The following is a 72,053-nucleotide window of genomic DNA, read 5'->3' on the forward strand; positions in this document are numbered from 1 at the left end:
AATCAAGCATACCAACACATGGGGTTACTGGAACGTAATATATTTTCGATTTAGTAATGACCAAACTTCATTAAATAATAAAAAAAACAATAAATGCTTCAAAACATGTTTCTGTCGGTTTGAACCCAAAATGATAAATGCTTTTTCTATAAACGGAATAAAGGTATGGCTTAGCAAAATTCTGTTCAGCTGATCATATGATACTGTCACATTTTGAATACTGATAAATAATCAAAATCTTTAAGATTGGTCAATGAATCTAAGTTTGCATTCATGCTATTTTAAAGTGACTGGCCTCCATATCGTACGACAACAAAGAAAAAAGAAAATCTTAAGATGTCAGGCAATTATTGCTATAGTTCATAGGAAGGTTTTGAAATTATGTTATGGACAGATTATAAGTCATAGAACACATGAGATTAAGGTATTTTTACTTTTTTTCCATTCCAATTTAAAAAGTGCTTGCCACGTGGTAGCGAGGTAGCGAAGGTTAACCTCTTAAATTACAAAGCTTTATATATTAAACGGTTTTTAAGTAAGAATTCCTCTGATGTGCATTAGTGCATAAGTCAAGGTGGTAGGGGAAATTTTATTGCTTCAATATCCTACTTGCACAGTTCTGTTATTTTTTGTTTTCTTTTGTTTTGATTTAGCATTTTTAAAGTAAGTTAGAAACCAAAAGTTCTAAAGCTGAGAGTACCAACCAACTTTACTATATAAGTGCCATTATAGCCAAATTCTTTACGGAATGGACCTATTTGTCTATCCCAGTATGGCCAGAGTAAGGTTTACGGGAAAATACAAGTATTAGTAAGTTTTATGAACGTGAAACAATATGTATAATGATATTACATTTTAGATCCTTTCGGTTGGAATATGCTCTTTGTAAGTAATATTATCTCTTTTGTCGATGGCTTTTAAAGTGATGCGAGAATAATGCCTAAAATTATCATTATTGCCACTATCATTGTATTAGTATTATTTGTAAATTTTTCAAAGCAGCTTTCAATTACCCAATCAGAATATACATTAATAAAATAAAGGCATTATCAGCTGCAAGTCGCATACAATTTAAACTGATTTTACAGTTTAGGTTTACCTCCTAGATCTGCTGTGAGAAAGACTTGTCCCGGTGTTCCAAGTTCATTCATGTTCGCTTTCTGTTCATCTGGAAGGTGAATGCAGTATATGGCCGCTGCTTCCGGTTCGAGTGCAAGCAGTAAATTCTTCTTTTTGATACCACTCTAAAATTTATTTTTCGAAGAGGCCACAGTTATTATATGTTGATAGGCAATGTAACGTTACAGAAATTTTATCAAGAATGTTAGGTTGAACACCTGTGCGTTTTCTTGTGAGTTTACTCAGCTCATCCACAGTTAAGGCACTTGACTATGTCAAAAATGCTTAAAGGGTCTAAATATTTGTGTTGCATGTATATCAAAAAGTGATTGACCTAGAGTCATTAAATAAAATATGATTATTACAAAGCAAGAGATGTTGTTCACCTGCAGTTTTGTTTGGAATTTCACTATCCCAGACCAGAGTTATTGACCTTGACTTAGTCCTAAACTTGCAAAAGGGTCAAAAAGTTTGTATCTCAAGTATCTCAAACAGTAGTTGAATAGGAGTCATTATACCTGATTGGAATATTATGCAGCATTTGAAGATGTGCACTTGGGGTTTCGTTTTGAATTTCACACAACAAGACAAAATATGCTTAACGAGGACTAAAAGTTTGTGTTTCATTTTTCAAAAACATTTTGAGCTAGAGCCATTTGATGAAACATAAGGAGATCGTTGTATAGTATATGACGTTGTGCATTTAATGTTCTGTTTGGGATTGCACTGTCCCAGACCAGAGTTTTAGTAAATAATTTGCACAAAAGGCCTTAAATGTTTGTTCGACTATATGAAAAAGTGTTTTTAATCTTGAGTATTGACACCACACAGGATTATCATTCAGAATGTGCGCTTATGCATCAAATACTTTTTTCTGCAAGACAAGAGCTATGGTCATAGACTTGGACAAAATATGTATTTAGGGTCTAAAAATATGTGACATACATATCTCAAAAAGTATTTGACTAGGAGTCATGAAACTTTATAGAAAAGATTTTAGCGCATGTACGGTTTATTAGGGGCTTCATCTCTCCTAACCCAACCCAAACTTCTCCATCCCCGAAAGATAGATATATATAACTTGTTTTATTAGTCTTTCAGTTTCTTTGATCTTATTTTTCTTGATGATGTTTTAGCCATAAGTCCCTTTATGACAGCCCGCATCCCTAATTACAAGCTTACTTTGTCTTCCATTTTCATATAACCATACAGTGACAGGAAGTTGGTGATACCAGTATCCTACGGACATACATCTTTTTATGATTTTATTTAATTTCTAGATGTGATTCAGGTTCATAGCGTTCGTTGGTATTGCATATATGCAACTCTTTCTACAAGCTGTGTATTTCACAGGTTTAAATGTTAAATAAAGGAGCATAACTGTACCACGATAATAAAGGTTCACATGTAAATATGTATCAGTTCGAACTGTCATCACATAATGGCGGATACAAGTTTTAACTTGTAACCTATTCTTACCATTTCTGCAGCTTTTCTCATAAATGCTTTTGCTTCATCAGACCAAATTGCAGGAACCGTTACCACCCATAATATTTTATCCATTTCCACATGTTGTCCCTTCTGTTCCAAATTTTTAATGAAGTGGTTCTTCAGGGCTTCAATGAATTTGGCTACAACGTCAAGCAGTGGCAAAGGTTGACCAATCTGATCCTCAACTTGTATTTCTTGATGAAAACCCTAAAGAATATGTAAATGATAGAACTAAACCATTTCTAAAATCTCTACGATTGTTGGATTTTCATATAACTCGTAAATGCACGAGAACGGAAAATTAGATATAAAGGTCTAGGAAATGGTATCCGCTAATTAAGTAATAAGCAGAGCTATAAAACTGGATTTGCATTCACATTAACCAGTTTAAATAACAACTTTAAGCTCATCATGATAATTGATTATAAACTTGAAAATTATCCAGAAATAAATATTCTTCATAATCCATATTAATAAGACATGAAGATATTGTTTAAATTATCATACTTTGTTACTTTTCATCATATGAGGTAAGTCACACTTAAGCAAGAAAATGACGGAACTGTCATAGATTTTAATATTATTTATATCCTTCTCATATTTCTTAACAAATGCATCCAATCACAATAGTGTGTGTGTTAAACACACGATATTTACGTTATAATGTAATTACGATTTTTATTTCGATGCTCTTTGTAAAACAGCTGGTAATTTAGCTGGTTTAAATATTTCGCTAGTGTTCTAGTGAAAGGCAAGTTAGCAAACAGTAATTCATATTTCCAGTGACTCTGGATAACTGTAAATAGTGATAACAGCTTCGTAATGGTAGTCACTAACGGCCTTATCAGTAGTCTATCTGAGGTGTGAGCTTTGTTTAATTACTGATATGAGCAAACCTTCAACTTTATCATTACTGAACTTAAACTTTCTGAATGGCTCTATAAATTTCTCGTCAGTAGTCCAACAAGAGTCTATAACAGTTACTTCATAATTGATATTCTAAGAAATGAGTTATTTTAAACTGTAGATTTACCTTATTTGTATATCTACCTTTGAATACAAAAGATGTTTGAATCTTTTGAAAAAATACCATTTCCCATGTATATCATTTTCATTTTCTTTGCACAAAGTTTTATATATATCTTCAGCCATTTGACCGAAAGAGTCAACTTTATACTCCATCCCGCCGTCCTTTTCATTCGCCTCCAATAGCATACACGTTGAGGTTTTATGAAGCTGTAACGACAGTGTGCATAACGTACATTTAAGTTTATGCATCTAAAAGCATTAGAACAAAAAAACAACTATTTTGTTAAATATATTGAAAAGAAAACATTCAACCATAAATTTTGAAATAAATTGTCAAAATACATGGTTTTACTGAAGAGACATAGGCATCTAACCTGTAGTGCTCCAGTACCCCAGTTATTGTTGAATTGCACATTGCTTCTGTTATTAAGAAAGTCTGCCCTCCACTGCCAAGCATAGCCAGTATATGTACTGCCAAAGTCAATAGCAACAACCAGCTCACGCTTCTTAATGATACTCTGAAAATATATTGAATTATTATGCATGTATACTAACAGGCTTAGGTATTGTACTAACTGGCTTTGATTATCATACATGTTCGCCCTTGCTCATCGAGATGTGATTCATATCTAATTACTTGGGCATTATTCAAATTCATACCACGGTTAATACTATATCGTTAACTAATCATTCATGTTACAAACTAGACTTACGTTGAGGCCTTGCATTTTTCGACAAACCAAAAGCGCTCAAACTCAATCAAATGTCTTAACTATAGTCCTGCCGAACAATTTAAAGTTTGTTTGTTTTTTCTTTCTTTTCTTTTTTTTTTGTGCTTTGCTTTCTCGAACAATATCTATGATTAAACGTCCTTCTGGTTTGAGCAACGAACGTTAAACATACATATATCAGATGATGATGTGAGGCAACTAAACGCGACTGAGCAATCTCTATAGCCTGTTTGTCTGCTTGGGATTGTGCTCCGACAAATGAAGATGAGTTTTTGAAAATGCACAACTAAGTGCATTCTTAGCCATAATCAAGTTTATTATTTAACAACCCTCATCTGTTATATCTTTATTTCTGTTTCAAATATCATTTAAATGGTGTAATCTTTGTTTACCTGTAACCTTATATCATATCACAATTATATCGATAAATCGTTGAGCATGACCTATATTAAAGTCCGATTAAAACACAACAAGTACATTTAAAAACTATATATAGCAAGTTAAAAAGGAACAAAAAGTAACGAATTAACATTCAAAAACATTTACTTCATATGCATATATCTTAAAGAACTTCATTAACATAAATATTGACGTTTGTGTGTTTATATTTACACTGCCATGATTAACGAGTACAAAGACTAACGAGTACAAAAAAAATGAATTGCTTATACATTTCTTAATTTTAAAGTACTAACGTTTTCATAGTTCGAAAGCAGGCAAGCCTTCAATTCTGGTAAATGACTGAATTTGTACGTAATTACTGAGATATTAACAACAGTTCATTTTGACGCTTAATAAGATGCCGACCTAGAATTTTATTAAGTAATAAATTAATCATAGCAATGTTGAAATTAATATTAATACAAACGACTCTAACACACTAGAAACAAATCTAGTTATGTAAGAAAATTCTATACGCACGATTTCCATCTTTTAATCCTTCTTTTAATCCTTTGCTTGGTCGATCATACAGTTAAAATCTACTACGCAGCAAAACTCAATACCGAAACAGAAACTAGAACTATAATAACAAGGGTCATTACAAAAGTATTCTCACTAAATTTTGATTCACCGCAGTAAGTAGGAAAGGGCATGTTATATAATTTCTGTTAAAAGTCTCGAACAAGCTCAAGAAATAAAAAAGGAGGAGTTTCGCATTTTTGCAGCTCTAATGTGTTTTAATAATTTTACAAATGATCATATCAGGTAAAGAAGTAAACCTGGTGTTTGCGGTCCATATCTTTTAATTGGCCAAATATCATTGCAACCACTGCTTTTTAAAAGTGTTATAACTATTTCTGTGTAAGTTTACTTTTCCAAAGCAAATAGTCAGCAGAATACCATTACGTTCTTGCAGGAACCGCATACGCAAAGCGACGCTGTAAGTGGAACCAATTCGCAAGAGAAAACATTAGATGCGCATGCGTATGGCGACGCGAGTATAACCTACCCACAAATCCGGAATATGTCGGTAAAGTGAGCGACAAGGAAAAAAATATCACCGGTTTATCAATAAACGAACGCATCGGCGTAAATTTTGTACGCCGGTCACGTGAGCTGCAAATAAAAAAATTCATATTCTTATGATTTTCCATTGCGACCTGTTCCAAATAGGTTATAAACAAATTTCTTGCGGTACGTTTCTACATTTACTGGTATTAATCCCTAATTTCCAAATGTTTACCCGATTTCAGATCGCGAAAATATATAATTTGCTGCTTTGTCTATCTCGCCAGACCAGTACACATCGTCGTATGCCGGATAGACCCGGGCAATGCCGGGAAGCCAAACGAACGCCTAGGTGGTTGCCCGAGGTGAAACGGCGTACGCCGCCAAAGTAAAACGAATTGGCCCACAGAGAACTTTGAATCCGAATGCGCATGGCAACATGCTCAATTTAGCAAATTATTAAATGTTCCATATTAAGCGCCGTACGAACACATCTGCGGATGTCTCTAAATTGTTGTAGTTCTTTTGATTTGTGCGAATGTTGAGTTCTTTTAATCTCGGGGCTAGAGAGCGTGGACGATAGCATGTATTTACAAATGCTCAAACCGAGTCTGCAACATTTTCATTTTTGTTGTGTTGAGCGAACTGCGAAGTTTCTACTTTTCTATTCTAATTTCCAGTACTATCTTAACACAACTTGTTTGGCTGGCTCCATCTCTTTTATCGAATAGCATTACCAAACAATGGTTTCTATATATATCTATAAATATGTAATTATATGAAATAGCTATGTTGTATACGCCTATCATATAACATAGACGAAATATAAATTATTTCTGTTTTGCTGGATATTATTATTATTATTATTATTATTATTATTATTGTTACTACTATTATACTAGATTTATATAGCGTTCTTTTCATGATAAACACATTCAAAGGCGCATTACATATAGCAAACAATGCCACAGAGGGCGTGACATTAATTCTCTACTAGTACAGACACGGAGCAATCTGACTAGAGGGACAGAGTGAGATAAAGCCCCCAGAACAGAGAGAAATCCTTTTTAGATACATACTTGTCCGGCTAACTTAGCCTAGCTCTTTGCGAATAGACAGTCTGGTTCTTTAACGTGCCCGGTGTATAGCATCAATGCATGCGAAGCCGTCTTTACTGGGAAAAAAACAGAACAGACCAAGACATTCAAGAACATCTCAGAAATTTCCAGTGTCTGGACCTGGATTCGAACCCCGGGCCTCTGGATTGACAGTCAAGCGTGTAACCACTAGACCACCGGCCCATCTAATAGAAATCCGATGTTACCCTAGCTGTCCAGAGAATAATATGTTGCTAGGTGTCACAGACGGCAGAGAACATGATGCACAATGTCCTTATTTCTTTTTCAGTCTCTTTTATTGTGTTTGCTGATCATATATTCTGATCATATATCGACTTTTCAGCTTTACTTACATTGAACTGTTTCGCTGACAAAATTAATGCCATTTAATTTGAACACTAGTATGAGGACTTTAAGTAAATGTTGTAAACATGGATATATCTGTGGAGTCATTAAATTCGCTTAGCAATTTTATGTAGAGGACAGCTACTTGAACTGATCAATATAATTTGCGTCAATGAATACAGTTTGTCATGCTTGAATTTCTCTTCTTGATAAACTGATTCTCTTATATTTTCAGGTTTTTGAAGCAATTTTATAGATATCTTCCGCAATATAGGTCCATAAATGAGTGAAATTAGATTATATGTTCGTTGATTATTTCAAAACAAAATATCCTAGCAATATTTTATGTGTATCTGATTTCTTGTGTTTAACGTTAGGTAGACTAGCTACTAGACTTTTATTTGCTGTATAGTTTAGAGATTTTCTCAGAAAACTCATTGTGAGAATATAAATCTGTAATATTGACATAGAATATACACTGACTACATTCACAAGTATATAACAAAAATGAAATACAAAAAAAAGTCTATATCTTAATTTAGGAGCTAGTATAGGCGTTACGGTACAAGTCATAAAATTTAACATGCTTTTAAAGATTTAAAACTTTTGTAAAACTCCTCGTTGGTTTCAGCCTCGTTTCGGTTTTGCAATCAATTACGTAGTGCAGTTAAAGATCATAACAAAATGGCCGTGAGTATATTTTTCACGTATTTAGTCCAATATTGTTTAGAGTTTAGGTTGTTAAGAGTGTAATATCAAGACACATTTATCACGAAGTTCTGCGAAAGGTTTTTAAATATTTATTAAATGTAAACACAATTTGTGACTGTGTAAGTGTTGATTATGTATTGTATATTGATACTGCATATGTGTGAGCTCTAAGAAAATACCAGTAGGCTTCTTTTAAAAAAGAAACCTAAGAGAGGTTCAGTGTTGCTCCTTTTAGACTTATATTAAAGACATAGATAATTGTCTCTGGTTATTTGATAGGTTGTGCTATAGACGAAAAACGGTTTCCCTGGTGCAGGTCACTGTGACCTATTAGGGGTCATAGTCACTGACCAAGACCTAATTACCTCAAAATCAATAAGATCAACCTTCGCCAATCCGAGGACTGTAGACCCAAGCATTTCCTAGTTACTGAATTTCATTAGCTACCACTGCAATAATTGTACACTGAGTTTGGCCCGGGGGAAAGCTGCCAAATTAGCATCTTACCATTTTTTCGAGAACCTCACCTGACAGGCTAATTTCTCAGCTGCGCCGTTCGTTTGGGCCCAAGAGAATAGCTTCTAATAATCTTTAGAAAAACTAAGAAGAAATTCCCACTCGAACGGGCGTCTGCCGGAAGTGAAAAAATATATCATTATTTTTTTTAAAATGTATTTTACATAGATTTTTTATTGTTATTGTGTTATTTGATAAAAATCTAGACATTTTTATTTGTTCTAGTTTATTACTCAGTTTGTAAGGTTTATATGTCGTATTGCCGCCTTGTTTTGACTACGAGCTTGACATCTCCGACTGTCGGGCGGAAGACACAGAACTCTATTCCGGCAGATCTTCCCAACGGGGCAAACGAACACGCCAGTTAAACAATAAATTCATTTAATTGAACGAAGTATATTTTAACGTGATTCAATTAATTTTGCATATCTTTGATTACTGCGAACAAAGAATAGTAAATATATATCTATATATGTTTTGTTAATAACTGAACCGTTTCCAATATTTGTAGCAATAGTATTACACTACATTTGTTCATTTAAACAATTATTTTCGTCTTTTATGTTAGATGATTTCAAAACTTGTGCGCAAGCGCATTGGGCCATTTTAGCCTGGCTCACCGTTATTTGCGCTAGAAAGTGACATCTAACGCCGTGAAATTAGTAGATTAGTCTAAATAATCCTAGTTTGAAAGCCAACACTGTGGAGAAGTCCTGATAGACCTCTCTAACTCTAAATTATTTCATGTCATGTCATTCAATATGTTTTGTATTTAGAAATGGTATGCACTAAGTTTACTGCAGTCTAGAAATTGAAAGATTAGTCAGACCGAAGAGACTAAATATTATCTATAAACAATTATTTTGACATTGGAACAGACATAAAAGAATAACAAATAACATTTTCATAATAGATAAAGGCCTTCCCGGTTTAAACCGTATAATAAAATTTACCTGGTATGCATTGACATGCATTGAATAGCGTTATGTAAATTGCACGAAAATAATACTGTGCAGTATTTATAGAATGAAAGTTTTTACGTTGTGATCATATTTCAGTCACAAATGCAAACTATGTACTTTTTATCGTACTGACTCTTAAAGGCGTCCGAAATAAATGTTATAACTCCGAATTAAGTAGATGTATTCTGTGGCATTAATCAGCATTTATCAAACAGTGAAACATCATTTAAGTAATTTGTTTTGTTTTTGTTGCGGTCAACTTCTCACCGACTCATTTTTGGGCCATATGGCGATTTTCCATCTGTCCACGAAGGGAGAAGACTCAAGGTATCCCCCGCGGATTATGTCAGGCGCGGGCGGATACCTGTGTATAACCACCGATCTTCCACGCCAACTGGCCGGTGTCTTTACACGAAGGCGGTGAGGGGCAAGTGATTAAAAATAAGCGACCTTAACCACCAGGGCCATTGGTACACAATTACATTAAACAAAGCATACTTGATGGTTCTGAAACAAAGTACGTAGTTAATAATGTTGGGGATTTTGCAATACAGTAATTATGAATGTCGACCATGGTAATAGAATAAAAAGAGGCATTGAATCGATTCTAAACAACACATGATTCATATCTTTCCAATCTTCAGAAATATTCAAACGTCAAAACTGGACATTCATTGCGTTGTTTACTGCCACTTCTTTCTGTCATGCTCTCTGTTTTCTGTGTTTTGTTCCTAGCTGTGTTTATTTTTCCAAGAAATTCGTACTGTGAACAATTCATTTTTCTTACCTGAGGAATTATGCTCAATTTATTGTTGTCACCTAGAGATTCTCTCTCTTTATTGGTTATAGTTCGGACATTATTCTTTCAGAAGAAGATGCAATATTTTATCTTTTTAAGGGACTGACTAGATCATACGGCAACAAAAAAATAAGAAATATTTTCTCTTTAAGATATCAAAAAATTATTGATATATTTATTAAGAAGGCCTTGAAACTTACTGACAGATTATATGACAGATTCGCATCTTCGGTATGATGCGGCCGGGGATTTAACCCACGACCTCCTCCCGCACTCAAAGGTAATCTGTGCGTTTATGGCCGTTGCGACCATAAACAGAATGGTTAGCGATTATATGCGTTTATTTTTATGTGCGTCTATAATTAAAGCGATCATAGACATAGGCTATTAAGGTTATTGCGATCATAAACAAATATGTGTAATGCTGCGCGTTTATGGCCGTTGCCACCATAAACACAATGAATTCAAGATTTAAATGGGCATGACCTTTCGATCTTCGGTTGGCTTTGAATTTTCATAAATCTCTACTCGGCAAAATCTGTTAACCGAGACAAATGTCTGCGATCAAATTTTTCGACATATATATTTTGTTAATTTATTTGAATCATATGTTCCATTACAGAAATGTTTAATTCTTGTTATTTTGTTTGAAAATATGCATAATAACAATAATGAAATTATAAAAGTTGTTTATTTTTCATTGGCAAATCTTTGTCATAAGATAATTGATACAATTTAATGTAGATTATGTGTGGAAATGAGCTGTAACATTCAGGAATTCTTTAGTAGCTCTATCAGTTAAGAGGGAACACAAGTTCCTTCTACTTTTTAGTAAATAGTCCTTACCTTTGGACAACTTACTTTTTATCATATTTAATTCATAGACGTATCTGGTAAGCTATTCTATTTAGTTATGGTGCTAGAGATCAATCAATTTCACAAATAATAATCCCTCCCCCACCCAACACCCCCCCCACCCCCACCCCCACCCCACCCCTGCATTTACCTGTTAAAGAAGTAACTGTATGGTTAAAAACTTAGTGATAAGTCATTTCATTTAAGAAATAATTTATAACAAAGAAGTGCTTTAACACAATTTATGCAAGATGGGCGGTTATACGTCGGGCGTAATAATTGCCCCAGTGTATAAATAGTGTTAAAATACCTCGGTGCCTATCCATATCGGCGGACTCTTGGCGAAATCTGCTATATCGGCGGTTTCTTTGCGTCGGTACCGGCTATTCTTTGCTATAAACAATGTCCAGGTCAATAAATGAGTCGAAAAATCGAGCTGTCACCGATGATAATATGTATGCTGCTCAAAAATAAGTAGAGCACGGAACATTAGAATGTCTTTGCTATGTTTAGTAGTGTTTACTTTTTAATTATCAGCCATTTTTCTCGCAAACTCGATGAAATTAATTGATGGTGTACTGACACGGAGCACAAACCCGACCTTTTCCACAGTCTTTAACGAGATGTACGTATCAAGCGCACTACTTGTATTCATTTTTCAATAATCTTCCAAAAAATACTGACAAATAGGCCGAAATGTTAATGAAATTCTTCAAAACCCCTTACTTTCGGTTTTGTCGGGGCATCGGCGGTCTCTCTGTACGCCAATTTTTGATGCACAGGCAGGCTCTCTGCATTACGCGCAGGCAGGCTCCATGCTAATGACTATTTGGACGTGTTATGGCTTAATCCATCTGGTGTGTAGATCTGACTTTTTATAACTGTCAACATCTTATTTTAAAATATTTAAAGAGACACGTTGAAGTGACAATTTTTCTATTTAGATGGAAGAGTTTTTTTTATTGAACCGAGAATCCTGAAGACGTCTGAAAAGTCACAGGGCAGATTAAAATTTCGGATGTTCAAACCCTTGCACGCACGCATCGTTTCACAAAATATACTAAATATATGTTTGTGTATTGCTACGAACAGCTGGTCTACACCAAGAAAAGCTACTTTGAAAAGTTGTTTCTCCCCTTATATTTCTTTCACCAGTGTCCATGTTGTCGTTTTCAATTGTTCTACGAGTGTAAAATTACAGCTGCTTTCTTGTTTAGTTATTTTTTTATCTTCATTGTGTGTTTTCTTTTTTCAGATATCACAGACTGCAGGTTTTTAAAAATGGTAAGTTGTTTTTATTGTTAATTAATAGGATCGATATCAATATTTTCTTACTTGTACGAACTTCATAAATTTATATTGATAGTGTAAACGGTTCACCATATCTACATTTCTTTCGATAAAGCAGGCTGTTGTGTGTAATCGGAATAGCAAATGTAAATATAAAAAATATATTTTGTATGGCAGAACCAGTATTCAAACTCTTTCCGTACGACAACGTCGCATGGGAATGTCAAAAAGCAAATTCATACTATACATTATATTGTGTAAGAGCAGGGCAACGATTCAACTAAAGGATTCAGAACACAAGTAAGATGATATGCAGTTCAAAGATGTAAATGCTAAAGTCACTTTTCAAACGGGTCTGTCGGGCCCCGCGCGGCATATGAGGCCGGGCGAGCACCGGTCTTTTCAGTCATGATAAAAACTGCCCATTTATTGTGCCAAGGTGGGTACCGACGGGGTTCGGGCGGCTTGGTTTTAAAATAAATGAGAGTTCTCCCCGTGTATTTCGTACAAGTAAGAAAATAGTGATATCGACCCTATTAACAGTAAAACAACTTACCATTTTCAAAACCCTGCACAATCTGTGTTATCTGGGGGAAAAAAAACACACACAGTACAAGTATTTCAATATAGTAATATTATGGGTCGGTAGTAAACTTATTTTCAGCTTGGTTTTTGACGTTTTGAAATAAGACGTGATGTTGACAGTTATAAAACGTCAGATCTACGCGTTAAAATTGTCATTAGCATAGAGCCTGCCTGTGTGTAATGCAGAGAGCCTGCCTGTGCATCAAAAACTGGCGTACAGAGAGACCGCCGGTGCCCCGACAAAACCGAAAGTAAGGGGTTTTGAAGAATTTCATTAACATTTCGGCCTATTTGTCAGTATTTTTGGAAGATTATTGAAAAATGAAAACAAGTAGTGCGCTTGATACGTATGATATCAAAGCAACATCTTGTTAAAGACTGTGGAAAAGGTCGGGTTAGTGTTCCATGTCTACACCATCAATTAATTTCATCGAGTTTGCGAAAAAAATGGCTGATAATTAAAAAGTAAACACTGTTAAACATAGTAAAGACATTCTAATGTTCCGTGCTCTACTTAGTTTTGAGCAGCATACATATTATCATGGATGACAGCTCGATTTTTCGACTCATTTATTGACCTGGACATTGTTTATAGAAAAGAAAAGCCGGTACCGACGCAAAGAAACCGTCGATATAGCAGATTTCGCTAAGGGTCCGCCGATATGGATAGGCACCGTGTATACATTATTTCGATTCTAATATGCCCTTAATCTAAACAGTAGATAAAATATAGAAGCGATCTTTCTTGGTCACAACAAAAATGTTGACGTCACCGCACGTTAACGTGACGTCATTCTAGCGTAAGAGTGTTTTAGAGCCAAACATATTAGAATGTAATTTCAAATTTTCATGGTAAATGCTGAAGAGCTTTTTTTTCTTGATCTTATATATGACGTGTGATATGATAGAAATAACATTATGTCTAAATTTAAGCTTGAATAGTGGATCTAAATTTATTTTATTTTTTTTTTTTTTTTTTTTTTTTTTATTCAAAAGTGGGTTACAGCATATAGCATATAATATGTGAAATATTCTATAAGTAGGTGATTACATACTGAGTTATTTGAAAAATTTGTATTATCTAAAACTTGTATAAAGCCCTGACCCTTGCCATGTTAGATTTCTTTAAAGAATTTGTCTGTCCTTCAATTCGAACAGTACTATCGAGAGATTAAAGGATGTTTACCAAAAGATACTGACCGATAGGCGAAAAAAACAGCGCAGATCTTGATCAGACTGCACTGATGTGCAGGCCAATCAAGATCTACACTGGTCTCAAAGGCAAGAACCAATTTTGTTAAACAAAACAAGGGTCTAAGCAATACCATAGTATAATAACTACTACTGAGCTAAATAAAGGGAAATAGTTCCTACAAGCATAATACGCTAATCAAAACACAGTTATCCATCTTTCTTGTTTGTAATACCTGCTTCTACACTAGCTTTACCAAAAATCAACCACCTTATTATGAGTTTGCCAAATCCAAATAATGATATCATAAAAACTTTGCAAAATTCTTTTTAAACATTTTTATGGAATGGCCAGGATAAGGTAAAAAGAATACTATTAGTCAGTCCTATGAAAATGGAGGCATAAAAATGATAGAGTTAGATACTTTCATTACCGCTTTAAAACTGACTTAGCTTCGCAGATATATGAGATATAATACTACATATTTTGAACTTATTACAGATATCTACCCTTTTCTTCAAACTTAGAGTAAATATGGATTGAATTTTATGAATAATAAATTGAACACTGTTAGAAATTACTTTTGGAATGATGTCTTTAAAGGAATCATACGAATAAATGATCAATACCCAAAAAGCTGGACTGATTTTTGTGCACTGCCAATATGGCACAGCAGTAATTTTAAAATTGGTGGTGCTAGTTTCCACTATCCCATGTTTATAAGGAAAGGAGTTTTATTATTTGTCAACGATTTTCTAGACAGAAATGGAAATTTTCTGTTGTATAATGATTTTATTGATAAATATGAAGTCAGAACAATGTTTTTACAATACCAAAGTATTATCGCATCAATAAGAGATTTCATTGACAAGGTTAGATTTCCACATTATGCAAAAAGGGAAACCTCACCTTTACAACCATTTGCAGTAAAAATAATTAATAGTCAAATAAAAGGATGTAGAAAAATCTATGCTTCCCTACTTGCCAGGCCAAAAATATTTTATTTGAATTTAAACATTTTCCAATGTCATACAATATTCATTATTTTGACAACTGAGTTAAAATCCAGGTATAACTGAATTAAATATTGATCAATGACGTGATAGGTAGGACTATCTGCAAGAGGGGATACATGATAATTAAATCTTCAACGTGATCAAATCGAGACTTATGTATTATATTCCGTCTTAAAGGTACCAAATAAAGACAAATAAAAAAGCATAAATCTTAAAAAAGACTTCACATTTTGAAATATACATCTAAACATTACGACAGCCGTGCAATATTCTCTTCAAGTCAAAACATGTACAGAGAAACGAATGATGTTTATTTTATTTTCTTAGACTGACATGGGTGGTCATTTTGTCCTACTTTTGTGTTTATCGTTTTTCCGTAACCGATCGGAAAATCTTCGGGATCACGTGATTTTATCATTAATTCAAACGAATGTCCGATTAAAGACGCGCCACAAAATGACTTTTTTTTTTTTTTTTTTTTTTTTTTTTTCCATGATAGTAATTATACATGATTTGCATGAAAAATATGAGATGTACAAGTTGTTTTCAGTTTTAAATTGACAGTGACATATATTAGGCCATGACATTGTGTTTATTGTATAAATTTTTATTGAATAAATGAAGCAATATGTACGTAAATCAGTGTATGTACTAGGTAAATTTCAATCACATTTAGTTTCTACAATGTGAGATTCATCTGTATTCTTAAAACTTTTCTAAAAAGAGATTGACTAAATAAGTTTGCAGATCAAGTTGTGAAAACACATTTATTCAGGTAGGGCCTAAATTTTCCACCCGAAAACTTGTAGTATAGCTGTATATTACCAATATTATAAGAATGATTTTCATGAAGTTTTAGTGAGTTACAAAAATGTTGAATTCCCTGTGCTATGTTTGTAAACACCACGTTATCGGTGGATAAATTATAGCCTCGTTTCAGAGCATTCTTCCGAAAAATTCCGAAGATGCGCGACGGGGTCGTAAACAGTCGGAAACATACTTTCGGTTTGAAATAGGCAAAAGGTTTTTGTTTATTTGTTGGTTATTCTTGAACATATTCACGACTATTTGGTCAGATCCGATGCAGTGGGTCATATTTTCAGTAAATATGAAGTCTCAGCTACAAACTCTGGTTTTCATGTAATACTCGTTCGGGATTTAGTAGTGGACCTTTAAATGTTATTTTTAAACAACCAAAGCTCTTTTTAATTGCTTTTCATTATTTAAAATTTAGGGTACTATCTCTACATTTATTCATTTAGTGATAACCGCGAGAGATGTATATTATGACATTTGCGTATTTCCACATTTGTTATTGTTGTATAACAATTCGTAACTGTTTCATGTTTCTGATTTTATTGTTTTATGTTTATAGATTTTCACTGTGCACTATACAGGACATACCCTTACTGAACAATTTTCCAGCTTAGATAAAACAACTTCATCGGAATTCATTGTTGTTATATTTTCATCTTTTTTGGATCATATAGAGCAATCAATGTATCCGTGACATAGAGTGCTAGGGAGGCGTAAGAGGTTTTTCACATTTCATTTAGAGCCATTCTCAAAGAAGCGTTGACGGAAGTAAGCAGTTACGTAATATGATCTTTTGTGATCACTAAGTCTATAAGGTGTATCCAGTATTCCGCTAATAAGCTGGTGCAAGCGGGCCTGTAAGGGACGTTGCACTATATGCACGGACTCAACCAAACACATTTTGTTATTGCATGTATTTGCTTGGTTGCTTTGTATGATTCCAAATAATATTTTTGCAGATTTTATTCATATGTTTACTTTATTTCTCCTCTATTTGTATTTCATTTTAGTTGTCGCAGATGCGATATTTTTGCCAACACTAAAATGGTTTCTTTCCCTATTTATTTAAAGAGGACGGTTTGTTTGCTTGTTTTGTTAAGTATAACGTCGCACCGATGCAATTATAGGTCATATGGAGACTTTCCAACTTTGTTGAAGGAGGAAGACTGCAGTTACCTCTCCGTGTATTATTTAATCACGAACGGACACATAGGTAGAGCCACCAAAGCAACCTTCCGTAAGACAGCTTCTTTACATGATGAATTCAGCGCCCCGAGTGAGGCTCGAACCCACATCGGTGAGAGGCAAGTGATTTGATTTAACCACACGGCCACGGAGGCCCCAAGGAAGGACGGATATAGTTTTATAGTTTCTGTGTCCGTACATATTTTTTATAGATATCTTTTCCATAGTGTTAACTTAAGTTTATATTATATGTACAGGTTTGTACATGTATTTACCGGGGATTCTAGCAAATGCAGTCTGAGCCCTTACAGTTATACATAATTCACTTGCCCTACCGCATTGGATCCGAAACACTGCCTTAGTATACATTTGTTTTCATGTGATGAAGCCAACCTGTTGGCTTACAGCGCCTGAAATCACTCCGGGACGGCACCAGATATTTCATCATCATCCAAATCTAGAATGTTGCCATATAGCGACCTATCTTTGTGTTAGGGAGGTTTAAAACCCACCAAACAAAAACAAAAACTGAATATTTGATTTTACAGTCCATTATTAAAGAACCAGATTTAGTTGTGGCACTGGACATTGGCAGTACATACTCGGGATATGCATGGCAAACGAGGAATGACTTCCGTAATAACAGAAGTAATGTACAGTTCAATACCAACTGGGATTCAGGCGCTCAGCAGGTAAGCAAGGCTTAGTATAAAGCAATGACATTTTATTCGTTATAGTAATAATCAAATTTGTTGTTACCATCGAAGGACACTTTGTAGGTGTTTAATATGTTCGAAATTCATTGACAAATATTTCTTTCTTTTTTGGACCGCCATGTGAATTTATTTAAAAGAATGCAATTTAGTAAAAAGCATCTCTCACTTAATCTGCTATTTGTGTAGATGATTTTAAAGACAAAATTTTTCGGTCACTTTTGATATTCTGGGTTCGTCATTAAGTCAGTCCGAAGTTTACCTTACCTTATGATTATAATTGTATCAGTTAAAGGCTCTTTTGTGATGTATGGTTCTGACTGCGTTTGATATGCTTATTGCTTCTGTTTAATAGTGATTTTTTAATTTAATCAAAATATGATAATTACTATATTGAACCAGCTCCATAAGACTACTTCATGTGTATTGTTGGAAGGGGACTATGACAGCCAGAACATCTATGAACGAGAAAGGACCAACAAGAACAAGTCCTTTGATGATTTTAAACGAATTGCAAACAATTACAAACTAGTGGGATTTGGACATTACGCTGAGAGAAAGTACGGGAATATCTTAAGGAAGAATGAAATAGAAAAGATAATAGGAAAATGGCTCTTCTTCAAACGATTCAAGCATTTGCTTTATTGTGACGTAAGATAACCTTTATCAAATTCGTTGTTACATATATACTTAAAACATTTCTAATTGGTCAATTTAAAATATCAATTCTATTTCAGATGATGCATTTTCCATATATATAAAACAATTGTGTTTTTGGTTTTTGATTGCGACTATATTCTTGCCATTTGCAGGTTAAAATCCTACTTCTTGATACAGTTATCGGATATTACATTAAAGATGAAAATATGTTTGTAATTCACATGACTGGTGTCTAAGTAATATAACGAACATCGGTTGTCGAATTGGGAAAAAAGCATACAACATTTTACAGTACTTGGACATTTTATTGGAGCATTTTGAAACGCTTAATTATAAAATTACCTAACTTTGATATATTAAAGTAAGTAAGAAATATCAGTAGATGTACCGTGATATTGTATGTAGAAAAAATTGCTTTCTATCAAAACTAAATCAATAAGTACTTTTAAAATATCAAATTGTTAGAACATTGTTGTTTAATGATTTAGACCTTAGACCTGATATTATTTCCAACGGGAAAGTAAGCATTTACAATCTTAGTGACACACTTAAAACTTATACCGTTTCTTTTACATAACCCGAGTATATTTAAAGTTATATATGGTATTGTAACATACGGGAAAGCCTGGTTAGTCCTCAGTTACATCCAGTAGACGCAAACAAATGACAGAAATTCATGAATTATATTTTTTGGGGTTGTTTCTTTCGAGGATTATTCTATTCTTAAGCATGTGACTGTCTTGATATTAATATTATACCAAATAAAAACTTTCGTACATAGATTTTATCGTCTGTTTATTAAACAAAATTCAATAAAAGTTTTTATGATATAGGTTTCTTTGATGTCTGAAAAACCTTTAAAAAAGATTGGGCAAATATAAAGTTTTATGTATACACACTGGCTAATTTAAATACATATTCACCCGATTGTAAATTCAATTTGAATTTGAGCCAATTTAAGAGTATTTATATGTGTTTAAAAATCATCATATTTGAAAAATTTAAATCTAGCTTACATATGGCTATAATAAATATACTGTAATGGCACATAGTGGCAATTTGTAGAAACTCGGCTCCACTAAGATGCTCTAAATCATGGGTAAAATTGATATTGTAGGCCACCGTTCAAGTCCCACAAGGCTTTCAATTTTATGTTAAAACAAATAAATCAGGGGCCGTATTCATAAAGCATCTTAAGTATAAGTTTTGACTTAAGTTTAAGATTTTACTTAAGTTTGTGGTGATTTCAGCTTAAGTCTAAGTAAAAACTTAAGTCCTATTAATAAAACAGCTTAAACTTAAGATACGTAAGAAATGACTTAAGTCAGAAAACAAAACGGCGTCGTGAGTACAATAAAGTGTTGTTTTTCAGATAAAAGCACTTTAAACATAATTGTGCATGTTGTATCTGTCTGAAATTAATGTTGTTTTTTTAATGTTTTCGCCCACAAATAAAAGCCAAGAATTACTTATTAAGTTGTTTTATGAATAACAAATATACTCAAGTAAAATAAATTTCTTACCTAAGTAATACTTAAGTAAATAATCAATTTCTTATACTTATACTTAAGATGCTTTATGAATACGGCCCCAGGTATTTATTCTGTTGTATGGTCATAGTCATATACTGAGGTACTCCAAACAATGGATTTGATAATACTTCCTAATATTAACTGGATTTTCATACCAGTGACAAATATATGAGAACAGAATAAGCAACAGTAAGTTTCAACAAAAACATATTTTCGTAACAAAAACGTGACATCCACATTATAAAAAGTCATTATGAGCCTTTAATGCACAAAAGTATTTTACAAGATGACAAAATCAAAAGTGATTAAGAATAATGATTAATTTATGATTAATTCATCCTTTGTACGTGCATGTAACATTCTCTTTTTTAGCTCACCTGAGCACAAAGTGCTCATGGTGAGGTATTGCGATCACGCTGTGTCCGGCGTCCGGCGTCCGTCGTCAACATTTGTGTTTAAACGACATCTCCTCCAAAACAACTGAATGGATTTTGATGAAACTTTCCATGATGTTTCTTGGGTGGTTCTCTACCAAAGTTTTTTAAACGGTTCCGCTTGGTTGCACAAAGGGGCTGCCAGAAATAAAAATAGAAAAAACTTCAAACGACATCTCCTCCTAAACCGTAGGTCCAATTTAAAAATAATTTCACACAAACGGTCCTTATGTTACTCTCTACCAAGATTGTTCAAATTATACCGATTTGTCAAAAAACATGGCCGCCAGAGGGCGTGGTCACTTTTCCCTATATGTTTATTGTGGAAAATTTAAAAATCTTCTTGTATGAAACTACTGGTCCGATTTTAGAATAATTTTACACAAATCGTCCTTGTGTGACCCTCTACCAAGATTGTTCAAATTATTTTTATTCGTCAAACAAACATGGCCGCTAGAGGGCGTGGTCACTTTTCCCTATAAATATTTACTGGAAACTTTAAAAATCTTCTTGTGTGAAACTGCTGGCCCGAAAATGTTCTTGTCCGAAAGCACAGGGCCTAGGGCTATGATTTTTGGTATGTAGAATCATCCGGTGTCCTTTACCAGGGTCAAATATGGCCCTGCACCGGGAGTCACATGGTTATATAGACTTATATAGGAAAAACTTATGAAAATCTTATTGTCCGAAACCAAAGGGCCTAGGGCTTTGATATTTTGTATGTGATATCATCTAATGGTTCGCTACTAAGATTGTCAAAATAATTTCCCAAGGGTCAAATATGGCCTCGCCCTGGAGGTCACATGGTTTACATAGACTTATATAGGGAAAACTTTAAACATCTTCTTGTCCAAAACCACAAAGCCTAGGGATTTGATATTTCTAATGTAGCATCATCTAGTGGTTCTTTTCCAAGTTTGTTGAAATTATCCCCCTAGGATCAAATATGGCCCCGCCCCGGGGATCACATGGTTTATATAGACTTATATAGGGAAAAACTTTAAAAACATTCTTGTCCATATCCTACAAGATTCAGATTTGAACCACATGTATAATTTTGAGTGGCTAGATGAACCTTGACATGAGTTGACCTTGATCTTGACCTAGTGACCTACTTTCGCATTTCTGTAGCTACAGCCTTCAAATTTTGACCACATGCATAGATTTATGTACCGAAATCAACTTTGACCTTGACATCGACCTAGTGACCTACTTTCACATTTTTGAATGTACAGGCTTCAAATTTGGACCACATGCATAGTTTTGTGTTCTGAAATGAAATTTGACCTTGATTTTGACCTAGTGAACTACTTTCACATTTCACACGCTACAGTCTTCAAATTTGGACCACATGCATAGTTTTGGGTTCTGAAATGAAATTTGACCTTGATTTTGACCTAGTAAACTACTTTCACATTTCTCACGCTACAGTCTTCAAATTTGGACCACATGCGTAGTTTTGTGTACCGAAATGAACTTTGACCTTGATCTTTACTTAGTGACCTACTTTCACATTTCTGTAGCTACAGCCTTCAAATTTGGAGCAAATGCATAGGTTTTTGTACTGAAATGAACTTCGACTTTGACATTGACCTAGTGACCTACTTTCACATGTTTGAAGATACAGGCTTCAAACGTGGACCACATGCATCTTCTTCTCTGAATCAATAATAGCTATGGCCTTGATTTTTGGTGTGTGATGTTAGAGTTGACCTGTCTAACTATTGCACTAGGCTAAAGAATGTGTGTGACGGCTAACATAGAAGACACATATCAATACTTGTATCATTACGTTATGCAAACACACTTAAATCCTTATACTTAGATGAGCGCTTTAGGGTCAATGACCCTTTTGCTTTCAAATGTTAGACCATTGTCTTTGAAATGAAAATAAACAAAAGGGATAGTCATATGGAATTTCATCCGGTATTCAGATTCTGAAGTCAAAGCTACTACGTAATTGCTTTCGACAGTATGTTTTGCGAAGCCTATGGAGTTAGTATTTGAAGTCTTTCAACAAAACTATAATTTGATAAGCGTGTAAAATTTGTAAAACAAGGCACTTGGCCGTAAGTGTACACTAACTGTATAGTGCATTATGAATTCATATTTTGTAAAATTTCTCCAGTGAAAGCCACTGCTGATTTGTGAGACTTGGACAGAGATTATAAATGTTAATATGATAATATCATATGATAAATGTTGAACAGTGCATATTGATGTGTGTTCATTTTGCATGTATACCAGTTTATCTTGATGTCCAATATTCCACAGGAACCTGAAATTCTATCCATAAGCTAATACAAGTCTGTATAAAAAAGACCCCCTCTATATTAAAACATAACGAGAAAAAAATTGAATAAAATATTGATGTTGAACCTGTTGATTTTGTGTCAGTCAAACGGTGACAGCGCCAAGGAAACACCATTCCGGGTATATTCTAGTTGCCTTTGGATAATTACACCACCCGATCACACTGTTTTTTGTTGTTGTTTTTTTTTTCTCGTTTTTATGTGATGGTTTGGGTGTGCATGCGTTGCCTTCAGGAAATTTTTTAATATAGAGGGGATCTTTTTTTTTCATATAGACTTGTGCTGTGGATAGCATTTCAGGTTCCTGTAAATATACCTTTTACTATCGCATTGTCATTCAAAAAGTACTCGCTGTATAATTTTCCTTTTTTTCCTTTTGAAAGGAATTCCATCGATCTATGGATGCTGAAGACCATTTTGGTCAACATGTGCCATTACTAGTAGTAATGTCAATGTTAATAAAAGGTTTGAAGGATCATTTTATTACAAACATTCAAGAACCTCCGGAAAAGACGCTGTGGGTAGTTACAGTGCCAGCGATATGGTCTGAGCATGCAGGGAAGTTTATGCGAGAGGCAGCAGAAATGGTATTTTCTATGTATTTAATCAAAATATCAGTTTGCGAAATTCAAAATAATCTTAGACATAACACAAGGTGGCCAACCCTAGCGACTTTTGGATATCGAACACGCGAGAAAACGTCTCGATTCAGGTGACATTTTACTTATATTTTCCTTATTACTTAACGGATTTTCATATGATAAAGAGCGCCGAAGACACTGGCGCCAGACCAGAAAGAAAATGCCTCTGTACATGTTATACCCTACCCCTAGGTATTCTATAAGAACCATGGTCATGAACGGGAAAATATACTAACCCGTTTCAATCGTAAATTTCTCAACTTAAACGCGCAGTTCGGTGAATGGGTACCTAGTATATTGAACACGCGATAATTTATCTTCCAACGTGCACCAGTCTCATTGTCTCAATATTCCATATTGCCGAGATTATCAACATATTTTATGCTTTCGTCAACGTTACAGAAAAAAACTTGCGTGACCTTCCCTAATGAACATCCGGTCTAGATGTCACGGCAGTGTGCACATGTTAGGCGAAACGTAAACAGACAAAAACAGAATTTAAAAAAAATCACAATTTTACAACAAAATTCGAAATGATGAATGAAATTCATCTTATATATGATTTTTAATTTGAAATCATACATTGGTCTACATTTGTGCTGTTTATTTTATTCATTTTGCACATTTATGGTGCATTTTCACATATTAGCGAACACGTGTAGTAAAATGACGATTGACATACATTTTCACAACAGCCAATCGGAATGGTTTTGTAATCTAGAACGGAACTTCACCAGGGAAGGTCAAGCAAGCTTTTGTGTAACGTTGTAAAAACTATAAACTACGCGTTGTTTTTGTAAGATAAGAAGTATTGAAGAAATGTGACCGTACACAATGGAAGATAAATTATCACTAGTTTGATATCCATAGTACACATTTACCGAACTGCGTGCTTTAGGTATGAAATGCGCGATTGAAACGGGTTAGTATATTTTCCCTTTCATGACCATGGTTCTTATAGAATACCTAGGGGTAAGGTATAACATGTACAGAGGCATTTTCTTTCTGTTCTGGTGCCAGTGGCCGAAGACAACAAGATGAGTGCTTTGCTCCGCACAAATCGTCTGCCGTCCGCTATCTATACTTTTCTCAAACCCTTCGCCCAGCTGCTTTTTCATGGAAAAACTGTGCAGACAATTTTAAAGTACATTCTCCTAAAACGATCCTAAAACGATCAGTTGTTTCAAGATCAACGGAAGTCGATGTTAGCCTACAGTAGAAATATTATAGCGCATGATTTAATTTAACCCCATATATTAAAACCTATGAGATTAAAGAGAACAATATATCATGTACTATAAGTCTTGTTAAATGAGAAATCTTACGATTTTTGGAACTGGACTTCGTACACACATATATAATACATTGATTTCATGAATTAACCAGGATAATGTTATATTTATGTTTAATCTTTAAGTTTTAGGTTCAAATACAGAGCTTTAATATCCTTCCTCAGGTGAGTCTTTTTTAGATTTTAATGATTCATTCATCGTTTCTATTCATTAAAAGTATACAAAAGTAATGAAATATTATAAAATAAAAAAGTGGAAAACCACAGGTCGCCTAACACAATATAAACGAAAATATTGCAGGATCGGTTTGATTGTTCATAGACGGTAGTGGAAATGCAAGCTACCGTCCACGCCCTTTAGCCCCTGTAAGTGTTTGTTCTGTTTTTGAACAGCGAATTATAACAAAAAGTTGTGTCTTACTTCACATGCACTTCGAATGTTTGAATGAATCCACGTTTTGTTATAAATCAATTCGGTTTCAATCCATGGAGCTTTTAAAATGTACTTCACAATGTTCTTTATCATTAACAATTTTGGCTGGAAAAGCTTGTATAAACCTTTGTTTTTATCCATTAAAGATGAAGCTGTTTTCCATTATCTCGCAAAACCATTAGCATTTTAACAATTTTCGGAGCGGATTATGAAACTGCAAATTGATGACGTGTTTGTTCAGTTTAGGATATTGACGTACAACAAGATTATTGCACTGAACATCAGTATGCAGTTTATAAAAAGATCTATTCTTTTAACTGAAAAGTATGTAGGATATGTTTCAATGGCAGATATAAAACATAATGGAATAAAAACTATGCCACAATTATGATCTATTAAAGCCATTGGCAGTTGTTGATATAAGTGTGGCAAATAGCGAAAAATTTTCAAATGTTACAAGAACCAATCAATTTTTTTTATCAGGATATAAGCGTACATGGTGTGTAACTCTCATACTTTAATTTAGATGTCACAGTATTATCTACACCGAAATAAATTCATTCAAGTTTTCCTTAAAGCAGAAAAACAACATGTATTTTTGTCATGAACATAGGTTTTCAAACTTTTGTTTTTCATTGCTAGTACATCATGTAATATAATTATCCATTAAACATTTTTAGCGACACTCAGGCCTGTGATTTGCCAGGACTGGTCCTGATTTCAAGCTTTTGTCTGCTTTTTACTGCCAGAATTTCCTTATATAACTCTATTTAAAAAGGACATTTCAGGTGTGAGAATGTATATTGTCAGGCTTTTTGCTTTTACATTACCCGTATGTCTGTTCGTCAAGAAACTCTTCACTTTTTTACCTTTAAGTTTATGATACAATATGGAAAACAAAATTTTCAGACATAGCGGCATCAAATACCAGCGTTTTAATCTCTTTCATAATTTCAATTTTTTATATCTTTAGATAATGCTTGCTTGCATTCATGTTAATTCAATGTCAATGAACAATAAGGTGACATTTTCATTATTTTAACCTGTGAAGACCAGGTATATGCTTAATGGGTTCTACGATTTTGTTCTTATGTCTTTTTGTGCCAGGTAGCACCAAATTATTACGACCTATTATAGTTTAAAATTTGGAATCTGTATTATATAAGCCTAACTATAGTAACGGAACCAGCGCGGGAGCCATCACAATGGCGGACAGGTTTCCGAACACTAATTTTTTCACTTGGCATGGACACAGAGGTCTAAATCAAAGCTGGTTTCTGTTTAAATTTCATTGTGGATGTATTTTTGATATTTTGGTAGAAACAATGGAAGAGGAGGTTGCATTTGGCAAAGTAAAACTCAAACTTTAGTATGAGTAGTACTTCCAGGTCACAGCAGTGTGATTTTGATGTGATTTTACAGTAAGCAAACGTGACAAGAGAAATCTCTCTTAGAAGATACATGACCCCTACTTTTCATTTTATATCAGTTTTATCATAACTCTTTAAAATGAGGTAAGGATTTATTCTCTGAAATGAATCTAGCTATGTTTGGTAGCATTTTAAAAATGTCAGTTTTATATAGAATATATAGGGAACAATATTTACTGGTGTGTGACCTATATTTACTTGATTAGGACACAGTTTTTAGTAGGCTTGCACGTTGTTAACTATAGAGGAACGAATGGCAACATACACTCGTTATTATAGATACTGTACAGTGTGACTGATATTACATGTATATAAGGTATATGTGTGTACGATATCCAATTAACAAATAGTGTTCTATACAATCCTGTAGGTTTATATATATATATATATATATATATATATATATATATATATATATATATATATATATATATATATATATATATATATATATATATATATATATATACGGTTAAAGTAAATCATGGGTTATAATATTTGTACTGTAGACTAAAACTGTCTTTCGTTGATCTTGAAAAAAGTGATCGTTTTGTACGGAATCCAATTGGGGCCATTTATAATGTTGCTGTCGCGTTTGTGGGGTCGACACACGACAACGCGAAGTGACATAGCGCGTTACGAAATGACACCCGACACTCTCAAACGACGGCGACAATCCCGAACGACAATGTCGCGATATCCACTTTGAAATGTTGCCTTTCAAAAGCACGATATATCGCGATGTCACTTTGCGTTTCCGAGCGTCATATCGCATTGTCGCTATGTCACTTCGTAATGTCGCGATGTCACTTCGCGATGTCGTGTGTCGACCCTGCAAACGCGACGGCGACATTATCAAACGACATGCGATAATCTCAAACGACGCTCGACAACACGAAGCGACATTTTCCTAATGTCGTATCGTATGTCGCGTGTCGCGGGTTTGGGTGAAAGTCGACGCGCGACAATTCCAAACGACACACGACACGCGAAGTGACACTCGAAATACGAAGCGACATCTTCATAATGTCGTATCGCATGTCGCCCGTCTACCGGTGAAAAGGTAAAATATTTCCGTACTTTTCCTTACGGAAAATGTCCGTGTTTTTCATTAACTTCAAATAACTGTAGAATGTTCCAAACGCAAGATATTTTAATGTAATAACGTTTGAATATTAAATTCAAACATTGTCTAAACGGATATGTAACTTGTATAATTTTACCGCCGACGGTTTCGTCGGTGAACCGTCTCAAAATATATCAGTTTTCGTGAAAATATGCATACTTCTTCATATATTAAATAGAGGGGTGGTCCTTGTCTGAGAAGTCATATCTTCATAACCTAATGTCCGATTTTAATAAATGATACATTGTTGCAAAGGACAAGTCAGTACCTAGAGAAAAGAGGCCACGTCATGTTCGAACCCAGTCGGCTAGGGGTCAAGGTCATAGGTCAAATTCCGGTAATATTCTCAAAATATGTACTTGTCAGAGCAGTCAAGACGGTCCTGAAAACCCAAGCACTACCTTCTCTGAGTCCAATGACACCACTGGAGAAATTCTCACGGCTCCCTGGGTCGAGTCAGCTTAGTCTTGGCCAGCACCCTACCGCATATAACAAGTTAAATCATTTTCTGATACCTGTCTGATACCCGTCTTGAGTTATTATTCAGTTATTTGAAGTTAATGAAAAACACGGACATTTTCCGTACGTAAAAGTACGTAAATAAAGCTTTTATCTTTAATTACGTACAGACGGACGAACAGATATTGTCTTTTTTGTCACAGACTTTCAGATTTTGTCATTTTCTATCAGTTATTTACCCAAAATAAATATTTTATAGGCACTTTTTCCTTATTTTACTGATAATATTTTCAGCCAAAAATGACTATGTTCAGCAAATGTTCCCGACGGCGTGCCCGTCGGGGAAGAACATTGTTTTTAATATTCGATTAGGCAATACTACTTATTAAAAGAAATTTCACTTTGATATCTTACTTTTAACGCTTTTAATAATAAATTGAAATTGATGAATTTTTCGAAAAAAATGCGATCAAGATTAGCCGGTATTTATTCAAGTGAACACTGGTCGACGCACGACAATGCGGTACGACATTATGAAAATGTCGCTTCGTATTGTCGAGTGTCACTTTGCGTGTCGTGTATCGTTTGAAATTGTCGCGCGTCGACTCTCACCCAAACCCGCGACACGCGACATACGATACGACATTTGGAAAATGTCGCTTCGCGTTGTCGAGCGTCGTTTGTGATTATCGCATGTCGTTTGATAATGTCGCCGTCGCGTTTGCAGGGTCGGCAAACGACAACGCGAAGTAACATCGCGGCATTACGAAGTGACATAGCGACAATGCGATATGACGCTCGACAACGCGAAGTGACATCGCGATATATCGTGCTTTTGAAAGGCGACATTTCAAAGTGGATATCGCGACATTGTCTGGTGTCACTTCGTAATGTCTCTACGTTTCTTCGCGTTGTCGTGTGTCGACCCCACAAACGCGACGGCGACATTATAAATGGCCCCAACAGGATTCCGTAATTTTGGGAGAAAAGGACGTTATCTACACTGTTTTTCCATGAAAAAGCAGTTGGGCGAAGTGTTTGAGAAATGTACGATTTGTGCGGAGGAAAGCACTGATTTTTGCAGTCTTCGATGCTATTTATCTGATAAAAGTCCGTCAAGTAATAAGGAAAATATAGGCAAAATATTACTTGAATCGAGACGTTTTCTCAAGTCCCGTGGGTTGGCCTCTCGTTTACTTTTTAAACTTAACATTTATACACCATAAAATAAATACATAAGAAGATCCTTTTGAAGCATTGATCTCTGTTTAATTCAGTATGTTCATTAATAATTTCATAATTATTTTGCCCATATCATTGTGACTACCAAGACAGGATATTGTACTGCAGTTTAGAATCAATGCGTATAACCTGATTATATTTGAATTTGTCAGTACAGTCCAGAAAGATAATATGAAATCAAGTTGTTGTCACATGGATAAGGAATGAGTTTTTGTACGACCATTCGGCATAGTAATGTCACGTGTATGTCGCCGTTCAGAAATATCGCTAAAATATAATCTATACAAGATTCTAGAATGACACGAATTGAATACCAGTTAAACAAAGAAGAAGGTCCTGGTTGACGCGCAGACTAGCAAGAGACTTTTAAATATATTACCTTGATCATGGCATCAAATTGCCAGAAGACGTCCGGTTCATTACAACTCGGATAAATGAAGTCCAGCATAATTTTCATACGCCTGAAGGGGCGTATATTATGTTATCTGTCCGTCCATCCGTTAGCAATTTCGTGTCCGCTCTATAACTCTTGAAACCCTTGAAGGTTTTCGAAGAAACTTGACACAAATATTTACCACATCAAGACGACGTGCAAAGTGCATGATGGCTCGCTTCAAGGTCAAGGTCATATTTATGGGTCAAAGGTCATGTGACTCTGTTTTGTGTCCGCCTTGTTACTCTTGAAGTATTTGAAGGATTTTAATGACACTTTGCACTTTGACACTTCGGACGAATTACAGAGCGCATGTTTCGGATGGCACGCTTTAAGGTCAAGGTCTTTTTATCAAACTATTTCGATGAGCATGTAAGATGAAAACATTCAATGCCTCCTTGTGATTTATTGTCTAATTTACCACTGTCCTTGATTGTTTGATAAAATATGTGTTATTACACCCCAAGAAGATCGACATCAGAAATCAGATCTAAATAAAACAATGAACATTGTCTACACTTCAGGGTACTTTTTTGCATATGACACATCAATTCCAGTTTATTTATTTTTAGTGTGATATCAAAAGCACGAACCTTTTGTTAGCCAATGAACCGGAATCCGCAGCAGTTTATTGTATGTTCCTACCTCAAGGGAAAGGAAACAACACGGAAACATTAGAATTTACAGGTCAAACTTTCCTTGTGGCCGACCTTGGAGGTAAATTTTAGATTCATTTTTATAATGAACTTTATATAATTGTATGTATGAATTTTCGGTATTGTAAAATCATTAATATCATTCGATGAGTAATTTTCGTGTGTTTCGTGGTCGTGTCAATCTACGAAATCTAATCCCAACGAACGATTATGATTTCCAATTAATTTCATCTTCAAAAATTGAAATCCACGAATTAAAATCTCCACGAAATAACAGTTTGGTACCAAAACCACGACATTTCATGCCCATGAAATTAAATGATTTCACAATAAGTATCGTAAGCACATGGTATAATCATCAACGGAAATAAATTTAAATATGTATATGAGACATGTAATATGTGTCCGAGAAAGATGATTCTTTAACAACAATGATCAATATTTAATGTTAATAATGATAATGATAATATATTCCAATACAAGTTCAAATACGAAGAAACTGTATCATACAGTCCCAGTGATACAATAGTACGTATCTGAACGACATCAAAATAAAAGCATTGTTGAAGATATATTTTTTCGATTCTTACAGGAAATCAAGGTTTATAAACTACATCCTTGCCGATATACACCATATAGTTGCCTGTTTTTATGTGTTTTTTTTTTCCAGTGCGTCTCTATGGCGTTGCACGTTATGATGTAATAATTGCATTGTTCAAACATTGCATTCTTGCATAATAACGTTACAGTTTCAGTCTTCTTTGTTTAACAAGAAAAAAATAGGTTCTAGTCAGATTTAATTATAATATTGAAGAATGTAATAACTAAGTCTTAGGTCTTGCTGACGATATGGTATCCTACTATTAAAGACAAATTTGAAAGTATAATTAAAAGAAAATGATTTCAGCATGTAAATTTGAAAGATTTTCGGTGTCCGAGACAATATAATTTCTTCATTTCTTAGAATTCATATTTATGTTTAATTGTAGGCCTCACTGCCGATTTGTCTGCTTTGGAGGTTTTGCAAAATGGAGACTTGAGAGAAGTCGTCACAACTTCTGGGGACGTAATTGGAGGGCAAAATATTAACGACTGTTTCTTCCAAGTGTGTCAGGAAAGTTTTAGGGGAGACGGATGGCGAAAAATCTTTACTAGTATGAAGCCTGTAGAAATGCTTAAAATGGAAAATGATTTTGAGTCAAAGAAGATAGTTATTGGTACTGGTAATCCAGAAGATGAATACATTCCTCTCGACGTTCCTGCAGCCGTTACGGAAAAACTGAAAAGCAGAGAAATTACTCTCAGGGAAAGGGCAGAAAAAGAACACTGCTTTAGCTTCAAAGATATGGAGTTTTGTTTTGAGTCAGATTATGTAAAGAAAATTCTTTTCGGTGAAACCTGCGCACGAATATATAAGACGATACAGTGTCAGCTAAAAAAGAAGGAGTTACAGGTTTGCAATATTCTTGTCCTCGTAGGCGGTTTCTCACAGTCACCTATTGTTCGAACATATATCACGGAGCGGGCAAGCAAAGATTTTCCGGCGGTAAAGGTTATCTCACCAACATCACCATTCCAGGCAGTTTTAAAGGGAGCTGTGATATTTGGACACGATCCTTTGATCTTCAGAAGCAGAATCAGTAGGTGGACATTCGGAATAGAAGTCAACGTTCCATTTGACGAAAAGGTTCACAACCCCGAGAAGAAATTTAAGAATACACAAACAAACGAATTCTATTGCAAGGACATATTTAGTAAACACGTACAAATTGGCGAGTCAATCACATTAAATGCTAAACGGAAAACATTTACATACTCTACTTTGTATGAATACCAGACGTCAATGATGATTGCTGTATATAAATCCGAATATACAGATCCCAAGTATGTTACTGACAGAGGATGTGTCAATATTGGAAACATTAAAGTACTTTTGCCAAAGAGAAGACCAATCAGAAATATTAACGTTTCTATGACATACGGGGGAACCGAGTTAGCTGTCATAGCTAAGGACTGTGAAACAGGAGAAGAATGCAAGGCAGATATTGAGTTCAGGACCATGGAGAACAAACTGGAATCGAAAACGTTGCAAGTTAGGTACTGTATTATTCAAAATAATTTAACGTTCGCCACTAGCAGTACGTTTAACGTAACAAATTTTGACTTATAAGTAAATCCGAGATGATTAAAGATTGACTCTCAATGTTTAATTCGATTTTTTTCACATTCGCATATTTCTATTGACTGTAAGATTAATTTACTTGTACTACACTCTTTTTTTATAGTGGCAGCGACGAAGAAACATGCACAACAATGTAACATGTCGTGGGACCGTTCAAAAAATTGCAAAGGAACAAAGTTAAAGCTGAGGAGAGAGATGTTCTAACAAGCAGTTATTAATCTCACAGTTTGAGAGCCAATTCACATATGAGACCAAGACAACAGCAAATATGCATTTGCATTTAAAGAACTTTACTGTATCAATATTGTTAAGATCATTATTTGGTAGTATTAACAGTGTTTCCGTTCCTATTTTTAACTTGTTTTCTGTCTGTCTCGTATTTTGACTTGCGTGTGTTGTCTAGTTTGTTGTTGGCGTTTCTCCTCTTTCTTCTCACTGCCCGCGTCGTCCCTTCCCCATGCGTTTACGCTCCGTTGCACTAAATATTCATCCTTCCTCCACTTTCCGGAAAATATTCCCTTACCCCCTCTTTGGTATAGAGTTTAATGTCACTGATTTCGACCCTGTTGTCCCTGAACGGATTAAAGTAAAATATCTTTGTTGAAACTCGCCCGTTCTACGCTTTCAGGTAGCGTCCCATGCTTGGAAATGCCCACATAAAGTTTTGCCTTAACCTTTATGCTTGAAAGTGACTGGTATTTACTAAATTGTGTTGTTGTGTTTTAAAATTTAAAAAAGACAAAATAACATTTTATTCAATACAAAAAGGAAGAAATACTTTTCAAATAATTATTAAGATTAGCGATGTTTGGTGACTTAAACACGCAAACTTCTGGTGTTCTGACAAAGTTATAATTGTAAAAGTTCGTTGCAATATTTTAGAGCAAAATACATTTTAAACATTTCGTATAATATTCAGCACTCAATTTGTAAATCATTTACCTATTCGTATTCGTAAAATATTTAGAGCTTAGATAATTTCCAATTTGCGATGACATTAATACGATCTTTCAATTTGGATGAAGATCTCTTCTCTACAAAAACATTTTTATTAGAAGATGTCAGTACCAGGAATGTCAGTTTTTTTTTGTCTCAGTGGATATTTTAGACATGTTTTTGACAAAAATTTGGAAGTATCAAGTTTTAAATAGTCGATTTAGATAAGTTAGTTAAGTTTAGCACGAAAAAAAAAACATGTATTTCAAAGACTTTGTAATAATTGTCCCGTTTTTGAAGCATTTTATTAATAATACAAACTTGAATAGAGCATTTTTACCTTTATTTCTATGTTAAAATGCGTTAATAAAGGCTAGCTGTGTTCTTAGAATACACTAAAATCATTGAGAAAGTGAGTTCACCAACGGGCAAAAACCTTTAGTTTGGTGAAATACCATTATGTGCTATTCTAACTTTCATTCGTGTTGTGATCGTCTTTTGAAAACAAAAGTAATGCAAATAGTCTGGGGTTTTTTCCGTTGGTAAAATGTAATGATAAATTATTGAAATACTTGAACAAAGATCTAAACTTGCATTTATTTTTTTAGGATTAAATTATCTCGTGCACACTACATCTTATATCGAAATCACGACATCTTATCATGAGCAATTAACATCTTATCTCGAGCGATCGACATCTTATCTCGTGCGATCAACATCTTATCTCGTGTGCACGACATCTTATCTTGAGCGATCAACATCTTATCTCGTGCGTACGGTATCTTATCTCGAGAGATCAATATCTTAGATATGGGCCTCTTCCTGTCCCTCGGCGCTTGAAATAAAGCTGTTGAAAAATTTCATCCAAACTGTGGATGAGTAGCTTTAGGTTTTGAGCTAGACTGTACAAACTACATGCAGAGCTATCCTACTTGTTTTCTGTCAGCATCTAAAATCAGATTTCACAGTCCGAAGTGTGGTATCAAACTAATATTTCTTGACTCATTTAAAACCATGGCTTTTAAACGTCCTAAGAATTTGAAGGACATTCTAGTTAAAACTGACTTTCATATGTTGTCTGATGTTAATTTTACTTCGTCTAAATGTAATCGTTCAAGATGTTCACATTGTTCTTACATTACTGAAAGTGATAGTTTTAATAGCTCTCAGTGTAAGAAAACTTTCAAGCTTAAGAATAATGCAACTTGTAAAGTTCAGATGTAATATATCTAATAACATGTAAGAAGTGTAAAATGCAATATGTAGGCCAAACTAGCCAGCAAGTTTCAAGACGCATGAATAAACATCGTTTTGATATTACAAGTTTTATCGATCCTGCATTTTCTAGTCATGTAGCAACTCATTTTAATCAAAATGGTCATAGCTTAAATGACTTTAGCTTTATGCCTATTGATGTTATCCATGATGATATGAGGAGGCTTCTAAAGGAAACTTACTGGATTCACAAACTAGATACTATTTTTCCAAAAGGAATGAATTCAAAAGTAATGTATAATTTTTCATAAATCTCTTCACTTCATAGTGTTTTCTGTTATGTAACACAAACTGTGGTTTTCTTAATGTCAGTTAGTACTGTTTTTGCTGGTATTTTCTTTTTTTTTGTCTATAACACAATTTACCCAGTGATTTCGTATCTTTGTGATCCTGTACTTACTGTTATTATGATTATTAACATTATTATTTTAAATAATGTCTATAATCTTACTATGTATTAAGTATAACCACTTTTAATTTTAACTTTTGTCATAACATACTTTAAACAGTACTTTAGATATATATTTGTGTAAACATTATGTAGCCTATTGTACATTGTAATTTTTACGCCAAAATGTTTGTAACGTAACGTCATCTTTTATGACGTCATATATTCATGACGTTGTTTATTTCATATCATATTTGTTTACTTCCTGAAGAAGACTAATAAAAATAGTCGAAACGTTGAGTGAAAATGGAGTTAGCTTTGTAATTCTCCTGTTCTTTGACTCATTTAAAGGAATTTCAGGCAGTTTCACTCAATAATGGCTATTATTCAATGCATTTTGTTCAAACATAAAGTAATTCTGTAGGGATAACGCATGTTTTTTCGTGTTACAACATCTGCAGAATCCCGAGGGATTGGTTGGTACCCGAGCCTGGTACCAACGATTCCCGAGGGATTCTGTAGATGTTATAACACGAAAATAACATGCGCTAACCCTATTCTAGCATAAAATGCGTAAAAGCCAAGTAAATGAATATATTGTCACTCAACGTCATTAAATTCCCATGAAATGCGCGGTAAAGTTTGTTGTTTTTTCACGTTGGCGTCATTTCCTTTTGAATTATCCGTTTTGGGACCGTATTACGTTTAAGATTTGCCACGGAACACGCATAAATAAAAAGGTGTTATAACAGCATGTGAGCGCGAGAATCTCTCTGTTAGCACACGTTTTCTCTCCTGTTAAAACACCCCCGAAAAGTGGCAATAACGGCAGTTTATTTCTAGAATTCAAGATAATGTTTCTTCACTATCAAGCTTTGAAATAGTTAAACATGCTGCTTCTATGACAGCTCTTGTTTTTATATGCTATGACACTTTATTACATTCAAACAAAATGGTTGCCCATTTTATTTTACACAAGTGTTTGTTGTAGTATTCATTGATGAAATATTTTGTGTAAAAGCTATTGAATAGTCGATCGACTGTTGCTGTCCCTGAACAGCTCTTGTTACAGATTACATGTATCAACAAAATTTATTTTTGATTGAATTGTATATGTACTTTGTAATAAAAACATTTCGGTTGAATCATATTTAGTATGTTTTCTTACTAGACCCAGTATGTTAAGATACGTCTTGTGACTATTCTATTATTCAGTACACTTTTGTTTAAAACCATATGTTACTTTTTTGTACTTTTAGAGGACGAAACAACATTGAGAAAAAGATGTCTTTCAAACGTAAAAAGGACATCTTTCCAAAGTTGTGAAAAATATGTCTTTCCAACACTGCAAAAGACGTCAAAACACCTTTCATAATCAAAGAAAAAACTACGTCTTTCAAACGTTGTAAAAAAGACGTCTTTCCAAAGTGGCAAAAAAGACGTCAACGCACCTTTCATTATCAACCAAAAAACAACGTTGTCCAACGTTGTGAAAAAGACGTCTTTCCAACATTGCAAAAAAGACGTCAACACACCTTTCATTATCAACCCAAAAACAACGTCTTTCCAACGTTGTGAGAAAGACGTCAACGCACCTTTCATTATCAACCAAAAAACAACGTCAGGAAAAGACGTCATAACAACGTTGTAACAACGTGGTGTGTTTGCTGGGGTACGAGTTGATGTTTTTGTTGAATTCCCGGCCATTTCAGTAAATAATAATTGTTAACTTGTTTTGCCTACATGCGTGAAAAAGATGCGCAGAAATTACGCGAACGTCTTTAAGTGTTTTCTTCTTTATTTCCAAGCCACTGGTTTATTTTTCAATAATAGGCAATAGTATGGGGAATATACTTTGTCATTATTTCTGTATTAGTAGTTTTTGAGTTGTCTCCCTTTAATTTTTGGGTCATTTTAGTGTGGTTGTTCCAATTCATTTTTCTTAGGCATGTTCATTGTAAATCTGACATGTTTAGTTTGTACCGCATTTTGTAAAATATTTTGTACAATTAAAATTGTTTTGAATAAAGTAATCAATTTTATTTTTGCGAAAACTAGCGTTCTATTGTAATACGTACTGGCTACGCCACTACAGACTGATGGTCACGCTTGTAGTCGCAAAACCGGTTTTGGTTCCCGGTGTGTTCTATTTTGATCTTAAAAGCTTAGTATGTAGGAACCAGGCTATGTAAAGAAAACCTTGTGCACACGTGTAACGCTTTCAGTTGAATTTCTACAAGACAGAAGTCACGTACGACGCTCAAAAACTTTAAATATCGTAAAGTTAAATTTATTTGCTACATTGTAATTATGCCGCGCCGCGGGCGAGAGAGGAGACGGGCACCACAGCGTGAGATCCTCGATAGAAGAGAATATGCTCCAGTACCGGTAAACAGGCGAGCGCCGGCGCCGGCAGCGGCAGCACAACCACCACGTGCGAATCTGGAAAATAGAAGGACGAGAGCACATGCTCACGCACAGCTGCCCGCACTAGCACCAGCACCAGTACCGGACCCTGAGGCTGACGAGGAACGGCGCCGAGGGACAGGAAGAGCCCCATACCCAAGAGACGCTGGGTGGGGCACCCCGCTGACTGACTTGAACCGGGGCCGGAAGCGAAGGTCTGAGGAGGCAGAGCTGGACAATTTTTGTGATGATCCCCTACTACAGAACGATGCCGGTAGGTGCCCTATTATAGATTTCGAACAATTAATGCACGAGTCACAATCTATAAATACAGGTTCTACCAGAAACCCTGAAGTTCCAGGGAATACTTGTCAAGTGGGTTGTAGCAATGCAAATATGGCAAATGTTAGCGTATCGAACCATTTACCGCAAATTTCAATGGATAACATCGAGTGCAGCTCCTTGTTTACCTTCAATCCGCACGGCTAACGATGATATTGCAGCACACGTGCCAGCTATGTTGAAACAAAAAAAAAAATTGTAAAGTAGAATATGTAAATTTAGCGTTATCATTGAAGGGTGCAATAGAACTTTTGGATTATTGTAATGGCGCGGTAGTTAAATTTAGCTCGGATGGTCGGGTCGAGACGTCACAAAAAGAATGTAGGGGAAAAATTTAGGATATTGAAAAATGGACGAATGCTTTCAATATTTATATGTCAGTCTGTTTGTCAACTAGCACAGACCAGGTGTATGAAATGTTGAATTACATGTTTAATATCAGGGAAAGCGCTATTAAAAATGTAATGATTATAATAAGGGTACATGTTCATGGCCTAATTGTAGGTTTGCTCATTTGTGCACAAAATGTTACGCACCACACCCAGAAATCAATTTTGTAAGGTCAGACGTATCGGGAAATCAGTTTCGAGTACAAACACACCAAAGCCAGAAAGCATTTCGATGAAGACCTTTCGCTAGGCGTGGTTCATTCAGAGGATCAAGAAAACATTAATGCACGTACTTCTCAGACAAAGGACGCTGAGCGGGTCACCCCGCTATCGTCACCTAGTCACTTAGATATCAATAACTTAGCTAAATCTCCAATTAAAATTACGGTTTTAAAACAGTATTTAAAGTTTTATGATCAAACGGAAGCAGATTTTCTTTTAAACGGCTTTACACCTGGTTTTTCTATTCAATATACAGGTCCACGTTTCCCTAGAGATGCTAATAATTTACGATTTTCGTTCCAAAATGTTTCCGGACAAGCGCTGCCAAATTTGATTGTTTCACCTATTGGTCTTGTCCTTAAGAAAACACCTGGTGAATATAGGATGATTCATCATCTATCATACCCTCCGGGGGAATTTATTAAATGACTATATCGATCCGGCATTGTGTTCGGTTCAGTACACAAGTTTTGACGAAGCTGTCAACTTAATCCAAGAACTAGGTCAAAACTGTAAAATGTTTAAAGCTGATATTCGTAGCGCATACAGGCTGATACCTATTACACCGTCAGATTTCGAATTGCTTGGTTTTTGTTTTTTCTGGTAATTTCTATTTTGATAAAGCGCTACCTTTTTGTGCATGCATTAGGTGCATCACGTTTGGAAGGTTTTGAAGGTTTTAAGAATTCTGTGTAAAACGAAAATTAAAGGTGGGCTTATCCACTTTCTAGATGATTTCTTAGGGGCGGAAATAAGTTCTGAAATGTGTACCCGTGCGTTGGGAATATTTAGAGACACTATGTCAGATTTAGGTGTTCCGTTAGCGGATGAAAAAAAAAAACACGGAGGGCCCTACAGAGATACTCGTTTTTCTGGGCATTGAATTAGATTCAATTCAGATGACTGTTAGAATTCCTTTATCAAAAATTCAGGAAGTTATTAAAAAGTTAATGGAAATGCTTCCCCATAGGAATACAACACTGAAAAGAATGCAATCTCTTATAGGTTCTTTGAATTTCTGCTGTCGCGCAATACCAATGGGCAGGCCATTTTCACGCCATTTGATATATTCTATTTGCGGCCTTACAAAACCGTATCATCATCTCAGGCTGAAAAATGAAATCAAATTAGATTTAAATATGTGACTAACTTTCTTAAAAAACTTCAATGGTAAATCATTATTTCATGACAAATTTTGGGTCTCGAATGCAGATGTGCAACTTTTTTCTGACAGCGCAAGTGGTGAAGGTCTTGGGTTTGGCATATACTTTAAGGGTCAATGGCGCCAAGCAAAATGGCCTGCAGGTTGGAACAAGTCTGGCATAACCACGGATATTACAGCTCTGGACGCATTTTGTAACGTATTACCTATAGTCTGTAACGACATTTATGAAACTGAACTATTCTCTTCTTTGTTTACGTTAGCATATTTTGGTTTATTTCGTGTAAGTGAATTAGTAGCGCCTCGCACATACCAATTAGGTAACGCACTGCTTCGTGGTGATGATGTATCTTTCATGCATAATAACTGTTATGTCATTATCATACTCCGTTTTTACAAGACAAACCAAAGCCAGTTCTTGTAAAAAATCCAAGGCAAGATGTTAATATATGCCCGGTTTTGAAGCTTATAGCTTTTTTGGAATTACGCAGCACTTTTCTGTCACCAGAATGGTGCAGTAGTCACGAGGTCACAGTTCACTGACATTTTGTCAAAAGCTATAAGCAGAACATGCTACAGACGGGGTAATTTTAAATCACATATAGATCTTAGGGGATTCCATTCCCTACTGGGCGGGAGTTCAGGCCATGGCTACTGGCAAGCCCAGTCTGAATCTAAACGATGTGAAGATAGGCTGGTGGGGTGTGAGAGGTCTTCGCTGGCAGGGATTTAGACATCAAATGGAGTCACAAGTTCTGTAATCCTCACCGCCAAGAATGATAATAATTAATCTAGGTGGGAATGATTTAGTTAATCTAAAAACACCGGCTATTAGGGAAATAATACAAAGGGAGGTGACCTACCTTAGAGATGCTTTACCAAATACGATTATCATTTGGATAGATATTCTCCAAAGAAAGTCATGGAGGGGGACCAGTATGGGCTACAAACCTAATGAGCAAAAAAAAAAGGAAAAGACCTAACCGTTTAGCATGCAGTATTGTTTTAGATACAGGAAACGGAGGTTATGTATCTCCGAACATAGACGAAAAAACTAACTTCCATAGTGCAGACGGTGTTCATTTGAATGACGTAGGCTTGGAGTTTTACTTGGATTACGTTAAGAACATAATTGTAAAACATAAATCCTAATTTATAAAAGTAAACATAAATAAATAAGGTTATTGAATAGTATATACATATTAAAGTGGCTTATTTCCAATTTTGTCGCTGTATTTGTTAGGCTTCTTAACTTTCCTTAAGCTGTGAATAGGTGCTCAGAATTTTAGGGGATAAGTTGTTGGGTCAATTTATTGTGGCCGAAAAAATTCTGTCGATTGGAGGGTGTCAAAATGTGTTATATTTTTGTAAAAATCTGAATATTAGTAATCGCCAAAATTAAGATCTTGAATCTAAATGTATCTCGGATTCAGGTTTCTGATTATGCGCCGGGCACCCGCGCTGGCCGGGTAGCGCGAAATATTTTGTCCGGTGGCTAATGCGTGGATTACATAGCTGTAAACGTAGTCTTGATGTTGTCGTAGTATTGCTGTTGTTGTTTTATGGCTACTGACGTAGTATTGCTGTTTATAATTGCTGTAAACAAGAAATGAAATCAGTCTGACGTTTGCAGAATAATGTTGTTGCATTGGTATTGTCCTAGTACTGAGACAATATCTACCTAGCTTTGCTTGATGAAATCATAGCCTTTGTGTCCGTTATAGTTTGCCTGGTTGGCACCCAAGTGTCGCATCGGGATAAAAGTGCCGGTTTTTATGTTATTTTAAGAAATACTATACCCGATCAACAGCAATGTTGTGTACGTGCAGAAGAAAAGACAAATGTAAGGGTAGAATTTGAGTATGACAATACACTTCAGTACAAGTCGTGTGTTGCTTGAAAATGACGATACATGACCTGTGCCTGTGAAAATGTTTATAATCTATTTAGTGAAAAGATTATAAAAAAAGGCTCTAGGCGGACAATAAAATGAACTTTACCCATGAAAATCATGCATCTGATTAAACAACGTACATGTACTAACAGGTAACAGCATTCTTTGACGATAGTACTTAAACACCCTAACTATCTCTCTCTCTTTATCTCTCTCTAACACACACACTACTCACACACGCGTACCCGCTTCCCCCTCTTCCACTCTATCAGTAATGTTCATTTAACTTAAACATTCATCAGTTATTGCCTTATAGTCCAAAACGTAATAAATACCACACTTCTATTTCATGTCCACAATTTACTAGTATACAGTCAACTCCAAATTCAGATTTTTTAAAAATATTTCAAGCTTGAACGTTTTGTAAAGAATTGGCTAGAAGCATGCATTAATTTTACTATTAATTGTTGCCATATGTACCTGTTTTGGGGGCAGAGTTTCTACAAAAGCTTTTAAGCTTACTACTCGATCCCTTGCTTTTGTAATATATATATTATAATTACATACTATCTGTTGAATAAAATATTGTTTAAACCAATAGAAAGAGGACCATTTTAAAGTAATAGCAGTCGCACGCTTCTGTAAAAGTTTGACAAGCAAGAAACTCGTATTTAATATTGTTGATACATGAACGACTCTGTAATAATCTTGCAAAGTTTTACTGAAACTATCGTACTGTTTAGGAGATATTTAGTTTTTAATCAGGTGTAATCATATGCAGTAAGCAGAATATATGTAGCGATGAAATGCGAACAATTATTCTGAATTCTGTATACAAAAGTACATAGTTCTTTAGAAATACCTGCCTAGGAAGTGTGCAGTGTTAGAGAAAACTGTTTTCAAATTGGAACGTAAAACCAGCAGTGACAACAAAGGGAATTGTTGCAGTAAGACGTCTGAATGATGATGACGCCAGCTACAGTGTTCAAGATAGCGTCATTTCTTGGTATGTCAACGTGGAGAATTTTTGAAATTTTCACCAATCACTTGGGTTTGAGAAAGATTATGTCCGATAGGTGCCTCACGAGTTAACCGAGCAAAGGCCTAACAGGGTCAAATGTGCAAAAAACACTGAAAAAGTATTTACACAATGACTGTACAATGTAACTGCTCATTACAGGATATGAGACCTATAGATATTTTTATGAGCTACAGCATTGACAACAGACAACAGACTTTTCGATGCGAAAAGGTGTCCGCAGACAAGTTATTGCAAGAAGAACTAAAAGTGTCAAAAAGGTTTTGTACTCCATCTTCTTTAACTTCTTAAGTGTTGTACAAATCCCTATATTGTCAGGAAAGTCAGTCACTGGAAAGTATTGTAGAGATAAAGTAATGGAAGCTGTTAAACGAAAATGCAAAGAAAGGCGTCTAAGGACGTACACGCTGCTGCTCATAAAAACGTTTGTGAGAGATTAAATAATTGTACAAATGAATTATTCTGCTTATTCACCAGGGGCCGTATTCATAAAGCATCTTAAGTATAAGTATAAGAAATTGATTATTTACTAAAGTATTACTTAAGTAAGAAATTTATTTTACTTAAGTATATTTGTTATTCATAAAACAACTTTATAAGTAATTCTTGGCTTTTATTGTGGACGAAAACATTAAAAAAAATACATTAATTTCAGACAGATACAACATGTACAATTATGTTTAAAGTGCTTTTATCTAAAAAAAGAAAACAACACTTTAATCGTACTCACGAAGCTATTTTGTTTTCTGACTTAAGTCATTTCTTACGTATTTTAAGTTTAAGCTGTTTTATGAATAGGACTTAGTTTTTTTACTTAGACTTAAGCTGAAATCACCACAAACTTAAGTAAAATCTTCAACTTAAGTCAAAACTTATACTTAAGATGCTAAAATGAATACGGCCCCAAGTCTTATTCTGTGACTTTTTTCAATTTCTAAGGCTTAAAAAAGCTGGTTAGGCGCAAATATTTATGGAATAAATCACTTGAGAATGGTATTTTGATTAACACAAAACCATGCCATGAGGAGACTACTTTGCACCGTTCACCTCTTGGATTTCAAGTCAAGAATGAATTCTTTGAAGAGATTAAATAAATTAGAATTCCGTACTCAGACTGTATCATATTCCAGCTAAAGACTCATTATTTTCAAAATTATTAAGCGGCAAAAACATGTCAAAGTTGAATAGCAAGACGATGCCAGAATTTCGACAGAAAAAGATGCATTCGAATTTTGTTAATTAGCTAATAAGATTTGCCGAGGTCTGTAGTCATGTTAAAGACTTAAATATATTTAATATTGCTAAAACCAGAATTCTCCTTCAGCAGGGCAAATGTTATCATAAACTTCGAAAATCGTTTGCTTAATTTTATCAACGTCATTCGTAATTAGTGATTAAATTCAAATGTAATCTAACTATTCTCTTCAAATCCAGATTTTTGTGGAGATGTGATTTACAAACTTTGTTAATTCTGGGGCAAAGCTATTTCGGACCATTATTTATTGAATTATCAAAAGTTTAATTGAAGGAGTCTATGACCGTATTGTTCTTAGGCACAGTACAGTATTCAACCATTTTACAGTTGGTCGCAACATCTACCTCTTTGATTGTGCGATGACTGGACAGGTTGGCGGCTGCAGGATAGCTAGCTCTTAATTCACTTACTGGGAATGACTGGTTCAATATTTATTTTGTTCTCTACCCCGCTTCCTCGTGTCCTTAATTGCGTTAGTCTTGGTACTATGGCTTCTGCAAAGTAATCGAGTATATAATGTTTACGGTTTCATGGTATTTTATTCTTATATCTTTACATGAGTATATTGTGTATTTAATAATACGTTCATGTGGTTTTTGTTTCCTACATGAGGGATTCACCTTGCGGGAAGTAATTGTGTACATATGATCAGCCTCAGTGTGCTTGCATACAGTTGCACATAACAATATTTCCAGGCGGTGTTCTTTATGAGCGGCTTCGCTTTTTGAATGTGGCTTTTCCTGTTGGACTTTTGTCTTTGTTCTTTGTGTGGGGTGTTAAAATGTAAAATGTTCAGAAAACAGGGCTGGCTTTGTTAAACTCTGGCAATTACCTATATTCCCTTGCAAAGTACTAACAGTTCATATGGGCGTTACCAACAATTAATTAAAATACTGTCTAAAATTGAAACTTGACATGGATGTCCCTTTGACTGTCATGCAAATAAAGTGTTCAAATGGGTCCGCTCGGAAGTACACGGGGCTACAAATGCTAAGAATAAAAAGTCTTGAAACGACATCTTCTAATATTGTTCAATGTTTGTAAGCGTGGTCGAAACGACATCTTCTTATAGGCCGTGGTTTATACAGTTTAGAAATAATTTTACAGAAGTGTTTCCTAAGTGGCAATGTGCTAACATTGTTTAATGTTTATAAACGTGGTCGCTTGTTCTGCATGTATACAGCTGGATCTTAAAAATAAATTTTAAAACAACTGCTGACCCGATTTCGAAATACATTCTCACGATTTATAACAAATGTGGCCGCTTTTAGGGACCGTGAGCTCAAAACTTTAACAAGCTTTTTAACGATTTCTTTTTATGAAAGCTTGTTTTTGGTCTACGCTTAACTTTGTTTGAAGCAACGTTGTATGGAACTTTGTCAAGTTCTTCAAATGGGTCAACCTTGACCATCGAAGGGGCCGACAGCGCTTAAAATAGAAATGTCTTTGAACGATTTCTTCTCATGAAAGTTTGATCTGCCAAAATTTGCTTGTAACATCTTTGCATGGACTTCTGTCATATTCTTTCAAATTGGTCTGCTTGGCCTTTTGTAGGGACCAAACAATCTACAAATAGTATAACCTTAAAACCACTTCTCATGAATTGCTTTGTGGATCTTCAATTAACAAGGTCGTTAGCCGCCTTGTATAGAAATCTCTAAAGTTTTTTACTTTTACATGGTTCCGCTTGACCCTTTTTAGGGAACGCCATAATGTATAGAAAACCCTATAAATGTCGTTTTTGCATAGATGGATCTTCACTTAAAGGTCCAATACTAAGAAAAGTGAACATTTTAATTTCTTTTAAAAAGCACAGAAACTATTTCATTTTATTGGAAAATGAAAGTTGGTATGTAGAAATTCGAAATAAATCGCAGTATATGTACAATTATTTTTCTATGAAGTATGAAGAAAGTTAAAAAGACCTGGGGGGGTCATTCTGTCGATTAATTGAAATTTCAACATAATACACATACATTTCTTTGAGTTCCAAAGTCCTTCTGTAAATTTTGACCTGCCAATCTTCATTATTTAGTGTCTTGCAGAAGTCTATGCACTGGCTATGAAAAAAATTGCCAACTCACTTTCCCTTAGTAATGGACCTTTAATCTGACAAACATTCATGTATGGACTGCTCAAATGGTTTGACCCATTTGGACCAAACTAACTGAACAATAGAAGAACATTAAAGCAACTACTCATCAGCAACGTTTCGGAATTTCACCTTCAAATTGGATCTTCACCTGGTGCTGACCTCTGTCAAGTTTCTCCAAAAAAATTCACTAGACCCTTGACAGAGTAAAGATAGAAAGACCTTCAAATTACTTCTTCTCGTGAATTAAATGGATCTTTACTTTGACATATTAGTATAGTACTTTTTCTTTGTTACTGGTTTAATTTAGAGTCACCAGAGGTTATAAATCAGTATATAAATCATCAAATGCAACACATCTGAAACCGAGAGGGTGGGAAAGTGCATTTTTGAATATTTATAGATTTCCCCATATCACTTAGTTTTATGTGATTGGTTTTGTTTTATTTGTTGTGGTTTTACGTCAAAAAGATACCGTTATGATTATAAGGTGATTTTCCACGTACATGTATTTAAAGACAGAGGGAATCCCTAGGTGACCATTTGGATATCATTACAGGCATGGTCTGGTACCTTGGCAGGATCATTAAACTCATCTCATCAATAAAGGAACATAAATGTTTGTTCATACATTTTGTTTTGATTTTCCACAAGAACATTTGATCAGTTTCATTCAACGAGTTTGATAGAATCAATTTGGAACACACACAGATGTAATTTTTAGCGCATATTAGCTTTTCTTTTTGACCCATCAATGTTTTTTTCTTTACGTTAATAAAATAAGTCGATTCGACCAACGTCTTCGATACTTAAAACGACGTAAACGTCGAAGTTATATTACACCAGACTGAGTGTTATACCAAAATTATGTAACCGCTTTATCTCACTCTCATGACATTATACATGTTATAAAGTATGTTATGGCTTCTTTAATATCAATTAAAAAGTATAATAAAGATTATTCCGATACAAAAATCAAAGATTTACGCGCTACTTTTTATTCTTTAACAGTGTTTATTAACTAAAGAGTTACAGAACCAAAACTTCATTGTTACATTTTCAGAACACCAATTTTAGAAATTCTATACGGGGATGCATTAAATCTGTTAATCATAAGTTACGAGCAGTTTAATCCATTGTCTTGAAGGTCTCTGTGGAAACAACGGGCTTTGTCAAATTCACAGCTGAAATGTAAAAAACAAAACACATCACAATCAACAACTGAATGATAAAGAAACAGAAACTATGGTTTGAATATAAATACATTTCACACCTATGTATAAATAAAACACCCAAATGGAAATTAAAAATGAGTAAGGCTAGGGGTTAAAAATGTACCAAAACGTTACAATTATATACACTTTTTCTTGCTTCAGGGAACCATGACACGAGTTTAAAAAAAGCAATAATAATCTGTTTAAATTTGATGATATGCTGTGTAGTGTAACATGAAAGGGAAGTAATCCTCTTTCATTGTACATATAATGGCTTAAATTAATTAGAAGACAGATATCAAAATTCAAGGACACTATTTCACCAAGCAGGGATTACTGTCGAAAATACAATAAAGTTTTTTGGTACAGGTCTAATAGCCTCAAGCTTTGACTGATAACATATTTTTTCCTTTCAGTGACCTATATCTTTCAGTAGTCACACGTTTTATGATCAGTTGTGCCATTTGCCTAGAGACTGGAAGTAGACTTTTTAGAGATGGTACCTAACCAAATAAATCAAAGGGGGACAACTCTGAATTGATCAATAAACTGAAGCCAACATTAAACATTGATCAGAAGTGAAAGAAAAATCAGATAGGTCCTTTTTCAAACAACTTACCAGGCAGACAAAATATGACCTACATTTGTTTAAATCCCTTTGTACTCAATATATAATATGCACGCTTTTCTCATGACTTACACTGACAGTTATTTTGTAAGTTGTAGTGAGGCCCTGATAGAAAGTTTAGTAATGCATGAAGATTATATAGAATAATGCATACATTCCTTTGAAGAAAATTAACGACATTAAGAAACGTTATTAAGTTTTGATCTTTTTGCCAAAGTTGTTTATTTATTGTTCTCAATGGTGATACATTGATTTACACAACATTTGTATATCAAAATGTAAAATGTATATATCCAACAATGAGAAATAACAAAAAAAAAGTTAAATTGTTAACACAAAAATTTATTGTCGTCAAATATAAGTACAATGTTTTAAGGTAGTGGTTGTAATTACTACACATTAAGGTAGCTGACAGGTAATGACTCTATGTAATGTATTTTAAGTAATTCTCAATTTAAACATTTTCTGGAGGGAACAAACACGATCATTTGCTTTCCTTGAAAAATGAATAAATGCTGAAAAAGCCTATGAAGATTACACTATTTGATGATTTTCGTTACAGGTCAACTACCCTAAACAAACTAAAAGGTGTTTTATTTATTGTTGAAAACAAAGTAATCGGATAATTTCAGATATCAACATTAATTTAAAACTTATACTGTTTACATAACTGGAATTTTTTTTTGTTGGGGCCTCTCATTTTCAATTATCACCTGAATTGAGTGCATTCATGAGTGAAAAATATTGATGGTAAAATGGTGCAGGGGTTTGTTTACAATATAAAATCTTTAATAACTTCTTTAAGGTACATTTCTGGTATGGTTTTGGTAAGCTTATAATAAAGAGCATGTCATTCTCTTTCACTCAGAATTTTTTCAAGCGTTTTAGACTCTTGGCTAGTCTTGGAATTTGACTTTATTAAAAGACAAAAGGAAGTTCAGTATAGGCTCTTTCAAAATGTTGAAGGTAGAGTAAACTTACCTTATACTCTATTGAATTTATTTAGCTGTGGGAGCTTTTGATATAGACTATAATTGGGGAAGTCCTAAAATCTTTGAAACACGGTCAATACAAGAGTTGTCCATTTTGCTTCAGATATTTTGAGAAAGTCATTTTTTAGATATCAAATGTTTCTATTTTTGACATGGAGAAGAGGAAAACCATTAATATATTTAGAAAATTGGTGCACTTAGCTATCATTTCATTCTGAAAAAAACCTAAAAAGATGAATTTGAATTTTTTAGGTACCATCTCTAGACTTTTCTTTATTAATATATAAGGCACTTTTTAATATAATGAAGAAGATACAAACCTATAGATATCTCAGTGTATACATCTTCATAAAGCGTTATAAATGACCTTGAAGTAATTTGCCCGTAAAGACCATCGTTAATTTCCGTGCGTTTACCTATTTTCCGTATGCTGTTTCGGCATTCTTCGGTCGAAATAAAAAAAGAAAAAACATTTTCTTAACAAGCGGAGAATGCCGAAATCACATACGGAAACACGTAAATGAACGGAAATTGCCGATTGTCATTACGGAGTTATTGCCTTAAACGAGTCGCGCCATGAGAAAACCAACATAGTGGCTCTGCGACCAGCATGGATCCAGACCAGGATCCATACCGTTCGCTAACGGTTTCTCTAATTGCAATAGGCTTTGTAAGCGAACAGCGCAGGCTGGTCTGGATCCATGCTGGTCGCAAAGCCACTATGTTGGTTTTCTCATGGCACGACTCAAATGAATATTAGTTTGTATATTATGATAATTTCAATAAATGAATACTGTTAATTTTACTTACATGTTATCGTAGAATGTTCCGTCACTGCCACATATTTGCGACCCACCAGCGGGACACTTAATGTAAATCAAATCCAGACAAAAGATGTCTAGTGCAACTTGGCTGCCATGAACGGGTGACGGAGTTGTGGTAGACGTTGCACATGGACCTTCGTGTGCCTTGTGAATTGTATTGTCATTGCAGTATGCTCTTGCTAAGAAACAGCTGAAAAAAAATGGACATCATTTTCTGTGGAATTCAAACACACTGGGATCATAAACGTTTTGACTGTAAATTTTAGATTAATATGCTTTTTGATCAGTTATTGTTTGATCAGCGCAAGTTGCAGAGTTTTCAATCTCCTTCTACAGACACTCATCAAAATGTACCATTCATTATTTTCCTTTAATAAGTCTTATACTCACTTTCATAATTTAAACTGTTACGAATACGGGCTCTTTACAGATATGTTATTTGAAAAATACCTAAAGTTTTATATTAAAAAAGTATGACTGACTGCAAAGAAAGAAAAAAAAATAAGTTCATGCATTTTTACTTTTATATCGTATAAGAAAATACTACATATCACTTGCATTTGTTAGTATCAAAATCAGCAATTCTATTTTGTTAAATAATATTTATGATTTAGCGCTAACTTGAAAATTCCACGTCAGCAGACTTTGTGTTGGTGCAACACCTGATCATCTAGGTAAAATACTAATTAGTTCAAGCATGCGTTACATCAAAGTGATGCATTAGATTTACTAGATATATTTATTAAAGACACTACGACAGGTGAGCGAATGTTTAGTAAAGTAATGATATACTGATATACGAGTAAACAGTGTTTACCTTAGCGGAGAACAAGTTAGTACCCGTGCAGAATCCGACAGCACTGGTTAGGTAAACTGAAAGCCGTTACAAAACTGAATAACTGCTTAACCCATCAAATAGCAAGAACAACAATAATTGACTAACTTGTTTCTGTATGTTGTTCCGTCAGTCCCGCAAACATTCGAAAAAGTTGCCACAAACGCACAGTCCCGCGTAAGGACATACGCGCATATGTCTCCTTGTACAAGGCCTGTAAGTGTTGATACCGACAGGTTAAAGCATATACTTTACCTCATGATTCTGCCTTCGTCTGACAATGACATTTCCACATAGCAAAAGCAATCCAACAGAAGCATATCAGAAAGAGGAAAAGGCCAAAAAGAAGGAAGAACATGCGCTCGCGATTTAAGCGCGGTGTAGACAAATAAGCAAGGAGCAGTGGATGTATTGTTAAAATTATGATGGCAGTACGTTTGAAAGATGACGATCTTACGTGAAACAGTACACGAGATCAGAGCAAATATACACATGACACAGGACGTTTGGGCGTTTTGGTGTTGTTGAAATTCTAACTTTTAGAGAGATATTGGGAGGAGACGAGGTGGGGCAGGATGTAGCATTCGGAAAAGATTGTTAAGAAAGTGAGAACAATATGTGTACAAACTTGTTGTTATATGTTTGCCCATTAGTTCCACATATCGTCTGCGTCGCCACCTGTCCGCAGTTTCGTGTTAATACGTACGAACAAACATCTCCGTGAACAAGGCCTGGAAGTAAATTACTGTAGCTTTTAAAGCAGAATAGCAGAAGAGTACAGACCCTTGCCCATATGTTTCAGCCAAATACGTCCGTGTTAACAAAATAACTGACCAAATTTGCGACGAGGGTTAAAAAACCTGGAACCAAGACAGGGGACGTTACTCTACCTGTTTCTGTACGTTTTTCCGTCGGTTCCGCATACCTCGGTAAAGTCAGGAATAAAAGCACAATCTTTTGTCAAAACATAAGCACAAAGTTCACCTGCTACAAGGCTTGAATACGGCAAAGCTGCAATATAACACAAGCTTGAAGCAAGAGTAAAAAGCAAAGCAAACTGTTTTCGAACTGAAAATAATTCTATTAATACCTGTATCGTATTAAAAGAAATAGGGATGTTTGTGCTTTAACGCTTAATGTTTTCACAGTGAACATTTGCTGTCGTCGTCTAGTCAGGGTTTGACTCTGTGCTTGATCTTGGTCTACATTAATGCCCGGACAGAAAATAAATTTGGCCGATCTTGGAAAACCGGGGGAAAAATCAGATAAAAACACATGCTTACATGTTTAAAATAAGGCAGTTTTCCATGGCATAAATGTTGAAAAGTTTTACTAGTATAGAAATTCCCATCTGAGATGGCAACCTTTGATTTACAATGTATAAATATATAAGCCTTTATTTCGGTTATATTCTAAGCTATAAACTGTGTATTCCCACTTTAATTTCCACGAAGCTAGTAACATGATAGGTACATATCATCCTGATTCACCCCCAACCCCCGTTGGGAATTTCCTTTCTTAATCTTTACCCTGCTAAATTTCTAAAATGGACTTGTCCATCTTTTTATTTGGACAGTACCCACTGTGGGGAATCACATGATCAAAATAATCTGTAAACCAAAGTTATATTTTAAAGAACATGAATAAATTCCCTATCATGATAACATATGAAATTTAAACATAGCCTAACATATGACTAATAAAAAATGTTAAATTATTATGTAGTTGACAATAATGATAGATATCCTGTAATAACAAACACTAAGGGAAATAAGAAGTCTCAGTTTCTTTGAGTGTTCCAGATAATCAGAAGGTATTTGTGATTGACATCTATGTAGTTTTAAGATACATCTATGTTGCCATATGATAGGCTATATTTTAGATTTACAGCAAAATTTGCTTCATTATTATCCCATTGTATTCATAAATTTATTTTGGTTTAGAGATTATTTTGATCATGTGATTCCCCACAGTGGTACCATTAACTATTAAAAGGGGAGCTTACCCAAAAGATACTGAGTGAATGGCAAACAGTGCAGATCATGATCAGACTGCACGGAGATGCAGGCTGATCTTGGTCTGCACTGGTCGCAAAGGCAAAATCACTTGCCGCCAGTAGACTAAGGGTTAATAGAGACAGCAGTTTATGTACTGGAAAGAAGACCAAGAACACTATCAATACTTGCAACAGTCTATTAGCGGGGGCCTCCGTGGCCGAGTGGTTAAGGTCGCTGACTTCAAATCACTTGACCCTCATCGATGTAGGTTCGAGCCTCACTCGGGGCGTTGAATTCTTCATGTGAGGAAGCCATCCAGCTGGCTTACGGAAGGTCGGTGGTTCTACCCAGGTGCCCCCGCTCGTGATGAAATAATGCACGGAGGGGTCTTCCTCCACCATTAAAACTGGAAAGTCGCCATATGACCTATCATGTGTCGGTGCGACGTTAAATCCAACAACGACAAAAAAAAACACAATCTATTAGCAGTACCTGATTAGACTTTTGATAAGGTTTGATACAATAATGTCTTGACTGAGAATATAGAGGTTATTGACAAAAGCGGATTTTTATATGGATGAGACGCGTAATAAAATTTGATGCCATTCAAACAAGCAAGCAAGCAGGCAAGTATGAACAAACAAAGACATCTATAACTTGATAACAAATTTTTGTTGTGACTTTGAAATATTCCGAAATACATATAAGCTATAGTTTTCAAATATATGGAAATATTTATTTGCTCTTAGTGTAAGTAGAAAGGAATTCAAAGCTAATGCGCAGGTGAATGTTCAAAAAAATAAAAGAATTACACATTAATTATTATCATAGCAAAACTACGTTAGAATAATCATTGATCTGAGCACATCAAAGTATGAACGAAAGGAAGAAAATATTCAGACGATTTTTAACTAAGCAACTTTGAAAAAATCATCAATTTGTTAAGTAAGTTAATAGACAATATTTGACTTACCGATAGCTAAGATGAAAACAAAACCCAACGAAAACATTTTGATATTACTCTTAGAGATGCAAACACGGTCTAAATTTTGCCAAAACTTCAATCAAATCGACATGTACACTAAAGATAAGGTACAAATAAACTGTCACGATTAAACTAAAATGGAACAAAATTCTTATCAGCTAATTTAGTAAGTATGGTTCACCTATATCATGATTTCATTGAAAATATTATGAAATGGTTGGAGAAATACAGCAAATCTAAGACAAACCTGTTGACTCATCACAAACTCGTATCTGTGCAAATCGGGTAGCGAAATCGATCGTGATTTCTAGGATGAATTTATGATGCTGCATTCATTATACGATATTAGAAATTCTGTCAACAAGTAACTAACATTAATAGCAAACAAGTTGAAAAACAAACATCCAGCATCACAATATGAAAATAATTACCAACGTGAAAAGTATCAAGAGCACAGTTAAAGTATAACTTGAGCCGTGCCATGGGAAAACCAACATAGTGGTTTTGCGACCAGCATGGATCCAGACCAGCCTGCGCATCCGCGCAGTCTGGTCAGGATCCATGCTGTTCGCTTTCAAAACCTATTGCAATTAGAGAAACTCTTGACGAACAGCATGGATCCTGACCGCGCAGGCAGGTCTGGATCCATGCTGGTCGCAAAGCCACTATGTTGGTTTTCTCATGGCACGGCTCATTTAATGTTTTACTAACGTAGTAAACCGCCTGGGATTAGACTGAATCACTTGTTTACTATTTCTAACAAATGAAAATTCTTTTTAATTAATTTAACAGCAAACGCAATAAGGTGAATGCTTCGAGAAATCGTCATGTGGTCTGTAGGTAAAAGCGTATGCTTCGTTAGGATAACACGTTAAAATGTGACTGGTAACGTACATGTATAGTGCCGTCATGTATTAAATGTACTCTGAAAAGTATCATATCATATAAGTACACCTACATACTATGTACTATTTTGGATATGATAAAACTAAAGTAGAATGTCTCACAAGTATCAAACAATTGTTGCTATTTAGAGGTTTTATCACGGTCTAGAAAAATTGTTGTAGACTGAGGGTGTTGAGGATTAATCGACCCGAAAGAAATTATGTCGACTAATATCACTTATTTGATAATTCCTCGTATCGGCAAACCCTTAAAGGCAACAATAGTTAGACTAGTAAATGAAACAACTCGAAGGGAACTTGAGAAAAGAGTAATTGAATCTTAAAAATACAAGGACAAATATCAAACAGGGAATGCCTTGTTCCAAAAATGCAGCCTCCCCAAAACGAAACCTACAGCACTCAGACGTGCACACTACAAACACACTTTAACACTTGTTGCAGTTGTTTACTTTTACCAATAGTTTCGTCTTGAATTGTGTAAAACGTCAGGTATTTATGATGTCACAATGTTGTGACGTCATTTTTGCACCGCATTCGATTCTGTAGGTTAGAGACCACCAATTGTTTTCCCATAGACTTACATTGTAACATTATGGCGTGTACGGCCTTCCATACATCGAAACATGTATATCTAATTACAAGCTTTTCAAGAACTATCTAAGTTCTACCAAAATATCGGACGAAAAACATATGAATAGTGATACTTTATTTAAGTAATTTTCGTGTGAATGAGATGACCCCCTGTTTACATCATTGACATGGCGGGAGAAATTTGTTTGATAAAACTTTTTTTTTCAATACACAAAATGCAGCAAATTTTGTCAAAATGTATAATAAAATACTGTAAATGCAGTGAAAAAATATCAGTTTTGAAAAAAATAATCACTTCCTTGGTTTGTTTACATGACTGACCAATCAGAACGCACAGACGTTACCTTATTCCCAGGTATACACTTACCTCATTCCAAGTAAGTTCCCTGTACTTTTTTTAATCGGTTGTCTCTGACCTGTACGACATTTTATCATTCACTTTGCTCAGAACAATGAAAACTATACTTATTAATCTAACAATAACAAGGTTACACAAAGATAAATTCTGTCTTTTTCAAACACATTAAAAAACTTTCCACACTCCCTTGGACTTAAACTAGCAAGTGAATGAAGTATTGCCATGCAATTCAATGTTCCCTACTGAAAGGCAACTGATTTTCTCTACCGCTGCAGTATTAAATATTAAATGATCTATAATATTGTACTACATATACAACATTCGGACTGAAATTTGCATATACAAAAATCTACAGTTTTTGATTGTTTATAACATCTATAAATATAGAAGTTTTGATAACATTTGCATAAAGTCTCACATGTCTATGTGTTAAGTACAATAACGATATCACATTATGTACCAGAATGTGAGAATTCTCTTAACGAACAAGTTTGTGTAATTTCATTTATTCAGTTTTGTTTAATGTAGTTTTAGTACATCCATACTGAAAAATCTTATAATAGGCAATAATGATCTTGTTTATAATCAGTATTTAGTTTCCGATGGTTCATGTACTTTAACCACATATTCTTAGGACAGCGGACACATTTTTATGCAATCTCGCCAGGCATATGTATGTTTTGACAACACAGACAATGAGCTTCAGCTATTTCCGGAAGTAAAGAAAATGAAAGTAGATATGCTAAATTTGAAAACGAAAGTCGCCTTTGGACTGGTCGATAGTCAGAGGCAACGCGTGGACTCCTTTTTCTATTTTGCTAATGGGGAGTCAATTTTCAGTATAATGCCTGGGCTTTTGCACGACATGTCCGATTTTCCTCTACGAAAACTTATTTGAACTCGGAATAAACACAAATCCCACAGAGGTCCGTATCATCAAAGCAGAGGTACACAGAGATTTTGGAACTTCATCAAATTGTTCAAAAGGTCCTTTTTGATGTTGTCTGGAGTGTCAGTATATACCTCGTATGTAAGATATTTCTGCATTTGAGATCTGCAGACCTAGACATTTCAGAAATATTTTTAAAATGAAATTGGTGTAATTAAGGTTGATTCTATGGAAGCGTGAAAGGGCCAGTAGACGCTAATACGTTTTATCACGTTGCAGCTGCGGAAAGGATCTAATATTCCTATACTTTAAATAAGTACATATAATACTATATACATTGTAAATAAAGGCTCGGGAAGTAAAATAAGTCATAAGTATATCTTTGTAGTGACAGAAGTTTGCCCCTTATCAGTTTAAGACCCTATATATAACCTGAGATGATATGAGTTTATATAAAACAAAATGTCATGTTTATACATAAATGGAAATATCGTGCACCTATTTACGTTTTTGATAACGATTTGTGAGTACATGTCAATTATTTTCAACATATTTTTAAATCGAACTATATACTCCATTGGTTTAACTGTTTACTCCATGATAGATTCGTTTGTAATTTTGTATAATGACTTGAATATTAAAAACGTAGTTTAAACTACATTTTGTGAACCTTAGGACAATGTATCATAGAATAGGGTGTGCTCGAGAAATGTTATGATACGACCCTTTCAAATATCCCTGTTTCTCGTATTCTCAGGGTTTCTCATATTCTCGTTTTTTGCCTTAAAGTTGTCAAATAATTTAATGTTTGTTATTTTCTAGACAGGAATGGTTCAAAACTGACACACTGAAAATTTTAAGTGATTTGAACGCATATTGACTAAACTATCAGCATTTTACTCAATTTTCAAAAAAATCCTTATTTTTTTCTGGTGGTGTTAGCAAATTTGCCATAAATTATTGATTATGCAATTAATTGTCATATTTCTTGATATATTTACTACAGAATACATTTTTTTATTACACAATGGTAATTTTAATGTTTTAAATTCTACAACTTACTTGTGATGAAAAGTCAAATCTAAATCCACGGGAATATGAGAAACTCTTGGTCCATTTCTGCGGGTGAGGGTGGTATCAAATAAAGTAACAAAATAATTAAATGGGATAATTTCGGTAACATTTTATGACTCCATCTGAAAGACAAGTGAATTTTCTACAAAATAACACCCAAATGTTGTTTATGTAATGGTTATTCTGTTACTGGGAATAAAAACAAACCCTTAGGCCCCCGAGAATATGAGAAAACAGGATACAATGTATTTCATAAAAAGTTAAGTTATTTTGTCATTACTTTTAATATACTAAACATGATGTTTGACTAAAGTATTTTTCCGCCTCAATAAATTTAACATTCCTTTGGACTGAATGGCAAACTATGTCTTTTGTAAATTAATTCACGATAAGAATATATGTGCTGGTAACTACGGCATCTGTTTTAAAACAAGGTAAATAATATGTAACGAAAGTAACAATAATCAAAACCTGATCTGTCCTGACCTGCTCTGCATGAGTCAAGTTTGCAGATGATGGTGCACATAAATAATTTAAATAATGTTGAAATACCAGCGTATCCGTAACAGGTGAACAATATTGTTTTACACTTTTACCATAATCAAACTATTTTTCGTCAATCAATCTTATTATAATAATGTTCTAATAAGGTATTTTGTTAACTTCCAAAAAAAAAAACAGGATTTAATGGAAGGTTCTGGTTAAAGCCCTTAAATGAACATTGTAGTGATGAGGCATGTTTTTATCGTGTTCTAACATCTGCATATTTCCAATGAAATTGTTGCTACCAGAGTCAGTTATGAAACAAACATGCGTTAACATTATTCTAGCATACTTTAGATCTGTAAAAATGCTTCATAAAATGAATATATTGTCCATAACTGCATTAAATCTTAATAAAATGCGCAGGGACGTCAGTGTTATTTGATAACAATTACGTCATTTCCCTTTGAATTGTCCGGTATAGGGTCGTACAACGTTTACGTTATGCTATTGAACGCACATACGTAAAAAGATGTAAAACGAATCTCTCTGCTTACACTCCTGCTAAAGCAGAGCGACGTTCGGCGGTGACATTTTGTCGAGCGACGTATAGCAGAGCGATGTTCTTTGGGTAGATGGTTGGCTGTGTACGTTCTGCAGTGCGATGTTCGACGAGGCACCATAACGACATTGTCGTTGTGTCGCTGCACAGAACGACATACCGAAATGGAATATTTCGGCAACCATATATACTGAAAAAAATAAATATGTAAATGTCGATTCTTCTGTTCTAAATAATTAGTACTTGGAAGTTCAGATATGAAATTGTGCCATAGTATTATTTAAGCGAATATCTATCCCTTAACAACTGAAAACTTCTTTTTAAATATGTGGGACTTACACTTGTTTTACAGCAACGTCATCCTGCTTCCTATTCAATGGAAGCTCTGATCTCTGTGTTTACTTGGTGAACTTGAACTGTACACATCATGCCAGCGGCACTCTTTGCGGTTCCAATAAAATCACATACGCAAACCAGTGAGTAATCATATACTCATACATAAGTTTATATTCAGGATGCTGCGTCCTCGTGAATTTATTACGCCACATCGTGTATAAGTAGTGTTAAAACACGATTTTGCTATAGATTATGTCTTAAATAAAAACAAAACTTTAAATAATATTGCTACTGTCATAATATGAAAGGATGACGTACTACTTTTAACATTGAATTACTCTGCACAAAAAGAGCATTTTCCTAAAGAAATTATATAGAAAACAGTTGAACGTCAAAGAACCTATTTACATTACAGTTGTGAATTTTCAAAGGCCGTGTGCATTGATACGTCATTATCTATAAAGAAGCCAGGACCATGTGAACATGAGAAAGTCGAGCAAGATATTGTACTAGGGATAGCTTGTGAATCACTTCTCCATATGAACTGTTCAACCTTCAGGGGTAGTATCAAGTACTGCGGTACAAATGGCATAACCTATGCAAACGTGTGAGCACAATTTTGTTATATTTAAAGACAGCTTGCGTTTTATGAAAGAGCTTTAAAACTAATAAAAGTACCAAGGAATATTGTAAATTTGGTACAATTTGCAAGTCATGCAATGTCTAATTTAAACTGATCACAATCGTGCCAAACATATCTCGTAAATCACCCATCGTCTACAGAAATTGTAATTGGTCGATATAATATAATAAAAAAGATTTGATTCTGGAAAGATTAAAGCGAATGTTTATCCATCATAGCTCCTACAGCCTAAATAGCATTAGTCCGTGATAAAAATAGCACTTGGGATACATATTTGATTTTTATAACCTGTTGTTATTAGATTAAAATTAACAAATAATCAAGGCCTTCGAGTTGTTTATCGTCTGATTTACCACGGTTCAGAGTTCAGATGCGTAGGAATTGAACCACGAGGGCGTTAGCCCGAGTGGTTAAATACTGAAGCATCTGAACGATGAACCGTGGTAAATTAGACGATAAATAACAAAAAGGCCTTGATTGTTTTCATTCTGACATGCTCATTGATATATTTTAATAGATATTATACTGGACTTCGTTTACCTGAGGAGTAATGTATCGAACGTCATGCGGCAATATGACGTCATAATTGACGTCATAATGCTCTCTTACCGGTCCGCGCGTCAACCGTTGTTTATCGCAGAATATATAGAGCTTGAATTTCTTCTTTGTTTAACTGGAAAACAAATCGAACCATGTTAGAATGTCTTTTATATTACAGATGCCATTTTGAGCAAGCACGATGCATATATCACAATTTGTATCTGGACCATTTCGGAGACTGTGCACACAGTGTTTAAATTCACCTGCTTTCGGGGATTTGTGAATGACATTGTCAATCTTATTTCAGAAAATAATCAGTAACTATAAAAAGTTTTATTGTGTATATTTTATATTTAAAGACGTTTCACAATTATATGACCGTACCTCTAAAGTTAAGTTCACATGCAACTTCATATACACTTTATGCGATTCATGCGTTTTAAGACTGCTTCTGGTGGTAGAGTGACATTCGTCAGTTAGTAATCACAGACACTTTTCTTCATGTTTATTAATAACATTTACAGTTTGTCAGTTACTACCCTATTAATTAGTCCCCCTTTCAGCTGAAAATCAGTTTTGTGAACTATTGTGAATAGGATTGTGCCTCGTACGCCAGTTCGTCCCGTTCTGTCCTATCAGTAATATGGCCATTCTTATTTTGATTATTCAAATATTTTGTTTGAAGGATTTATTACAACTAAACAATGTGTCATGCACATGACTTAAACCCTCAAGATCATGATTCAGAGCCTAAAGGTACTGGTCAAAAGTTCTATGCCTTTTATTATCCGGTTTACATTTTTTTCTATATTTATGGATACTTAATTAACTTAGAAAAAAAACATGCACCGTGATAAAAAGACTAATAACAAACTTTGAACAGATTTACTTCTGTAACAGAATGTTTTTCCACTTTATTCTTTCTTTACAAGTAGGAAACTTCGTACAGCTCGAAAAGTACCGCTGTGTGTTATGCAATTTTTATGGCTATCAGCCTAATATTAAAGATTGAGGTTTTTACGTAAAACAGAAGAAAAATGTTCCTTAAAATAGTACTCCAAGAGATAGGGGACATTGTTTGGTTGAGCCCATGCAAACCTTCTACTTCATTTAACAGCCACTTTAATGAACTTTGAGGCAATCCATTTCTTAGTTACAAAAATTGGTGGACTCATCAAGTTTTCAAGATGGCCGCCAATATGGTCGCCATATGCATACCTCTACACTAATATAGTGCACAGTTTTTTGCCAGATATGTCATACTAAGCAGACAAAATGTCTATTTGCATATAACCAACAGACCAGACCAAAAGTTTGTTTAACTCACGTAATGGTCCTTTAATTACTGTGTTCTGATAAATGAAAACTTGTAAACCAGCATTTTGTATTAGTCTGGTAATGGTTCCAATAAATAATACAAAGCTTCAAATGGCTATGACAAAAGAAATGACAATTGTCATTAAATTGTGAAAATCAGGTAAGATAACTCTTCCTTAAGGAAAGCTGTTGTAGGATTTTCTTTATAATACTTTAAAAATAACCTGGACGATTTTATTAAGTGTTAAGCAAAAGGGAAAGCCAAGGAAAACCTCATGAATCATGAAAATAAAGCACGGAAAACCATGCCCGTACACTGATAATTGTAATATTCTTGTAATCTATATAATTTGACGATACGGAAACGCTTAATTCACAGAAATGCCATAGACATACCAAGACAAGTAGCAAAGTTGGTCAATAAAAGGAGGACACCGCTCATTATACATGCAGGAAATGAACGATTTAACATTATGGAGACAAGGGATTGTAAATTCAAAATTCCACGAAAATGCATTGATTGCATTGTTGAGAAATCCAAAAATAAAAGCAATTTTAAGAGGTATCAAGAGAGACAAAAAGCTCATATATTATACATTATAAGCACTTCATCGTAAGGCATTTTCAGTTGTTTATACGATAACAATGGGTAGAATATCGGTTTCAGGTCACTATTTTTCAATGAAAAAACGGCTCAAATTGAACACTTGGTGAGACCTGTCACGTATTATCTGCCAATGATAGACCTATATATCAAATATGATTTGATAGCGTGAGCATACACTTACACTATGGCGGTAAAAACTGACATAACCGTTTGATTTCTTTACAAGTTTGAGCTTAGTCTGGGTGATTATTTTTACTGACTTCCGATACATCAGGTAATATTTTTGACCATTCCAAATCTTAGAAGCTAGGAATATTGATTCAAGCATTCATTTATACACCCAACAATGAAGAAATCCTTAGTTCTATAAACATAATAAATGACCATTTGAATATAAATGCGTATGAAATACACCCATAGTTTTTATTATGAAAACGTGCACAGGCCTAAATCTAGGAAAATATACCTGAAGCTGCAGCTATAACCATCCGAATTGATTCGTCTACGTCAGCGATGCGGCAGCCATTTTATTTGTTCAAAATTCATATCGTAAAATTAATCACAAGATGTGGAATATATCTGGTCTGCACTTGATGTCTCTTAACCAAAAGGACTGAAAGAAACTTGTAGACGTGAAATGAATGACGTTTCGCTGAAACAGATGATCAAACAACACCGTTTGCCTTTGAAACGTTATGATGCGTTTACTGTTTACGAACGTAAACTTCACGTTCTTTGTTTCACTATGCTATTGTGAGAAAATAGTACTGAAACAAAATAGATTCGCTTGATATCTTTTACTATTTCTGTAGAATATGGCATGCACGAAAATGAAAGGGGTTCTATTGCTGATTGTGAATGCTGATATGAATAATTCGACACCCTGGAAACTGGAAATGGTATTCAAAGTTTTCAGTAACGTTCAACATCATACATATTGATCAGATTGACTGGCTACTTCAGTGACTGTGCGTTATATAGATGATATTACATGAGTGCCTTTTCATACTGAATTTATTAAACGAGTTGAACAAAATACCAAAATGCGAGGTTCGGTTTAGTAAATTCAAAGTGGAAAGACACAAATGTAATATACTTTTTATCACATGTAAGCGTTTACTGCTGAAACATCAAAATTTCTACTTTCTTTACCTATTATAGGCCAAGTAAATTCAATCAACGTCCCAAATATTTAAACGTCAGCGTCAAAGCTTTATTACACTAGTGTTATAGCCAAATTTATATAATGGCTTTATTGCACTCTCACGACGTCAAACATGAGATAAAATAAAGATCTTTTTGCTCTAATCACCCATTTTTGCACAAAATTTCTCATAGTTTTACGTAGGTATTGAAATTCTTGCAAGTCAGAATTTATGTATTTACATGTTATATAAAATGCGTTTTATGCTTTTATTCTTTAATATACGTGTTTAATTATCTAAATATCATATGAGCCGCACCATGAGAAAATCAACATAGTGGCTTTGCGACCAGCATGGATCCAGACCAGCCTGCGCATCCGCGCAGTCTGGTCAGGATCCATGCTGTTCGCTAACGGTTTCTATAATTGCAATAGTCTTAGAAAGCGGACAGTATGGATCCTGATCAGACTGCGCGGATGCGCAGGCTGGTCTGGATCCATGCTGGTCGCAAAGCCACTATGTTGGTTTTCACATGGCACGGCTCATAAAGAGCTATATACGAGTATTTAAAATACAATGTACGTGACTTCGTATCGAGCGTACACTAACCAAAGTGAATAAAAGCATACTTTACTTTTCCGGAAGTGGAAAAAGGAAGTAGTGTCAAGTTAATATACAGCACACTAAAATGTCATTAACTGTATTGTCAATGACTTATCGGGATGAGAGCCTCGTTTTTATCTGAAATAGTTGAATATATGAAAAAAATGTCGAATAAAAACAGAAAATTAAAGTCAACTTAAATCATTAATAAAGAACAAAATGAGAAGATAGAATATGCATCTGATTTTTATGGGGATGCTGTTTGCTGAGTTAGTAAGCATTTGGCAGTAGTGTTTTTCCACTGACTGTTCCAAAGCGATGCAATGCTTTAGATGCATGCTTTTTCAGTCGATTCAAAGATACAAAAAGGAGGTAAACATTTCTTGTTAAGTTAGAAAATATAAACCATTGCTGAAAATCTGCAAAATTAAAAATTCTGCTATCAGAATAAGATGACTTAAAGATGTCTCAAGTATCTTATTTTGATATTCTGCAGCAATTGTAATAATCTTACCTCATCGTATGTCAAATTAGCAAAATGAACAGATCATCCATGTTTACAAGAGTTATTTCATATGTCTAAATAAGCTTATCAATAAAAGAAACAAACTAAAAATTGGTGTCCTTGCTTTGAAAGTATCCAAAAGGAATTTTGATTTTAAATTTATAGATTTTTCATCTGTTTCTTCATACCCTCAGATAAAAGTCTATTTTCGGAAAGGACTGAAATAATCCACCTGATCATATCATGTCATTAAACACATTCTTAACTCCTTTAAGATGCAGTGGAACTTCAAACATCGATTGTTTCCTTATTGGCATGTATATTTCGCAACGGGTGTGTGACGTCAATTGTGATGCCATTTAAATGGGTGGCGTAGAAATCGCAAGAGAGGTAGTTTAGCCATCAGCTGAGGTTTCTTAATGCTGGAAATTTCACTTTATATCAGCTGTCCGACCTAGAGTTTTCCTACCTTTTCAATACAAATCTAAATAGGTCAGCCGCACGAGGTAATGGAACAGTTAGGTCAATCGATTTTTTTAAATTCTGCATTCTCCATATACGATTGCAGCATACTTCATTTTTTACGGAAAGACATTACATAATTGTCCTCGATAAGGGGTATTTACTACTGAGGAATGTCGGATACGTAATCACACAAACTTGTATTAACGCTCTTCATAGTCGAGAGGTAGATATGCACATGCTGTACACTTTAGAAATGTTTTATACATGTGGATCACTGAAGACAAAATGTTCGTCATTTTAAGTATAAATACGTAATTTATGTTATGATTGCAGAACTCTCGATACAAATTCGATAATCATTGTGACGAATATAAAATGCATTTGACAAAGCTGCATATTATATACATGTTCGAAACAGTCTTCTCACAGTTCATAATAAAAATGCTATTTCTTAGATCTAATAAGTACAATAGATGAGACCCTTAACACATGTTATGGATATCAAGTCATTTATATTTAAACACAATATTGACTGACCTAAATTATATACACTATTTAGGGCAAGCCTACTTCAAATAATATCTTGAAATAAATACATTATTCCGGTTATATACATGTAGTATTAACATTTCAAATTGTTAATGTTTTAAAAAGTTGTTTTTTTTATATATTTATGGATATGTAATGTTTTAGTGTAATGGAACTACACATAGACAGAAGGCTGTTTGAGTTTGAGCAGGAAAACAGGTTAGATCTTCAAAATCATTAAAAATAAATTTGTTTAATCACGTTTGTTGGAAATTGTATTTGTGTCATTACCAGCTTAATGAAATCATTGATTGTAATTGATACCAAAATAGTAAAGTAAAACTCATTTATATATAATAGCGAGCTCGGATATAATGGAATTTTCTTAATCCCCGATATTTTTACTTTCTTAAATTCATACAAAAATACATATACAGAATACTCGGTTCCAGAGAAAACTAAGTCTTGAAAGACCTCATTTGTGGTCCTAAAGCTGAAAAGTAAATGATAAAAGGAACACATTTTCAATGTTCGATCAAATTATGACACCCGAGCTGTAATGTGCATTTTTGTTTTGTTAAAAATGATGTTGATAAAGTTTTTTTTTTGTTGTTGTTGTTGTTTTTGGGGGTGCTTTTTTGTTTGCTTTTTTTTTTTGGGGGGGGGGGGGGGGGGGGGGGGGGGGGGGGTGGGGCGGGTAGGACGTTTTTTCGCTTTTCGGGCATGAAGTCAGTAATTCGGTCAAAAATATGCTTCTATAGTGTAATGTGCTTTTTACATATGTTTTGTACGATTTAGTGTAGAACGGCTGATTTGCTAGAATGCGTTCTCCATTATGTAAGACGACTTTCAATGTTAATATTGAAACGATATTGTGTCGAAAGTAGGCCAATGTGTTACAGACACATGTTAAGTGCAGGCATTTCCTTACTTATTGAAACCTCAAAAATGTGATCGACGACTAGTTTTACGAACATTTATTTCCCCTTTGGACCCTAGACTATATTGACAGACACAGCGTGTATATTTCAAGGGCTAACAATGTGTTGCATATGATATCAACTTCAAAAATTACATTTTCAAATTAAAATTTATTTCTTAGTTTATCTATTCTTTTTGAATGGAGACCATTTGTACCTCATCTGCACACAAGGACCACATTTTTTGTTTGTTTCAAAACATGGTTTTTGCAGACTAATTGTGACAGAGACCACATTTGAACAAACCTGATCTGAAAAAAAACTACTCCATTCAATCCGCTTAAACATTCACAATTTATGTTAAGATACGAATTAAGATCACAGGCACACAAAGACCATTTTTGGCCTTTACATTCAAGCCAATAAAACAGACCATAAGTAAACAGAGTATCCCTTCCTGGTGTAATTCGTACGTGTTAGAATGGAAACAGATTTTAGTTTTGCGTGCAGATTTTAGTTTTGTTGTGAAATAAAACACGGTTTTGAGTTCAGACGCGTAGTAATCTAATCACAAAGGTCGAACACATCTATTTCTCAGTTGTCTTACTATTACAATTTTTATGTTTTATTGGCAGGGAAGATGCACGGGCAAAGCGGGCTGAGCGGAGGGAATGTCTTATTATAGCGTCAGTTGCAGTGATAGCTGCCTTAGTTATTCTAGGTGGTGTAATAGTAACCGTTTGGGTTACAGCGAAAGAAGGTGAGTTTGTTTAGTAAATAGAAAGGAGGTTTTCTATATTCAACGGAAAGAAAAATATATTATCGAACGCCTGAATAGACGTCAGCTATTTATAGGTTATTAACTTTGTATGTGGATATATACACGAGTTCTGCAGCGGTAATATTGCGCGACTTTAGGAGCGCAATATTATACGCGAAAGAACGAGTGCACATATCCACATACAAAGTTGATAACCTTTTTATTACATACCCACTATCAAATAATTAATTTATGTCTAAATTGTCGTTCTGTAACGAAAGACAGGAAAAATACGAAAAGAATTTCTCCTAAAATGTATTAAACAAATCAAACTGAGCATTTTTATTATGAACTGTGAGACCATTTGCTTGAACTTTTATGTCGGTTCTAAAATGAGATCATTTGTTTGAACTTTTATGTCGACTCTAATATGAGACAATCTATTCAAACTTTTATGTCGGCATTTATGCAGTTAGTTTCAGATTTGTAACTGGAGTACAAGATAGAGTTACTTCGCAATGTAGATATTTGTAGAACTATTTTAAATAAAATACTGTTTGTTAATATCCGTTAATGTTCTGCGAAATTCATTGTGATATTATATCCTGGTCGAGCTTGAGCTTTTTTCGGTTTTAATGTGTTGCGTATTGCGCTTTGTTGTTGAAGGTTATTTTCATGCCATATTCATTCCAAACTTTCAACATTATTTATAACCTAGAATTTGTATTGTAAAGTAAGCCGCTGTTTAGTATTAGCAAAAGCAGATTCAGCTCTTACTCATCTTCTGTTTCATCAATATCCATTACAAGTGAACTTTCTGTAAATCATGCATTTTTGTAATGTTATCATTATTACCTACTGGTTTTATGTTTATTTTTTATATCTGCATGACACGTTATATGTTAGCATTCACGCAATTTGAATCTATCATACCGTACTCTAGGTTTCTAACAAACCATGATAATAAGAAATGTATTACTTCGTAAAACATACGGTATCAAACTTTATTTCGCTACGCTTAGTTACTAATTTTTTAAAATCTTATAGAAGTTCATTAAGTCTCTATCTCTTATTTTTTTAATGCACGATGGAATTAAAAACAGTTCATTCTAATTATTCTAATTATCATTAATCGCTACATATCTTATTCTCAAAACATTAGTCCGATTTCAAATACTGATTAGTTTTATCATTCAAATCATGTTTTGTTTTGTTTCTTTTTTCGTTTGTTTTCTTTGTATTGTTCACGGTATTGGCGGGGTGTTTAGAACCGACAAGCATGATTTCCCTTCTAGGTAGTCCTGTTGTCTATTACTGTCTGCGCGCGCAGCACGTAACAGTATGTATGATATTCGATCCGCCTTGATTATGTGTATGTCCTTTAACTATTGTGCGCGCCGTCCATTGATTTTGAAGTCCTACTACCTGTTACCGTATCTTGTAATAATCAGCGATTTCTTATTGATATTAACTTCGGTATATATATACTATGTACTTCTTTTAATCTCTGGAGATGTTCAACCCAATCCTGGCCCTGACACTACAGTGTCAGATACATCATCAATTTCTGGATAAAGTGAGGTGTTGAACAGTGGTCTTAGTGTTTTGCATCTAAATATACAGAGCTTGAAACCCAAGATCGAGATCCTTGAAGTCGAGTCTCAATCATATGACATTTTAGTTTTCACGGAGACTTGGCTGAATATGTCTGTTATATCTGATGACCTACTCTTGCCAAACTTTCAACCACCCTTTCGATGTGATAGAATGAACCGTATTGGTGGTGGTGTCGCCATTTATGTCCGAGAGGGTATCATTGCTTCAGAAAGAGTAGATCTTGCTATTACTGGTCTTGAGGCGCTTTGGTTAGAACTTATTGTTAACAAACGTAAAATTATCTTGGGAGGTATCTATCGACCACCTGACTCAAACAATAACCATTGGCTTCTCTTAGAACAAAGCATAGATCAAGCTTTCAACCAGTCGTGTGATAACATACTTGTTACAGGAGACTTTAACATCAATGTTCTTAACACCACTTCAAATATAATAACAAACCGAATGGCATCGTACAATGCAAAACAACATCATAACACTCCCTACCCTCTTCATTGAACACTCTAATTCTCTAATTGACCTTATGTTTGTGAAGAACACGAACCAAGTCATTTCTAGCTTTGTTGCTGACCCTTTCATTCCAAACCTCACTCGTTTTCACTGTCCAGTCGTTGCGGTTCTAAAATTAGACAAACCTAAACATACTTCATTTAAGCGCAAGATTTGGCTGTACGACAGAGGTAACTATGATGACTACAGAGCAAAACTCCAAGCAACAAACTGGGAGATTCTGATGGACAGTAATGATCTCGAAAAGGTTACTCAAGACATTACAGAGAGTATTTATCAGCTGCATCAGAATCTATACCAAATAAAGTAGTAACCATCCGACCAAATAACATCCCATGGCTAAACACTAAATACGTAAACTCATTAGAAAACGCAATAAGATACATAAAAGGGCAAAAAAGTCTAATACAGTTGAATCATGGGCTACATTTAGGCAAGTACGTAACGAGGTCACTAATCAGATACACAAAGCAAAACTAGATTATCAAAATAAATTAATTGAAAAAGTTAACTCATCCAATATTTCAGCCAAATCATGGTTCAAAACAGCAAAACAACTTACACACAAACAAACATCCAAAACTATCCCAACCTTATACGAAGGCAACATGGAAGCGTCCACAGACCAGGGAAAAGTAGAACTTCTTAACCAGTATTTCTGCTCACAATCTACCATTGACGACCAAAATCGTCCCTTACCACATAGCCAAATGTTAACCAACTCATCTTTATCTAATATTACTGTCACTCCCCAGGATGTAAAAGATGCTCTTACTCTTATAGACCCATCAAAAGCCAGTGGTCCAGACCTTGTCAGTCCAAAACTTCTCCGCGAAGGCACATCAGCACTATCCGAACCACTTTCCAAATTTTTTAACAAACTATTGATGGAATCTTACTTTCCAAATTCTTGGAAACTTGCAAATGTCACACCGTTATTCAAAAAGTCAGATCCGTCAAAACCATCTAATTACCGTCCGATATCCCTACTCAGCTGTCTTGGCAAGCTCATGGAGCGCTGTGTCCATAAATACCTTTACAACTACCTTGTCAACAACAACCTCCTCACAACTTTTCAATCTGGTTTTATTAAGGGCGACTCCACCGTCAACCAGCTTACATTTATCTACAATGATATTTGCCGAGCCCTTGATGAAGGAAAGGAAGTGCGTGCAGTATTCTGTGATATTTCTAAAGCCTTTGACCGGGTGTGGCATCGTGGACTTTTACAGAAACTGTCTTCACTGGGTTGTAAAGGGTTCACTTATTCAGTGGATTTCTTCCTATCTGTCGTCCCGTAAACAACGTGTCGTCTATGCAAACGCCTCTTCTAGTTGGTCTCAGATTAATGCTGGCGTTCCTCAAGGGTCCATACTCGGACCTCTTCTGTTTTTGACCTATATCAACGACATTGTCTCTATTACCAACTCTAACATTCGTCTTTTTGCTGACGACACCAGTCTGTACATAATAGTCGAAAATCCCAATCAAGCATCAACTGCCTTAAATTCAGATCTCCAAAGTATTCATTCTTGGTCTGAGTCCTGTTAGTATCTTTCAATCCATCAAAGACTGAATCAATGGTCTTCTCACGCAAACACTCCAAACCACATCATCCAATGTTATCTATGAACAATGCAGCAATCACAGAGGTATCTACTCATAAACATCTTGGACTAACTTTCTCAAACGACCTGAAGTGGTCAACCCATATTTCCATCATACTGAAAAAAGCATGGCAGAGGATTGGAATAATGAGGTCGCTGAAATTTGTGCTTAACCGCTCTAGCCTTGAACGAATGTATTTTTCATTCATTCGCCCTCTTCTTGAATACTCAGATGTAGTCTGGGACAACTGTAGTGAAGCTCTGAAAAATGATATTGAGGCAGTCCATAACGAAGCAGCTCGTATAGTAACCGGTTGCAACAAAATTATGCAATATCCAGAAACTATTACATGATTTGAAGTGGGAGACCCTCGCAGAGCGGAGGAAAAAACATCGTCTCATCTTATTCTACAAAATGCTTTATGGTCTATCTCCATCTTACATGTCTGATCTCATTCCAGGTCGTGATCAAATTAACGATGAAGGCTACAATCTAAGAAACATAAGAAGTGTAAACGCCAGGACACAGTCTTACAATTCTTCATTTCTGCCCAAAACAATCCGTGACTGGAATGCATTACCACAAACGACAAAGAAGCAGCTACCCTAACAGCTTTCAAATCAGCACTAAACAAAAACTTATCTAAATCTTCTCCTCTGTTTAACTGTGGCTCTAGAAAGGGACAAATTCTACATACTCGATTGCGTCTTGGGTGCAGTTCTCTGAATTATGACATCCAAAGAAGATCTTTAACTGAATCCGCTCTTTGCACCTGTGGAAACACTGAGACTGTCGATCACTACCTGCTTCGTTGTCGTAAATATCAAACAATTCGTGAAAGGTTTTTCTTAAATACTCCATGTCCATTGTCAGTAAACAATCTTCTCAATGGCAACGATAGGCTTTCTTTCGAGCAGAATAAATCTCTAATCGTTGATGTTCAGCGTTACATTCTCGCAACAAAAAGATTTACTACCTAATTCGGCCCTGCTCTGTCGATTTGCACCCCGGTACCGTGAGTATATACTTGATTCAAGCAACACTCCTTTTTATTTTACAAAATTCAGTAGAAACAGATAGCATTACAACCATGTTATATAATTCTTATTTGTCATATAAAATTAGTTATCACTAGCCATGATTCCTGACAATATGGTATTTGATGATTTGTAGTTATTTCATATATGGAGAGGAATTTATATAAGTTTTAAATAACTTGTTTTCCGATCCATTAATTTCATGTATTTATTGTTGTATACCATGTATGTCAAACTTGCTGAAATAAAGTTTAAACCAAACTGACGCACATTATTATTTCCCGCGAAAATTACGCCAACTTGTTGTCGCAACGTGCGCATGGACGCCATGGACGTCACGCGATTCTTTCCATTACAACGTTAAGGAAACATTCCACGTCCGATATGAAAGCGTTCCACGTCAATATGGAAACATATTGCAC

The 72,053-nt window shown here is 34.8% G+C and overlaps 4 protein-coding genes across 6 annotated transcripts; 2 read left to right on the top strand and 2 right to left on the bottom strand.

Annotated features, from left to right (window-relative positions):
- Nucleotides 1-1,099: 1,099 nt before the first annotated feature.
- Nucleotides 1,100-5,377, bottom strand: LOC128554132 (heat shock 70 kDa protein 12B-like; the record flags this gene model as incomplete). The annotated part of the gene is made up of 5 exons (XM_053535379.1): nt 5,292-5,377; nt 4,014-4,157; nt 3,661-3,846; nt 2,599-2,817; nt 1,100-1,244 (listed from the first exon to the last, which is right to left on the bottom strand). Coding segments are annotated over exons 1-5 (703 nt in total), but the record flags the coding sequence as incomplete, so codon positions are not given.
- Nucleotides 5,378-7,939: 2,562 nt separating this feature from the next.
- On the top strand, nt 7,940-36,497 carry LOC123534901 (heat shock 70 kDa protein 12B-like). 2 transcript variants are annotated; one of them, XM_045317364.2, is made up of 7 exons: nt 7,940-7,972; nt 17,758-17,901; nt 18,325-18,573; nt 23,244-23,447; nt 30,488-30,632; nt 31,561-32,668; nt 32,857-36,497. In XM_045317364.2, exons 1-7 carry the CDS (start codon nt 7,967-7,969, stop codon nt 32,888-32,890), a joined length of 1,890 nt encoding a protein of 629 aa, XP_045173299.2. In that variant the 5' UTR covers nt 7,940-7,966; the 3' UTR covers nt 32,891-36,497. The 2 variants fall into 2 exon arrangements, with proteins under 2 accessions (XP_045173299.2, XP_045173300.2); XM_045317365.2 differs by lacking the exon at nt 23,244-23,447.
- Nucleotides 36,498-47,145: 10,648 nt separating this feature from the next.
- LOC123534858 (uncharacterized) lies at nt 47,146-53,765 on the bottom strand. 2 transcript variants are annotated; one of them, XM_045317308.2, is made up of 4 exons: nt 53,617-53,765; nt 50,755-50,860; nt 49,798-50,001; nt 47,146-47,337 (listed from the first exon to the last, which is right to left on the bottom strand). In XM_045317308.2, exons 1-4 carry the CDS (start codon nt 53,651-53,653, stop codon nt 47,271-47,273), a joined length of 414 nt encoding a protein of 137 aa, XP_045173243.2. In that variant the 5' UTR covers nt 53,654-53,765; the 3' UTR covers nt 47,146-47,270. The 2 variants fall into 2 exon arrangements, with proteins under 2 accessions (XP_045173243.2, XP_045173244.2); XM_045317309.2 differs by lacking the exon at nt 50,755-50,860 and adding an exon at nt 51,275-51,377 and having other exon boundaries at nt 47,149-47,337; nt 53,617-53,754.
- Nucleotides 53,766-56,817: 3,052 nt separating this feature from the next.
- On the top strand, nt 56,818-60,360 carry LOC128554133 (four-domain proteases inhibitor-like). The gene is made up of 4 exons (XM_053535380.1): nt 56,818-56,894; nt 58,843-58,966; nt 59,242-59,433; nt 60,188-60,360. Exons 1-4 carry the CDS (start codon nt 56,834-56,836, stop codon nt 60,264-60,266), a joined length of 456 nt encoding a protein of 151 aa, XP_053391355.1. The 5' UTR covers nt 56,818-56,833; the 3' UTR covers nt 60,267-60,360.
- The last annotated feature ends 11,693 nt before the right edge of the window (nt 60,361-72,053 follow it).

This window comes from Mercenaria mercenaria, unplaced genomic scaffold (assembly GCF_021730395.1).
Source record: "Mercenaria mercenaria strain notata unplaced genomic scaffold, MADL_Memer_1 contig_4741, whole genome shotgun sequence".
NCBI lineage: Eukaryota > Metazoa > Mollusca > Bivalvia > Venerida > Veneridae > Mercenaria > Mercenaria mercenaria.

Excerpts from the sequence above, each read along its gene's own strand:
- LOC123534901 (XM_045317364.2), top strand. Across the intron at positions 23,448-30,487 it reads TGCGAGAGGCAGCAGAAATG|TGTGATATCAAAAGCACGAA; the intron begins GTATTTTCTATG and ends ATTTATTTTTAG. Across the intron at positions 32,669-32,856 it reads TCGAAAACGTTGCAAGTTAG|TGGCAGCGACGAAGAAACAT; the intron begins GTACTGTATTAT and ends CTTTTTTTATAG.
- LOC128554133 (XM_053535380.1), top strand. The coding sequence starts at position 56,834 with ATGTCATGTTTATACATAAATGGAAATATCGTGCACCTATTTACGTTT. Across the intron at positions 56,895-58,842 it reads TACGTTTTTGATAACGATTT|CAACGTCATCCTGCTTCCTA; the intron begins GTGAGTACATGT and ends CTTGTTTTACAG. Across the intron at positions 59,434-60,187 it reads GGCATAACCTATGCAAACGT|ATGCCATTTTGAGCAAGCAC; the intron begins GTGAGCACAATT and ends TTTATATTACAG.
- LOC123534858 (XM_045317308.2), bottom strand. The coding sequence starts at position 53,653 with ATGTTTTCGTTGGGTTTTGTTTTCATCTTAGCTATCG. Across the intron at positions 50,002-50,754 it reads GGAACAACATACAGAAACAA|CTGTTTCTTAGCAAGAGCAT; the intron begins GTTAGTCAATTA and ends ATTTTTTTTCAG. Across the intron at positions 47,338-49,797 it reads GGAACATTCTACGATAACAT|CTGTGAATTTGACAAAGCCC; the intron begins GTAAGTAAAATT and ends TTTACATTTCAG.